The sequence below is a fragment of the Salvelinus fontinalis genome, chromosome 12 (assembly GCF_029448725.1).
Source record: "Salvelinus fontinalis isolate EN_2023a chromosome 12, ASM2944872v1, whole genome shotgun sequence".
Taxonomy (NCBI): domain Eukaryota; kingdom Metazoa; phylum Chordata; class Actinopteri; order Salmoniformes; family Salmonidae; genus Salvelinus; species Salvelinus fontinalis.
The window spans coordinates 9,673,724-9,745,812 of record NC_074676.1 but is presented as its reverse complement, the minus strand read 5'-3'; the positions used below and the strand labels follow the sequence as shown (position 1 = coordinate 9,745,812).

The following is a 72,089-nucleotide window of genomic DNA, read 5'->3' as shown; positions in this document are numbered from 1 at the left end:
ATCTGCCAGAGCCGCCAACCAGACAGGATCTGCCAGAGCCGCCAACCAGACAGGATCTGCCAGAGCCGCCAACCAGACAGGATCTGCCAGAGCCGCCAACCAGACAGGATCTGCCAGAGCCGCCAGCGAGCCATGAGCAGCCAGAGCCGTCAGAGCGCCATGAGCAGCCAGAGCCGTCAGTGAGCCATGAGCAGCCAGAGCCGTCAGTGAGCCATGAGCAGCCAGAGCCGTCAGCCTGCCATGAGCAGCCGAGAGCCGTCAGAGCGCCATGAGCGTCGAGAGCCGTCAGCCTGCCATGAGCGTCGAGAGCCGTCAGCCTGCCATGAGCGTCGAGAGCCGTCAGCCTGCCATGAGCGTCGAGAGCTGTCAGCCTGCCATGAGCGTCGAGAGCCGTCAGCCAGCCATGAGCATCGAGAGTCGTCAGTCAGCCATGAGCTGCCCTTCAGCCTGAAAAGGCTGGATACCCAGAACTGCCCATCAGTCCAGAGCTGTCTCTCTGTCCGGAGCTGCCTTTCAGTCCGGAGTTGCCCCTCTATCCTAATCTCCCTCTCTATCTTCATCTATCTCTATAGTCTTATCTATCCCTCTATCTTGATTTATCTCTCTGTCCTGGTGTTATCCTTATTTAATATATTATTAAGAGAATTGTGTGGGGGAAGAAAGAGGGTGGACATTCTATGTTGGAGGAAGTTAGGATGGATTATGGTGGGGTGGGAACCGCGCCCGGAGCCTGAGCCACCACCGTGGTTAGATGCCCACCCAGACCCTCCCCTAGACTTTGTGCTGGTGCGTCCGGAGTTCGCACCTTGTGGGGGGGGTACTGTCACGTTCCTGACCTATTTATGTTAGTTTTTGTGTGTTAGTTGGTCAGGACGTGAGGTTGGGTGGGCATTCTATGTTATCTGTTTCTATGTTGGTTTAGGGTTGCCTGGTATGGCTCTCAATTGGAGGCAGGTGTTTGGCGTTCCTCTAATTGAGAGTCATATTTAGGTAGGCGGTTCACAGTGTTTGTTTGTGGGTGGTTGTCTCCTGTGTCTGTGTCAATGTTTGCACCATACGGGACTGTTTACGGTTTGTTCATTTCATGTAGTCTGTTCCTGTTCATTTCGTTCTTCACGTTGTATGTAAGTTCGTCGTTCAGGTCTGTCTACTTTCGTTTTGTTATTTTGTATCATTTTCAAGTATAGTTCGTTTTGTCTTGTTAAATAAATTCATCATGTCATTTCAACGCGCTGCACCTTGGTTCAATCCCTGCTCCTCCTCTTCTGATGAAGAGGAGGAGGATTATCGTAACACAAAATAGTGTGTTTTAATCAATTATTTGGTGACGTAATATACGTAATATGAAGTAATATATTTTGTATAGATTTATCTAAAAAGGATAACTCCTTAAATGTCTAACAATTTTGTCTTCCCCTTCCTCCAAGGAGCCTCCACTGATACGAGGATCGCTTGAAATCCAAGTGGTTGATATGTTGCCTATCAAGCAGAGCTTTTGGAGTGTTATAGATATACTTACTAGTATGAAGATTACAGTATGTATACGTACCAGTACCTGCACACAGTATGCATCACACTGAATGATTGGTGTGGGTCAAAAATGTGTTTGAATTTGTCATTGCTTTAATGTTTCCATTACTAATGTAAGTCTCAGAGCACGACTCAAATCTGTTAACACCATCAATATTAATGGAGTGTTTCATATACAGCGATAACATCTTGATCAAACAGTAAAACTGCTCTCAATGTATGATACCTTGCCCTCCAAGATGAAAGTATGGAGTATATCTAGCTAAACCCCTGCCTCTGGCCCCTCCACCCCCTCTGCTCCTCCGCCCAGTCTCTCTCATGTTCACACAGGTCCATGGTGCGGTGCTGGGGAGTGAGTATCAAAGCCCAGCGGCTGTGGGTGTTTGTTTGTGGGCCGGGGCCGGGGCCGGGGCCGGGGAGGGCTGGGGGGGGGTTTGTAGCCAGACCTCCTGAATGGGATTAGTGGCTCCTAGGGAGAGGAGAGGGGATGTTGAGTGAACACCTGCCATGGTTTCAATAGAGTGGCGCGGAATCACCCCAATCACTTGCAGTAGGCCGAGCTGAATGGAGGGACATGGTGGGGTAGAGAGTATAGAGGGGCAAGGGGCCCTCCCCACATTTACCACTCCCATCCCACTGCAAAACATGCCGTACAGAGTTACTAACCACGTCACACTTATACGTAGCCGAAACCAGGCAACAACTATAATATAGTTATGCCAAAGTAAGCCTTTATTTGTCTATGTTTAATGTGTGTGTGTGTGTGTGTGTGTGTGTGTGTGTGTGTGTGTGTGTGTGTGTGTGTGTGTGTGTGTGTGTGTGTGTGTGTGTGTGCGTGCGTGCGTGCGTGCGTGCGTGCGTGCGTGCGTGCGTGCGTGCGTGCGTGCGTGCGTGTGTGTGTGTGAGAGAGAGAAAGATATGGTAGAAAGCATATTATGGGATTAAGGGCTATTTTGTTTTCAATTACAGTTAAAAACCTCTGCTGACCTGAATAATTTATGTATTTTAACATAATCCCTTGGAGTTTGGGATGCTATTAACTCATGTGTCTAATGGTGTTCATAATGATATCTAGCTATAAGCCACTGAATAATCAAGATGTCCTTTTTTCTTTGGATTCAGATATGTTTTGTATCATTCATAATGCTTGACAGTGAAAATGCTAAAGAGGGATCGTTCTTTTATGTGCTTTCATCGCTTTCAAATGTTTTGTAGATGTAGCGATGCCATTTCCTTTTGTTTTGAACCCTTCTTGGTGCTGTCACTTTCCTGCATCCTATTATACAGTCATATGAATTGATTCCTTAAATAATGACCAATAATGGTGACACAAAGGATGAAGTCACCCCACTTCAATACACCATTCATGTTTTCCTCCCAATTTTCTATTTCAAAAAAGTTTTCCCAACATAATCATTCTTGCTGATATAAGTGAGGAGTCATAGTCGAGGAGACGTGTAAGATGTCTATAATAGCTCTCCCTTCTATACACAGGCCTTTTACTTTTGTTTAGCAGGCCAGCCATTTTAATGACCGCCTCTACTTGTGTAGTGTGAGTCTAAAATTATTCCCCTTTTATCCCTCAATAAAGGAGCTAAGACGTGCACTCTATTCAGCTGTGGCCGCCCCTGAATAGGAGCCTGTCTTTAAAAGTCCATATTCCAATCGGAAAATAGGGAGTATGTCTGTTTATCTCTCAAAGACAGTAGCTGGAGACAGTAATGACGAGCCACTCTGAGGAGATGAAGAGGCCTTTGTTGTAGTTAAGAGGCTCTGTCTAAATATTCCTCTAGTGCCGCTTGGCCCCTCGACGCCCCTCAAGGCCTCTTCAGCTGTGAAGAGGATGGGTAGGCCTCTGCTACGGACACGTCTCTTCACTAGCTTTGGCCATGGCGATGTTAGACTGTGAAAGCCAGCATAGGATGAGGTTGTGTCATGAGGGTCTGGTAAATACTTGTCTGGACCTCAGGCCCAAGCTCTTCATATACTCACAAAGTTAAGATGTCGAAATGGTAATGTCAGAATACTGTACACCAAAAAGACTGTTCAAAGATTGCTTCAGATTGCTTTGATTTTTGACTTGGGGAAAGGGGAATACCGATTTTCACCTTTTAGCAGAGAATCACAACTTCTAACACTTTAAAAGTACACTTATAGCAACTCTTTATTTGTCGTGAGAAGTTGTAGCTTTTTTCTGTCAGCTTGTGAAATTCATTTGGATGTCAGAGAATCCACATGGACATGTGGGGCAGCCATTGGTGAACAGATGATTAGGAGTACAGACAGGTGATGAAAGCCCACTCCGGAGTGATTCTAATTACAGTGTTAGCGAGGCATGGACTGCATTTGTTACCAGCTAATTAAGGTTCCCTTCAGTGAATGTGCTCGTCCTCAGTGTTTTGACAGAGGTTGTTGGACTCCTAATCTTTTATTGCGTGCATGTCTTGTGTAAGTGTCTTTTCAAACACAGCCTATCACCTCTGGAGAAAAAAAACATGATCTGTCGTATTGATTTGTGGGGGAATTTTCACTTGAGCTCATCTCTCTTTGCTGTCATTTGACCAGAGGTTCTGTAAGCATCCACAATGATATGATTATAGCCAATCGCCTGCGTATCTTCTCCAGTGAAGTAAATAAACGGAATATTGACAGAGGGCTAAAATGCCACAACAGCATCAACCCCCGGCCAGGTTTTTTTCACCCCCTCCTTCGCCACTTCCATCCCGGGAGAGGAGAAACTCACGTGCACTCATACAGTAGCACACATTAGGATCAAGAGGCCGTAAGTCAGAGGCCACTGATTGAGCCTGTCTCCCAAAGAAAGGCTCGCCGACAGCAGAATCAATCCAGTGTTGTGTATTGATTTGGCAATATCACAGCTGCTTTCTAATGAAAGGGTAGAGAGAGCGAAGGGCAGAGAAAGCGAGAGATAGAGAGGGGAGAGAAGAGCCGAGTTGTACCAAGGCTGGAATTACCTTTCGATTCGCCGAGGTCCACAGTGTTGGGACTCTCATTTTGCCTGGGCACCTTTTCACCTGATCAATACAGCATCAGCCCAAAGCCCAGTAATTATCTCCATTCTCTCTCTGTCTCTCTCTGTCTCTCTCTGTCTCTCTCTGTCTCTCTCTGTCTCTCTCTCTCTCTGTCTCTCTCTCTCTCTGTCTCTCTCTCTCTCTCTCTCTCTCTCTCTCTCTCTCTCTCTCTCTCTCTCTCTCGCTCTCTCGCTCTCTCGCTCTCTCGCTCTCTCGCTCTCTCTCTCTCTCTCTCTCTCTCTCTCTCTCTCTCTCTCTCTCTCTCTCTCTCTCTCTCTCTCTCTCTCTCTCTCTCTCTCTCTCTCTCCCTCCCTCCCTCCCTCTCTCTCTCTCTCTCTCTCTCTCTCTCTCTCTCTCTCTCTCTCTCTCTCTCTCTCTCTCTCTCTCTCTCTCTCTCTCTCTCTCTCTCTCTCTCTCTCTCTCTCTCTCTCTCTCTCTCGCCACACAGACAAAGATCCAGTGCCCGCCAGGCCAGCGCCAGGGGATAGGAAGGTCATGCAAAATCAACCGCCCAAGCTGAAGGTGATGGGCGAAGAAAGGATCCCCTGGCTGCCAGGCCCGGCTGCAGTACTTAGCTGCAATTTTAATTACTGTAATTTCCCCTAGAAGTCGGAGAGGGAGCTGATGAAGTGAGGCACTCTCCTCCCCGCTGTTCCTGATGAGGCTCGACAGGCCTTCAAATTACGCGTTGACTCCGCCATTTGATTTCCCTCCGTGTTTAGTGCTAATAACCTGTAGAGTAGAGCCCACTTTTCCTTCTCCCCCCCCACCTCTCCGTCCCTGGTGTCAGTGTGGTAATTACACTGTGTGAAATCTCTACCGCAATCACAGCTGTCTGGACCTGACAGAGCAAGCCAGGTCAGCCGGGCCAACGCTAAGTCGAGAAGCTGGCCCAGGCCGGACCATCCATGACAGGAAACCAAACGTCTGTTGTAGGCCTATTCACTTTTTACATTTTTATTTCAGATTGCATGACAATAGCATGATTTCATAACTGATTTTGTTTTACCTATACACAAAATGGACTAGGGAGAAGAGATTTATTGGACTCATAAGACATTTTCTGTGTCTATTGTGACAGGATTTTATACAGCAAAACACAGACCAATTGTTTGAGTTCTAAAGAGTCTGAATCATTCTATTTATGACTTTGTCTTTATGACTTTTTTCCCATATAATGAATCATTTCAGAAACACCGTTATTGGTCCAACTCATCCCAAACCATCTGTCACGCCCTGGCCTTATTATTCTTTGTTTTCTTGATTATTTTAGTTAGGTCAGGGTGTGACATGGGTAATGTTTATGTTTTGTTGTTTTTTTATGTTTATTTGGTAAAGGGGTTATGGGGTGTAAAATATGGTTTTGTGTTTAGTGTAGATGTCTAGCGTTGTCTATGTTGGTGAGTGATCTAGAAGAGTCTATGGTTGCCTGAATGAGTTCCCAATTAGAGACAGCTGATGTCGGTTGTCTCTGATTGGGAGCCTTATTTAGGGTAGCCATAGGCTCTCATTAATTGTGGGTAATTGTCTATGTAAGAACGTTAGTAGCCTGTATGTTTGTGCACGTCGTTTTGTTGTTTTTGTTATTTTGTATAGAGTTTTTGTGTCGTGTTCATCTTCGTGTTGTGTTTAATAAAGAAGATGGCTTATTTTCCAAAAGCTGCATTTTGGTCCGTCAATCCGCCACACGATCGTGACAGAATTACCCACCATAGGACCAAGCGGCATGGAAGGCGGCAACAGGACATACCTACACAGGATCTCTGGAGTTGGGAGGAGGAATTGGAAGAAGATCCATGGGCACAACCTGGAGAATATCGCCTTCCTCGTGAAGAGCTGGAGGCAGCGAAAGCCGAGAGGAGGCGATATGAGGAGGCAGCACGGAGACAAGGCTGGAGACCCGTGAGTACAACCCAAAAATTTCTTGGGGGGGGCCTTAAAGGGAGTGTGGCGAAGTCAGGTAGGAAACCTGCGCCTACTCCCTGTACTTACCGTGGAGAGCGAGCGTACGGGCAGACACCGTGTTACGCAGTAGAGCGCACGGTGTCTCCTGTACGCGTGCATAGCCCGGTTCGGTACATTGCAGCTCCACGTATCGGCCGGGCTAGACTGAGCGTTGAGCCATATGTCATGAAGCCGGCCCAACGCATCTGGTCACCAGTGCGTCTCCTCGGGCCGGCGTACATGGCACCAGCCTTACGCATGGTGTCCCCGGTTCGCCTACATAGGCCGGTGCGGGTTATTCCACCTCCCCGCACTGGTCAGGCGACGGGGAGCATAGAACCAGGTAAGGTTGGGCAGGCTCGGCGTTCAAGGGAGCCAGTACGCCTGCACGGTCCGGTATTTCCGGCGCCACCTCCCCGCCCCAACCCAGTACCACCAGTGCCTCCTCCACGCACTAGCTATATGGTGCGTGTCTCCAGCCCTTTACCACCAGTGTCTAAACCACGCACCAAGCCTCCTGTGTGTCCCCAGAGTCCTGTGCGTCCTGTTGCTGCTCCCCGCACTAGCCCTGAGATGCGTGTCCCCAGCCCGGTGCCACCAGTCCCGGCACCACGCACCAGGCCTACAGTGCGCCTCAGCCGGCAGGAATCTGCCGTCTGCACAGCATTGACTGAACTGCTCGTCTCCCCAGCGCCATCTGAGCCATCCGTCTCCCCAGCGCCATCTGAGCCATCCGTCTCCCCAGCGCCATCTGAGCCATCCGTCTGCAATGAGCCTGCAAAGCCGCCCGTCTGCCATGAGCCTGCAAAGCCGCCCGTCTGCCATGAGCCCACTGAGCCGTCCGCCAGACAGGAGCCGCTAGAGCCGCCAGCCAGACAGGAGCCGCTAGAGCCGTCCGTCAGACAGGATCTGCCAGAGCCGCCAACCAGACAGGATCTGCCAGAGCCGCCAACCAGACAGGATCTGCCAGAGCCGCCAACCAGACAGGAGCAGCCAGATCAGTCAGCCAGCCATGAGCAGCCAGATCCGTCAGCTAGCCATGAGCAGCCAGATCCGTCAGCTAGCCATGAGCAGCCAGATCCGTCAGCTAGCCATGAGCAGCCAGATCCGTCAGCTAGCCATGAGCAGCCAGATCCGTCAGCTAGCCATGAGCAGCCAGATCCGTCAGCTAGCCATGAGCAGCCAGATCCGTCAGCTAGCCATGAGCAGCCAGATCCGTCAGCTAGCCATGAGCAGCCAGATCCGTCAGCCAGCCATGAGCAGCCAGATCCGTCAGCCAGCCATGAGCAGCCAGATCCGTCAGCCAGCCATGAGCAGCCAGATCCGTCAGCCAGCCATGAGCAGCCAGATCCGTCAGCCAGCCATGAGCAGCCAGATCCGTCAGCTAGCCATGAGCAGCCAGATCCGTCAGCTAGCCATGAGCAGCCAGATCCGTCAGCTAGCCATGAGCAGCCAGATCCGTCAGCTAGCCATGAGCAGCCAGATCCGTCAGCCAGCCATGAGCAGCCAGATCCGTCAGCCAGCCATGAGCAGCCAGATCCGTCAGCCAGCCATGAGCAGCCAGATCAGTTAGCCAGCCATGAGCAGCCAGATCTGTCAGCCAGCCATGGGCTGTCCCTCAGTCCGGAGCTGCAGTCCCTCAGTCCGGAGCTGCAGTCCCTCAGTCCGGAGCTGCCATTCCTCAGTCCGGAGCTGCCATTCCTCAGTCCGGAGCTGCCCCTTACCCTGGAGCTGCCCCTTACCCTGGTGCTGCCCCTTACCCTGGTGCTGCCCCTTACCCTGGTGCTGCCCCTTACCCTGGTACTGTCCCTGACCCTAGTACTGCCCCTGATCCTGGTACTGCCCCTGACCCTGGTACTGCCTCTTACCCTGGTACTGCCCCTTAGTCTGGAACTGCCCCTGAATGCAATGGGGTTAATGTGGAGGGGGGTCGTTTGGAGGAGGCCTAGGAGGTGGTTAGGTACTGTGGTGACGTGGGGACTACGACCAGAGCCGGAGCCGCCACCGTGGAGGGGAGCACACCCAGACCCTCCCCTAGACTGTGTATGGTGCGCCCGGAGTTCGCGCCTCAAGGGGGGGGTTATGTCACGCCCTGGCCTTATTATTCTTTGTTTTCTTGATTATTTTAGTTAGGTCAGGGTGTGACATGGGTAATGTTTATGTTTTGTTGGTTTTTTATGTTTATTTGGTAAAGGGGTTATGGGGTGTAAAATATGGTTTTGTGTTTAGTGTAGATGTCTAGCGTTGTCTATGTTGGTGAGTGATCTAGAAGAGTCTATGGTTGCCTGAATGAGTTCCCAATTAGAGACAGCTGATGTCGGTTGTCTCTGATTGGGAGCCTTATTTAGGGTAGCCATAGGCTCTCATTAATTGTGGGTAATTGTCTATGTAAGAACGTTAGTAGCCTGTATGTTTGTGCACAACGTTTGTAGCTTCACGGTCGTTTTGTTGTTTTTGTTATTTTGTATAGAGTTTTTGTGTCGTGTTCATCTTCGTGTTGTGTTTAATAAAGAAGATGGCTTATTTTCCAAAAGCTGCATTTTGGTCCGTCAATCCGCCACACGATCGTGACACCATCTCTATTAGGTTGAGGTCGGCTGATTGTGGAGGCCAGGTCATCTGATGCAGCACTCCATCACTCTCCTTCTTGTTCAAATAGCCCTTACACAGCCTGGAGGTGTGTTGGGTCAATGTCCTGTTGAAAACCAATGATAGTCCCACTAAGCGCAAACCAGATGGGATGGCATATCGCTGTAGAATGCTGTGGTAGCCATGCTGGTTAAGTGCTGGTTAAGTGTGCCTTAAATTCTAAATAAATCACAGGCAGTGTCACCAGCAAAGCAGCCCCACATCATCAAACCTCCTTCTCCATGATTCACGGAGGAAACCACACACATGCGGAGATCATCTGTTCACCTACTCTGCTTCTTACAAAGACACGGTGGTTGTAACCAAAAATGTCAAATTTGACCTCGTCAGACCAAAGGACAGATTTCCACTGATCTAATGTCCATTGCTCGTGTTTCTTGGCCTTAACAAGTTTCTTATTATTATTGGTGTCCTTTATTAGTGGTTTCTTTGCAGCAATTCGAACATGAAGGCCTGATTCACGCAGTCTCCTCTGAACAGTTGATGTTGACATGTGTCTGTTAGTTGAATCATTTATTTGGGCTGCAATTTCTGAGGCAAGTAACTCTAATGTGGACTCCAATCAAATTGTAGAAACCTCTCAAGGATGATCCATGGAAACAGGATGCACCTGAGCACAATTTTGAGTCTCATAGCAAAGGGTCTGAATAATTATGTAAGTAAGGTATTTCTGTTTCTAAAAACCTGTTTTCATTTTGTCATTATGGGTTATTGTGTGTAGATTGATGAGGAAAATGTGTCATTTAATACGTTTTAGAATAAGGCTGTAATGTAACAAATTGTGGAAAAAGTCAAGGGGTCTGAATACTTTCCAAATGCACTGTATATATAAAAAATATATTTCTCAGACTTGGCGGACCAAATCAAATTGCCTGTAGGCCGCTAGTTGGGGAACCCTGCTGTACAGTAATACAATAGCACACACACTGGACCAGTTCTTGCACTCAGTCATAGTTGGGCATTGATTCTCCTCTTCTTCTCTGCTTGCTCTGAAATTGGAATGTTATGCATCAGTGCCCACTAGTCTCCCACTGATCTTTGGTGTTTTATGGAGTCATAGGGACAAGTGTGTAACCTGTTAAACAGAGGGTGTGACTTCACTGTTTGAGTGAGAAGTTAAGGCTAAGAGATGGTGGAGTGCCTCTCACTGCTATAAGAGAGCTTTGTTATGCCTGAAAGAACAAAGAGATAGCTGACTGCATCTACTGTGGTTTCTTCTCATTGTGCTGTGGGTGAGACGGTGACCTACGAGCAGCTGCTTTACCTTTCAAGAACAAGATTTACTTACAGTACAGTGCAATAGTTTTCAAACTACTAGCATACAGAGCACATTGAGTCATTTGTTATACTATACTGCTGCAGGGAGTGGGAAAAAGTTCTGCAATTTCGCTCTCTCGCCTCTCTCTCTCTTTTGCTCTCTCCCTCTGTTAGAGTGGGGATTGTGCAAGCGGGTCTGTCTCGTCCTCTGAATACTGTGTGTCGATCTGAGGGCAGCCTTTCACTGAGCCTTCTCTGATTCTTACCTCCCACAACAATGGGCCTGCAATGAGTTATTGACTTGTGTGTGTATCACCCTCTTCATGAAACAACACAACGCTGACTGTCTCCCACTTCACTAGCTGGATGAATAATTGATTTCACTGCGATGACCGAGATGAGAGAAGTAGCAAATAGAGGAGTGCCAGAGAGAACAACAGAGGAAGAGAAAGGGCCCTTGTGAACGTGACAAAGCTCAGTCACTTCTTCTTTCTGTTCATGGGTTGAAGAGTTGTTTTACTACTGAATTGCTGTTGTTATTAAATCTAATTACTACGGTATTGTGGCAGTTTAGTTATATCTTCGTCCTTATCCTCTTGGTTTTCTTTACATTACAGCTGAACTGGGCTCTGACACAAGGACAAAGTTACCAAGAAGGAGATTCTCAGTCTTACGGTGAAACAGCTGCACGGTACCCCAAAAAAGGTGGGTTTAGCGAACACCCCACCAAGTTTTGTTTACTCATCTACCCCCATTGTGTGAGAGCATTAGGTCCTGAACTATTCTGTTTTGTCTGTGTTCTGTTGTGTTGTGGGTGAAGTGAAGCAGGGGATGGGCCCTGTTGGTCCTAGACGGCCTGGGACCTCAAAGCAGCCCTGGTCATTAGCACTGGACTTTTATATGCCTCACTGACTCCATACACACAGTAATAACAACACTCCACCACAGCCCTGCGGAACGGGATGGGCAGACCTGTAGCTTCTCATTACATAATAAAGCAACATCGAGATTAGTTCACCCACATTACAAATGTATTGAATGTACTGTATCATTGTTTGGATACCTCAGCCTACAGTAGCAGACAATGTGTGGTGTTTAATGTAGAGTAGGCCTACATTCCATGAGACTTTTGAAAAAAACATGCAGGGCTTCACATTAACCTGTTTTCCACTTGTCCTTCAGACAAGGAGGTGACTGAAAATGTTGTGGTGTTTGACGCAAGAAACCACTTTACAAAATAAAATGCATTATTATTCCCATACCATTATTAATCAGACACATTATGCTACCCTCTGCCCATTGGCTACTTAGCTTAGTCAAGCGTGTCTCAAAATACAACACTGCCCCTTTAAGTCAAAAAAGCTCTTTACCTGACTTGCTTTTCAAATATGTCTAGAAATGTACACGCTTTGTGCTGTTGTAGGAAGCTAGGAAACACTCCCCTATTGCTGACTACAAAGTATCTATAACTGGCCTAATAACTCATTAACTAGCAAAGGATATGAACAAAATGTGCACCTGTGGCTACATGCAGCTCCTGCTTTGATCTCAAAACAAGCGCATCTACTCATGACCACAGCTGTAAACACAGTCCAGTTCAAAGTAAACGGTACAGATCCATATATGGCAATGTTTTATTTGCATATAGGCCTACTGCAGCTCTGATTTGTTATGCCACACCGGTCTCTGTAGAGTACGAACTGAGTCATGCACAATAAATCCTATGTTGCATTGAAAGTGGCGAATATTGCATTGATTCGATCACAATTGCCACAGTAAAAGGAAACATTGATAGGGTTAACTAACAGGGAAAACTCTAGAAAGCAGTGGTGGAAAGAGTACACAATTTTCATATTTGTAAAGTTCCATTAATAGAAAATGACTCAAGTAAAAGTGAAAGTCACCCAGTAAAATACTACTTGAGTAAAAGTCAAAAGTATTTGGTTTTATATATACTTAGGTATAAAAAGTAAATTAAATTGCTAAAATATACTTAAATATAAATTATCAAAAATTCCTTATATTAAGAAACCCAGATAGCCAGGGGCACACAGCACAAATGTACAAATGAAGCATATGTATTTAGTGAGTCCGCCAGATCAGATGCAGTAGAGATAACCAGGAATTTTCTCTCGAGTGTGTGAATTGGACCAGTTTCCTGTCCTGCTAAGCATTCAAAACATAACGAGTACTTTTGGGTGGAAAATGTATGGAGTAAAAAGTACATTCTTTTCTTTAGGAATGTAGTGGAGTAAAAGTAAAAGTTGCCCAAAATCAATATCAATAGCAAAATAAAGTAAAGATACCCCAAAAACCATTATTCCTCCTCCACCAAACTTGACAGTTGGCACTATGCATTCTGGGACGGTAGCGTTCTCCTGGCATACGCCAAACCCAGATTTGTCCGTTGAACTGCCAGATGGTGAAGCGCGATTCATTACTTCAGACAACGCATTTCCACTGCTCCAGATTCCAATGGCGGCGAGCTTTACACCACCACAGCCAAAGCTTGGCATTGCGCATGGTGATCTTAGGCTTGTGTGTGTCTGCTCGGCCATGGAAACCCCACATTGCTTCCAGAGGCACCTTGGAACTCGGTAGTAAGTGTTGCAACTGAGGCGATTTTTAAGCACTACGCACTTCAGCACATGGCGGTCCCGTTCTGTGAGCTTGTGTGGCCTACCACTTTGCGGCTGAGCCCTTGTTGCTCCTAGACTTTTCCACTTCGAAATGACAGCATTTACAGTTGACTGGGGCAGCTCTAGCAGAGCAGAAATTTGACTAACTGACTTGCTGGAAAGGTGGCATCCTATGACGATGCCACGTTGAAAGTCACTGAGCTCTTCAGTAAGGCCATTCTACTGCCAATGTTTGTCTATGGAGATTGCATGGCTGTGTGCTCGATTTTGTGCACCTGCCAGCAACGGGTGTGGCTGAAATAGCCAAATCCACTCTTTTGAAGGGGTGTCCACATACTTTCGTATATATAGTGTATGATGCTTATGTGAATACATTACAGTCTGCGTTACACATCGCTGTATGGACTTTGACTGACAGCTGTTCTGAACTTGAGCACCCCTGAACAGAATGAGCCTATGTTTGTCTGTTGTTTTTCCGAGGCACACGCACCCAAATGCCCTCGGGAGTCATGCCTCCTTTCTATGCGCACCAAAATGATGATCTGTTTCCCTGAATTGCATTGTGAAAGCCTAACACTGTAATGTCATGTTTTTTAACTTAGCTAGTCATGTTAGCAATAGAACCGGCTTTCAATCGATGCCCACCTGAACCAGATTGAGATGTATAATGGACCGTGTCTGGATTGCGTGAACAGCGACGGTAATTGTGTGATGGCGGGGATGCAGGGTTGTGTTCCAAACAAAACAACTACAAGTGTGAGTTCTCTAGTTCCTCAACTGCACAGCTAGAAGAGCTAAAAAAAAAAGACCTCATAGTTGAAGACTTCTCTGAGTCATGGAAGTGCGTTCAATTACTGAGGAACTGTGCACACATTGGAGAGGTGTGTGGCCACTTGTTAGTCCTCTTCCTCTAACCCATGTAGCGTTGCACCTAACCCACATTTCCCAGGAATGTTATTTGAACGTTACTGAATGTATCCAGAGTGTTTTCAGATCCTGTTGTCAACAAATGCGGTGAAAAGTACAGTACATTTCAAATGCACATGCAATCAACAGTGTAGTGTTTGGAGTCGGTCTCAAATCAAACCAAGTGTTATTGTTCACGTACACGTGTTTAGCAGATGTTATTGCGGGTGTAGCGAAATATTTGCGTTTCTAGCTCCGACAGTGCAGTGATAGTACTCACTCCCGCAGTCGGTCTCTTCCCTTAGGGACCTCAAGAGGGACTGTCCGGGTATCTGGATCTTAGGGAGGAGATACTTCTCTATCTGTCTGGGTGGGTCTGGTCCGTCTACATATGACTTTTTCTATGCATAATGTATTTTCTTCCATAGAGTTCTGCTATGATCTGTCTGCTTTGTATCTGTCTGGATCTGTGTAAAGCAGGGATAGGAGTGCAGTGTTGTGAGTCAGAGAGTTGCCGGGTTGGCTTCGAAGAGGCATTGTTGGTTTTCAATGATTACCATCTTTGAGCCTTTGTCTGCTGGTTTTATGGTTATGTCTTTGTGTTTATGGGATTTTGGCTATGGCTTGTCTTCTTGTGTGATGTTCTGTGGTGAGGTTGTGGTAGAGGTATGAAAGTCTAATCATTTGTGTGTTGGTCTTCCAATAGGTGCTGATATAGTCTATAGTTTTGGTTCCCATCTAGATGGGACAATGAACGGTGGGGTCAGGTAGTCAGATGTATAGCCACAGTAGTCAAGCAGTTTGAGAGTTCTATGGTATCTGTGGATGTTTCTTTGGCGGTCCCCATAGTGCAGCGACGTGGGGATGAAGGTGAGCCCACATTCCAGCAGCTCAGTCTTAGGGTGTGATAGGTGAAAAGTGGATGAGAGACTGAGGATGTTTGTGTCTTGGTGGAGAGGTTGTGGTGTAATCATACCCCCCCCCCCCCACCACTACTTTAACTGTTCTACCCAGTGTTTCAGGTTCTTTGCAGTCGTGGCTGGTGTCCAGTGTATGTTCTCTTTTTCTGTGTGGAATTCTGAGCGATGGATTTGTAGTAGGGGGTTGTAGTGTGTGGCGATGTGTGAATGAATGTGTTTGAGCACGGCTTGTTGTTTCTCTGACAGGTAGGGTGAGTAGTTAATGATGGGGAAGTAGATGGTTGCATTGGGGTACATGGCTGTAGCTTTACTGTGGAGTGATTGCAGTTGTCCTATGGTTGTTTGTCTCTGTGCTTGGTCTTTGTTGTTGAGACCCAGAGACAGCACCATAACCCTGAGGCGGGTTCAACAAGGCTTCTGTTTGCGGCGAACATGTTGCCAGAGTAACAATTTTCAGTTGAATGATTTGAATGAACATCCAATAGCTCCTTTTTGTAAGGATTACAGTGGCTTTTTTGCGGCAATATTCAAACTGGAAATGACTTAGCTACTCCTACTAAATATAGTAGAAATTCTACATGGGTACTTGATTCTTTTTAATTGCAGTTTAGAACCGAAACAGACACTTACGTTCACTGCACACTACCTTCTCAGACTGTTAGCTAACGCTAGAGAATAGTCGCGGCTAATACAAAACAAATGGAATATGTTAGCCAACATTCGCAAACTATTTCCCTTGTAATTAAATTCACCTCTGGTGTTGGGGTTTGGGGTAGATTTGGCCAAGACCCCAGTAATGTGGTGGAACTGTGCTCTAGGATAACTGTCAATTTGGATGTGTTTGTATTCGGCTCAAGTTTGAGGCACCAAAAGATGGCAATTGGTTTGTGAGACCTTATTTGCCAATCATTACTTTTATAATGTGTCATGTCGTGTCTGGTGGGCCGGTACAAGACTGAAGGGAAGACTGGGGATGTTGGGGTGGAGTGTCTGGGTGAAGGTAAGGGAGAGAGTCTCACAGTGGGCTCTGGGAGAACCCTGTTTTTTGGTGTGTGTGTAGAGGTTAGTATTGGGGAGGGTTCAGAAGGGAAACTGCCCGGATTGGGTTTCACTTTGTTTTGTCACATCGTCACAACTTTCTCCACCTTAACCCCTTTATCCATAGTCACCACCTCAAAGTGGTGTTGGGGTGTATTAGGTTGGGTCTCTGTGTTGGCAGTGGTGTAAAGTACTTAAGTAAAAAATACTTTAAAGTACTACTTAAGTCGTTTTGGGGGGTATCTGTACTTTACTGTACTATTTATATTTTTTACTGCTTTTATTTTACTACATTCCTAAAGAAAATAATGTACTTTTTACTCCATACATTCTCCCTGACACCAAAAATGTGACTTTTGAAAATGGTCCAATTCACACACTTATCAAGAGAACATCCTTGGACATCCCTGCTGCCTCTGATCTGGCGGACTCACTAAACACACATGCTTTGTTTGTAAGTTATCTGGAAAAGAGGAATACCTATTGTTAGGTTCTAGTTTTTCAGAGTAAATAAGGGAGGAGTTTAATTCTTCCCAAAGGTTCTGTACAGCTGTAATTCAGACAGCAACACATTTCTCACCGTCACAGTTATATACATCCCACTTAAGACACTCCTCCTTCTCTCCAATCCTTACATTTTATGGTTCAACAGGAAAAGGGTAACAGGATACCAAACCCTTATTACTCCCTTATCAAGGGAATCTGTTCTCACCTCCTGACCTCAACCCCTCCTTCACCTAATCCACAGGTGTCCATCTGTCTCCCCTATATCAACACGTTGCTCTCCTCTCTTCCACCCAACACATTCCAAAGTCTTCTGTCTTCAGAGAACCCGTAACTTCTGACATAAAACCCAGTCTCTTTTACTCCTCTGATTCTATGCTTCTTTCCTATCATTTATTTAATATCTCGGTGTTCAAATTTTAGCCGATTCCAACACTATGTAAGAATGCTGTTCATCGATTACAGCTCAACATTTAACACCATAGTACCCTCCAAACTCGTCATTAAGCTCGAGACCCTGGGTCTCGACCCCGCCCTGTGCAACTGGGTCCTGGACTTTCTGACGGGCCGCCCCCAGTTGGTGAGTGTAGGAAACAACATTTCCACCCTCGGAGTGTGGTGTCAGGAAAATAACCTCACACTCAACGTCAACAAAGCAAAAGAGACGATCGTGGACTTCAGGAAACAGCAGAGGGAGCACCCCCCTATCCACATCGACGGGACAGTAGTGGAGAAGGTGGAACGTTTTAAGTTCCTCAGTGTACATAGCATGGACAAACTGACAAACCGCTATCATCCAGAAAACGAGGTCAGTACAGGTGCATCAAAGCTGGGACCGAGAGACTGAAAATCAGCTTCTATATCAAGGCCATCAGACTGTTAAACAGCCATCACTAACATTGAGTGGCTGCTGCCAACATTCTGACTCAAATCTCTGGCCACTTTAATAATTAAAAATTGGATGTAATACATGTATCACTAGTCACTTTAAACAATGCCACTTTATATAATGTTTACATACCCTACATTACTCATCTCATATGTATATACTGTACTCTATACCATCTACTGCATCTTGTCTATGCCGTTCAGCCATCGCTCATCCATATATTTATATGTACATATTCTTTTTCCATCCCTTTAAATTTGTCTGTATAAGGTAGTTGTTGTGAAATTGTCATATTACTTGTTAGATATTACTGCACAGTCGGAACTAGAAGCACAAGCATTTCGCTACACAGGCCTTAACATCTGCTAAACATGTGTATGTGACCAATAAAATGTGTTTTTGATTTGATTTGATTGGAGGGCACTATGGTGTTGAACGCTGAGCTGTAGTCAATGAATAGCATTCTCACATAGGTGTTCCTTTTGTCCAGGTGTGAAAGGGCAGTGTGGAGTGCAGATAGAGAGATTGCATCATCTGTGGATCTGTTGGTGCGGTATGCAAATTGGAGTGGGTCTAGGGTTTCTGGGATAATGGTGTTGATTTGAGCCATGACCAGCCTTTCAAAGCATTTCATGGCTACAGACGTGAGTGCTACAGGTCGGTAGCCATTTAGGCAGGCTATCTTAGTGTTCTTGGGAATAGATGGGGGTCTGCTTGAAACATGTTGGTATTACAGACTCAGACAGGGAGAGGTTTAAATTGTCAGTGAAGACACTTGCCAGTTGGTCAGCGCATGCTCGGAGTACACGTCCTGGTAATACGTCTGGCCCTGCGGCCTTGTGAATGTTGAATTGTTTAAAGGTCTTACTCACATCGGCTGCGGAGAGCGTGGTCACACAGTCATCCGGAACAGCTGATGCTCTCATGCATGTTTCAGTGTTACTTGCCTCAAAGTGAGTATGGAAGTTATTTAGCTTGTCTGGTAGGCTCGTGTCACTGGGCAGGTCTCAGCTGTGGTTCCCTTTGTAGTCTGTAATAGTTTGCAAGCCCTGCCACATCCGACAAGCGCCGGAGCCAGTGTAATGCGATTCGATCCTAGTCCTGTATTGACGCTTTGCCTGTTTGATGGTTCGTCAGAGGGCATAGCGGGATTTCTTATAAGCTTCCGGGTTAGAGTCCCACTCCTTGAAAGCGGCAGCTCTACCCTTTAGCTCAGTGTGAATGTTGCCTGTAATCCATGGCTTCTGGTTGGGATATGAAAGTACAGTCACTGTGGGGACGACGTCCTCGATGCACTTATTGATAAAGCCAGTGACTGATGTGGTGTTGTCCTCAATGCCATCGGAAGAATCCCGGGAACATATTCCAGTCTGTGCTAGCAAAACAGTCCTGTAGCTTAGCATCTGCTTCATCTGACCAGTTCAGTATTGAACGAGTCACTGGTACTTCCTGCTTTCCTTTTTGCTTGTAAGCAGGAATCAGGAGGATAGAATTATGGTCAGATTTGCCAAATGCAGGGCGAGGGATGCGTCTCTGTGTGTGGAGTAAAGGTGGTCTAGAATTATTCTCCCTCTGGTTGCACATTTAACCTGCTGATAGAAGTTAGGTAAAACTGATTTAAGTTTCTCTGCGTTGAAGTCCCTGGCCACTAGGAACGCCGCCTCTGGATGAGCATTTTCCTGTTTGCTTATGGCGGTATACAGCTCATTGAGTGCGGTTTTAATGCCAGCATCGCCTGTGGTGGTATGTACGAAAAATACAGATGAAAACTCACTAGGTAGGTAGTGTGTTCTACAGCTTATCATGATATACTCTACCTCAGGCGAGCAAAACTTTGAGACCTTAGATATCATGCACCAGCTGTTGTTTACATAAATGCATCGGCCCCCGCCCCGTGTCCTACCAGAGGCTGCTGTTCTATCCTGCCAATAGAGTGTAAAACCCGCCAGCTGTATGTTCCTAATGTCGTCGTTCAGCCACGACTCTGTGAAACATAAGATATTACAGTTTTTAATGTCCCGTTGGTAGGATAAACTTGCTTTCAGTTCGTGACATTTATTTTCCAGCGATTGAACATTAGCTAGCAGGATGGAAGGCAAAGGCAGATTAGCCACTCGTCGCCTCATCCTCGCAAGGCACCCTGATCTTTTTCCGCGAAATCTCAGTTTCCTTCTCCAGCGAATCCCAGGGATCTGGGCCTGGTCGGCTGTCTGTAGGAGTCCCTCCCGTCCAATTCATTGAAGATAAACTCTTTGTCTAATCTAAGGTGAGTAATCACAGTTCTGATGTCCAGAAGCTCTTTTCTGTCATAAGAGACGGTAGCAGCAACAGTATGAACAAAACAAGTTACGAACAACGCTAAAAAACAAACAAAATAGCATGGTTGGTTAACTAAGAGCCGATAAGACAGCAGCCATCCTCTCTGGTGCCATCTTCATCCCAGCTCAACCCTAGGTTTAGGGTTGAGCTGGGATGTGGACATTAAGCTGGGTTAGAGTTAAAATTGAGCTGTGTGTGGATATGAAAGTAGGATTAGGGTTATGGTTAAGGTTGAGCCAGGAGTGGATATGAACCTAGGGTTAGAGTTCGGGCCTCAACCCGAGAGAAAAACCTCATCTTAATCCAATTAACAATTAATGAATGTGCCCCTCCCCCCACTATATGGCAGGAAGGTATTGTAGTCCTCAATTGAAGCCTGACCTGGAGGTAATGGGCTTTTGAGTGACATCGGCAGAACGGTTGAGGCTACAAACAAAATTCACATATGAGATCGTTCAACAGGCGCTCCCGATGAACGCAAGCCTACACCTGAGCATGTGAAATTAACCCTTCACAGTGGAAACTTGGTCCCACAGAGAACAAGGCCTTTCTTCCATATAAAATCATTACCTACAGCCCTCACATAACTATGGACTGCAACTGAGCTAGCTAACCGTCCTTTCACACAACCCATCGTGACCTTATACGGACGCTCTCCTGTGTTGAGGTTCAGCTTACTGTGGCAACAGGAAATGGCTTAATTCATCCTCAACATGGTGCTTCATTCTCTATTCCACATCCTGTCTGTGGAGGAGGGAGAGAGAGAGATGACAAGAGGGGGAGAGAGGGAAATAAGGAAGGAGAGATAATGGAGGGGGGAGGAGGGAGAGAAGGGGATAGTGAGGGAGGGGAGAGGGTGAAGGAGAGAGGAGGGAGTGGTAGAGAGAGAGGAGCGAGAGAGGGTGGGAGAGTGCGAAGGAGGGAGAGAGAGGGGGAGGGGCGAAAGAAGGGGGAGGGCTAAGAGAAGAGGAGGGGGATAAAGAGGAAGAAGAGAGAGATCGGAAGGAGAGAGAGATGTCTGTCTATCTGTCTGTCTAAGTCCTTCACCAGTATACCCGTTGCAGCTTTATCATCATCCCTTCTGCAATGTATACTGCAATGTATTTCACATGAGCATCAAACGCATACACCTACACACATGCAAGCTCATTCGCATGAACACACACACATACACTACCTGTGTAACTATGAAAGCCTCTCACAGTCTGTTGTGTGCTGTGGGACGACTAATAGGTATGAGAGGTGTACTTCTCCTCATCCTCTGTATCCCCTGGTAGGTGCTGAGCTAGGCTGAGGAGCTGAGAGTCACTATGAAGAAGTGCCAGGCCCAGCTCTCCCTGCCTGCTTTCCGGCCTCACACAAAGGACACCCGGCCAGCCCTATATGGCCACTGTCCCATGGCCCTCCTCTACCCCAGGGACTGCAACTAAAGGTGAGAGGACCCCCACCAACACACATTCACACAATTACCACTATGCCTTTACCTCGTCGATAGCTGAAAACAGATCCGTCACCACCTTGGTGTTTCTATCAATAGTTATCAAAGAACACCTCTCCGTTTTTCTCTGGTTTACAAAGGAAGACCAATCTCAAACCTTTTACTTTTTAATCAAACACTCACGTTGCCTACTACACTCTTAAAATGGATCAAGAGCTTCCATTATCCTGTACTCCTGGCAGAAGAAGTCAGGCCCAGTCAGCAGAGCCAGCAGTGACTCAAAGTGAAGTAGTCTTTCACTGTTGTGTTGTGATGAAGCTGGACTATAAATCAAGGGGAACATATTGGACAACAGCACTACACTCACGCTGCGCACTGCCATTTTCCTGGGGCGGCGTTCTCCCACTGTTCCCCCACACTGTCTTCAAACACTTTGCTGTGTCAGCCCCTGTGGACAGGGCATGGGGGGGCCTGTGTCGACTCGGCGGTGGTGCCCACCTCAAAGCCGGGCTCTGCTGCACCGGGGAGCATCATGGGACGTAATACTACCGCTGGCAGCAACCAGTAGCCCAGCAGAGAGAGACACACTCCAACAGCGCCAACGGCCTCAGAGGAAGAACAGTATTGGCACCTTGAACGGGGTTCACAGTTTTATTTAGGTATCAGCCCTGCAATGAATGTAGTTCTCTTGTTGATGTTGCTGTTGTTTTCTATCGAGGATGTCTGTTTTGTCAATGGGAAGGTGGCTTCAAGCACAGTGCTAGTGAATCTGACTCATGCGTTATCACTGACAATATGACTGGGTGAAAATAGCCCCGGCCACATCACTGCCAACTGTGTTGTGTATCATTGTGTCACCTCCCAGCTCCCGGGGGCCTCTCAAACACCCATAATCCTCCCCGACTCCTCAGAGAACCAAGGTCACGTCTAGTCAGTTACATTGTGAGCCCGGGTGACAAAGAAACAGTAGTGTTAATCTGGGGGATGGATTTATCCAGTGTCTCCTACCGTCCATGCACCTTAGCCTTGCCACCCTGGCCCTGACAGGGAGCTCCTCCCCAGTCCTCTCTCAACCCTCCGGGCTACCCAGGGCCCTCAGCGCAGCCAGCTGGGTCGGCAGTGGGGAGCACATAAAAGCAAGGATCAGCAACTAGATTCAGCCGCAGGCCAATTTGTTTCTGGAGCGGATGGTCACTGGACCGGAACATCATTCCCAATCATTTGTAGACTGCAAATTGACCGCAAGAAGCCCCAACAGATATCATTTTTTACTAAAACACAATAATGTAAAACCTTGCTTACATTCGTATACGATCACATATATCTATTTATTATGCGTGGGAAGATTTCCTACATGAAAATCACTTGGAGCTGATTTGCTTGTGTTTTCACAGTGTTTTATGTCCAAAAACAACAATAAATCAGCTGCCATTTGGGGAAACCTGACATATAGCTTAGTCCATGCCAAGCACCTCTCTCTGTCACTGGACACGGGAAGATGCAAACCGTGGGCGGTGAACCCTGCCTCTGGCTCCCTAGGGAAACTGTCCCTCCGTGTACAGCTTCATTTGGTTCCAACCTTGCAATTAGCGGCACTTTGAGCGAGAACTCACTGTCTTGATGTGTCTAACTGAGCCCTGTCGCATCTCCCACCAGGACTAATGTGTGACACTCTCTCTCCCTCAGACCTAATGGACAGGTGCTTGGGCAATCATTTTAGTTGAGCAAGGCTGAATCGATTAGCAGAGATGTAGTGGAGTGTTTGTGGGTGTCTGCGTGTGTGCATGTGTGTGTACGTGTGTGTACAGTACGTGTGTATGCGCGTACCGGGTGAATAAGACCCGCGTCACCTAAGATCAGTTTTTTTAATTTGCTATAATGGCTGTCTTTAGCAGGAGGGCAGGATATGAGCTTATGGTAATGCAAATTAGTTGTTGTTTATTAATTGACTTTCTTATTTGTTGTTTGCTGAGAATGGGAAGGCACACGGACGCCACGCTGGTGCTCATCAACAGAACCGAGCTGGAGAAAGGCTGTGAGGACAATGACACAGTCACGATGGACTGGGTGAGTACCTCCCTGCTACATCCATTAACACTAAACAGATAGGAAAGTTTAAATGCACGGTTCCCTTTCTCACCTATTTTATATGTAAAAAATTTCATCTAGGCATAGATATTTTACATTCTGTCAAAAGATGGGTTGTTACTCAAAAATGCGTATAAAGTTGGGTAATAGAGCTTTGATTGAGTGATTGTGTTGAGTGAGAGATCAGTTTGACAGTGTATTAGTTAGTATTCGGTATAGAAACAGGTCAGAGCCCTAATGTCAATCCTCTGTCGCCCCCTACTGGTGTAAAACCTACACTACCATCTGCCCTCTGAAACCCAACACACCTTGTCATTTCTCACTGCCGCGACACTCACTGTTTCGTTTCTCTATTCCAAGTGTCACCATCCTCACAGCTCTAAACAGCTACAGGTTATTTCTGAAAGTATTACTCTTCTCTGTAATAAATCATGTGGTCTTCCCAGCTTCTGCAGATAATCCATCAAAGGCTGGGGTCTGGGGTGGGTTACCGCCCCTCTGGTCCCTGCCTCGTCCCCACCGGCTTGTTTGATGAGCAGGGTGGGGTGGTAGCCAGCCTCCGTCACCTCCACACTGACCAGAGGGTTTGGCCTGTCGCATGGCGAACGCTACCGGTAAGCCCTGGTTCAGGTTCTGGTCCCAGCGTGAATCTCCTCTATCGTTTCCCTTTCCCCACTCCCAGCCTCTTAGTCGGGGCTCTTTGCTTCTGAATCATCATATGGACCAGTGACACGCGTCTCCCCATCACACCTGCTGCACTAAGAGCACAGACACTGTTTCTATCTGATAACAACCCTGAATGCGTAGTATGTCTTATGAGGAGGAGTGTTGTGGTGGGCACTCTGGTTGAGTGGGACATGACATCTTTCGGTCTTCTTTTCTCTCCCGCTAACGTGCGGTGTGAGTGTGCGTGGTGCCTGATGGGCACATGTCAGCGTTGTGCGCGGCAGGAGCGCGGGGCTTTTCATGTCTCAGTAGTCACTGTAATGATTGCAGATGGGAGCGCTGTGGGGGGGCCTGGAGCCCAGAGCTCTGTCATTGTTGCAGGCTGGCAGGGCTGCCCTGACCCGTTACACTGGCTCTATCCTCAGCCTCATCTCATCTGCCTCTCTCCCTCCCTCCCACATGGGAGAGTAATTGAAAAGTGTATTGGGCAAATTACACATGTCTGGGTCTTGAAAAACTCTTTCAGTATTCAGCTATAGTCTACCTTCTTGTGCAGAGAAATTGACATTTCAAAAACACTTTAGAAAAAGTTGCGTCGCAGTTTCAGTGTGCTGGATCAGATTTATGTATGTATGCGCCTGCACGGGTTTGATTGCGTCTAATTTGGTAGCGAGGGGAAATCATTTATCCGTGGTGATAGCCCTCCCTGGGGAAGACTCCAATTGGACAGGGATTAATGATGACATGGCCACTGACTGGAAGTAATACCTCTCGGAGATTTACAACATGGAGTTTTGATAAACAGTAGACAGTTGCAGGTCCGTACCGCATCGAACTGCATTTATGATAACATGGAGATTAGAAATAGGATCAACTTCGAACAGCTATAATAGCATTATCAACTGTCACTTCCTTTGAAAGGAAAGGATTCATCTAGAATGGGGGGGAAGCCAGAGTAAAACAAATGGGATTAAAAAAAAAGAATACCACATCATAAAATGTTACGTAGACGTTCGTTCAAGAAAATGTAGTCGATACCACCTTCAAATATTTTAACCATCTATAATATATTTAAAATATCTATTGAAACGCTGGTCAGTGCTATGGCCAGTTGGTGTGTATCTGCCTCGTTCTCCGGTTGTCATTTAAGGTATCTCTCTGAGACTGTCACAGACTGAAAGCAGGCCATCATATCAAGTAGAATCCTGCGCCGGACTTGATAAATATCAGCGGTGCTAAGGTGTCTGCTAAATGACTTAAATGTAATGTAAATGTAAGGTGCTGAGCGCAACAGAGCTGTTAGGTACTCCAGCTTGTCTACAAAACTTTGTTTCAGCAGGGTATTTCACTGGAAATGAACGATGATAGTAGACCTATGATATTAGTCATGCCCTGAGTCACCTATTCCTGTTTAGTGACAACAAAATAAGATCCATTTGTGTCGTCATCATCGAGTGTCATAACACTACAAAAAAGCTGTAAAACCAAATGTAAAGTAAACATTCATTATATTGTATATTTTGCATGTTATTGTGGAAGCCCTTTGACTTACTCATTTGAGCTGAGTAGTGTAGAGAGGGTGTCTGCTGCCGGTCCCCTGTCTGCAGGACGTGCCCCCTGTCCCTAAAGGGTTGCTCCTAACCCCTGGGGCTCCTGCATGCGAGAAGGCCTTATTAGCCCCAGGTAAGCAGCTGCAAGGAGGCCTCCCCCAGCCTCAGCCTCTCTTAGCCCTAGCCTATAACCCCCAGTGGGGCTGACCAGCCATCCAGAAAGCATTAGATTAGCAAGTGTTTGCCCCGACATGCTACTTACCACATGGGCTTTGTATGCCTCTTTGACAGTCTCTCCTCACGAGGAACACTACAATAGGTAGACGTATGTTTCTTGGTTGTCAACGGTGTGGCACATAACATATCTGACGTGTCTTTTTACAGAATTCCGAATCTGTAACTAATGAAGTAAAATGTGGGGTTTTGTTTCCTCGTTAGTCCTCATTTTCTAAGCCTGTAGTAGAGTAAGATGAGTTGGGGGTAGTTGGGACTGCTGTCCCCTGTCCCGTTATTGGTCTGAGCCAGAGGTCCGGCGCATTCCGTCACCCAACGTCCTGTGATCTGTGAGGTGTGTTCTCCTGACCTTTGGTAGATAGCCGTGGCTTACTGTCACCCAGCAGTCAGGCTGGATCAGTCTAACAGGCTGGAGCTGGTGCAGAGCAGAGCTGGGTCTGTGTTACTAGAACCCGCTCCTAATCTCGCTAAGCGTCATTGTGCCGCCAGCGGCTTTGCTAGTCCTCCGACCGCAGCCGGTTCACAAGGTTCAACTCATTTCTTGAGTTGAACGATGATCCGAATCTGGAAAACACAATGGAGCCCATGGCCCCGCGTTCACGGTGAAAATATAGTCATATACTATATGTGTAAGGATCTGGGGCCTAGGGTTCTGGGGTTAAACCATGCTCTTGTACACTCACTGTAGCCTGGGTGCCCTGTCCACCCCTTGCCCCAAAATAAGACATCTCACATCTCAGCCAGTGATACCGTTCAACAACTTTGTCAAGTGCAATATTGTGTTGTGGAGTAAATCTTACAAATGAGGATGTAAGAAACTAGGAAAACTTGACTCGACTGGTCAGTGTCATAATTCCCAGGCACGCAAAACCCTCAAAGGGATGGCGACAGCCAAACTGTTAATGGTCTTAATGTGTAAATCTAATGCAATTACACCCACGACTTGGTGAGAATCCTGTCACCAGGGTAAAGGAGTTGTCTTGACGTGTGCTCAAGTACTGCAGCGGAGGAACTTGTCATTTGAGGCTCTGTAATGTTGTAGTGACAGTGAACAGTGTCAGGGAGGAGGAGATTGTTAGTGCTGCTAATCTACTCCAATCTGATATTATCCAGCCAAGCTCCTCTGATGGGCTTTGAGAGTTTACGTGGCAAGAAGTTCAAGCTTGGAGAGCACTGGGAGCACAGCTAATCTAGGACAGACTTTCCACGTCTCTCCATTCAGTTCATTAATCCAATACGGTGTCCGGTTTTGAGAAGAGAAAGGCGTGTTTTTTTGTTGTTGGTGTTTAGTTCATGTCTAAGCGTTTGACTAATTAGTCTCCTACACTAAGAAATAGTGTTTTAACTGAGTTCATGACAGTTTCATTGGACCTTTGGTTAATGTGATAAACACAGGGACAGACGAGCCATATGCAAAGAGAACAGTCGCGAGTGGTTCTGTGTTGCTTCAGGACATTTTCTGTAGCTTTTCTTTAGAATCTGATTTGAATCTCTACGATATAAGATTGTCAAATTAGACTCAATACATTTCGCAACCTATTTAGAAAGCACATCCCCTGCAGCAGTGTTACAGTACTGTAAATATCATGTGAGTGACTACCATGTTGATGTTGAAGCATGATCCCGTCTATTCTCCAGCAGTGTTACAGTACTGTAAATATCATGTGAGTGACTACCACGTTGATGTTGAAGCCTGATCCCGTCTATTCTCCAGCAGTGGGCCTACTACCATGTTGATGTTGAAGCCTGATCCCGTCTATTCTCCAGCAGTGGGCCTACTACCATGTTGATGTTGAAGCCTGATCCCGTCTATTCTCCAGCAGTGTTACAGTACTGTAAATATCATGTGAATGACTACCATGTTGATGTTGAAGCCTGATCCCGTCTATTCTCCAGCAGTGGGCCTACTACCACATTGATGTTGAAGCCTGATCCCGTCTATTCTCCAGCAGTGTGCCTACTACCACGTTGATGTTGAAGCCTGATCCCGTCTATTCTCCAGCAGTGGGCCTACTACCACGTTGATGTTGAAGCCTGATCCCGTCTATTCTCCAGCAGTGGGCCTACTACCACGTTGATGTTGAAGCCTGATCCCGTCTATTCTCCAGCAGTGGGCCTACTACCACGTTGATGTTGAAGCCTGATCCCGTCTATTCTCCAGCAGTGGGCCTACTACCACGTTGATGTTGAAGCCTGATCCCGTCTATTCTCCAGCAGTGGGCCTACTACCACGTTGATGTTGAAGCCTGATCCCGTCTATTCTCCAGCAGTGGGCCTACTACCACGTTGATGTTGAAGCCTGATCCCGTCTATTCTCCAGCAGTGGGCCTACTACCACGTTGATGTTGAAGCCTGATCCCGTCTATTCTCCAGCAGTGGGCCTACTACCACGTTGATGTGGAAGCCTGATCCCGTCTATTCTCCAGCAGTGGGCCTACTACCACGTTGATGTTGAAGCCTGATCCTGTCTATTCTCCAGCAGTGTGCCTACTACCACGTTGATGTTGAAGCCTGATCCCGTCTATTCTCCAGCAGTGTGCCTACTACCACGTTGATGTTGAAGCCTGATCCCGTCTATTCTCCAGCAGTGTGCCTATTACCATGTTGATGTTGAAGCCTGATCCCGTCTATTCTCCAGCAGTGGGCCTACTACCACTGCCCCTGTGTCAGTCAGTCCCTCTTGTCTAATGTAGTGTGTTTGTGTCCTGTATCCTGCAGGGCTCCTCACAGTGCTGCACTGTCCCTGGGTGGTGGAGAAGGCTCTGGCGGCAGCGGCAGGGGATAGCGGTTACCACCATGCTGTGTACAGAGCGCCGCTGAATCCAGACACAGCACTACCTACAGGCTTCAAAAAGTAACGGACACGCCCCTCCAACGACGTGATGTTAGCCCTCTCTCACTGACTGTTTCCACAGGCCTTATGTTTAAGGGTTACTTCAGGATGTTGGTGTCCCTTCAATCAACTTCCCCGGAGTCAGATGAACTCAGATTAACCTTTTTATATGTCTCCGCGTCCAGTATGAAGGACGTCAGAGGTCGTTTGGTGAGCCAATGCTAACTAGCTTGGCACAAAGACTGGGACGTCTTCGGGGTACAGCTAGCATTCTCTGGGGAAGTAGATAGAGGGCCTCATTGCCAAAATCCCGAAGAATTAGTGATAACAAGAGGTGCTACTGGTAGATATGTGGAGCTGCTAGCAACAGTATGTAACCCAGCTATGAACCATCCTGGTGTGTGTAGGTTTGAGGCAGGCAGTAAGACACCGTAAGGGAAAGATCAATTATTAGCAGACAGTCAGGGGGTGAACTGTGAAATAATGGGCTCATATACATGACTGACTGACTAGAGAGCCTAATAGGTGTCTGAATGAGAGACTAGACTACTGGACACTATGTTAACTCCTGTTTGTACACAGCACACACACACACACACACACACACACACACACACACACACACACACACACACACACACACACACACACACACACACACACTCTCTCTCAAAGTCTGAGCTATAGCAGTGCCTTGTCCTCCACACAGAGGAAATCCATAACGCCATGCTGTGATAGTGAAGGGGTAGCTTCTCAGTCATCAGATACTGTACTCTGTCTGTACTGCTGAAGAACATAGACTTGTTACAGTGTAGACAGTGGTAAAATAGTGTTGATGAAACTGCTTGAATTGAACCAGTCATTGTATTCCTTTCTATGGAGGTTGTGTTCTTGTGTAGACGGGAGGCTGTGGAAGGATTTCCGTTTGACAGAAGCCCTTCAACTGAGACCACACGGGCCTTAAAGCCACGGTGGACTCTGACGCCCACTTCACACAGCTCAAGGTAACATATCGCTCTTCCTATGAGATGAGGATTCAGAGAAATAAAACTGTGATGATCAAGACAAGTTATGGGGGAAAGTTCATCAAAAGTACTCAACTTGTAGGTCTCTCTACAATCTGTAAAGGGGTGTAAAGCTTGTAGGTCTCTCTACAGTCTGTAATGGGTTGTAAAGCTTGTAGGTCTCTCTACAGTCTGTAAAGGGGTGTAAAGCTTGTAGGTCTCTCTACAGTCTGTAAAGGGGTGTAAAGCTTGTAGGTCTCTCTACAGTCTGTAATGGGTTGTAAAGCTTGTAGGTCTCTCTACAGTCTGTAAAGGGGTGTAAAGCTTGTAGGTCTCTCTACAATCTGTAAAGGGTTGTAAAGCTTGTAGGTCTCTCTACAATCTGTAAAGGGGTGTAAAGCTTGTAGGTCTCTCTACAGTCTGTAAAGGGGTGTAAAGCTTGTAGGTCTCTCTACAGTCTGTAAAGGGGTGTAAAACTTGTAGGTCTCTCTACAATCTGTAAAGGGGTGTAAAGCTTGGAGGTCTCTCTACAGTCTGTAAAGGGGTGTAAAGCTTGTAGGTCTCTCTACAATCTGTAAAGGGGTGTAAAGCTTGTAGGTCTCTCTACAATCTGTAAAGGGGTGTAAAGCTTGTAGGTCTCTCTACAATCTGTAAAGGGGTGTAAAGCTTGTAGGTCTCTCTACAGTCTGTAATGGGTTGTAAAGCTTGTAGGTCTCTCTACAGTCTGTAAAGGGGTGTAAAGCTTGTAGGTCTCTCTACAGTCTGTAAAGGGGTTGTAAAGCTTGTAGGTCTCTCTACAGTCTGTAATGGGTTGTAAAGCTTGTAGGTCTCTCTACAGTCTGTAAAGGGGTGTAAAGCTTGTAGGTCTCTCTACAATCTGTAAAGGGTTGTAAAGCTTGTAGGTCTCTCTACAATCTGTAAAGGGGTGTAAAGCTTGGAGGTCTCTCTACAGTCTGTAAAGGGGTGTAAAGCTTGTAGGTCTCTCTACAGTCTGTAAAGGGGTGTAAAGCTTGTAGGTCTCTCTACAGTCTGTAAAGGGGTGTAAAACTTGTAGGTCTCTCTACAATCTGTAAAGGGGTGTAAAGCTTGTAGGTCTCTCTACAGTCTGTAAAGGGGTGTAAAGCTTGTAGGTCTCTCTACAATCTGTAAAGGGGTGTAAAGCTTGTAGGTCTCTCTACAATCTGTGAAGGGGTGTAAAGCTTGTAGGTCTCTCTACAATCTGTAAAGGGGTGTAAAGCTTGTAGGTCTCTCTACAATCTGTAAAGGGGTGTAAAGCTTGGAGGTCTCTCTACAGTCTGTAAAGGGGTGTAAAGCTTGTAGGTCTCTCTACAGTCTGTAAAGGGGTATACAGCTTGTAGGTCTCTCTACAGTCTGTAAAGGGGTGTAAAGCTTGTAGGTCTCTCTACAGTCTGTAAAGGGTTGTAAAGCTTGTAGGTCTCTCTACAGTCTGTAAAGGGTTGTAAAGCTTGGAGGTCTCTCTACAGTCTGTAAAGGGTTGTAAAGCTTGTAGGTCTCTCTACAATCTGTAAAGGGTTGTAAAGCTTGGAGGTCTCTCTACAGTCTGTAAAGAGTTGCAAAGCTTGTAGGTCTCTCTACAGTCTGTAAAGGGTTGTAAAAGCTTGGAGGTCTCTCTACAGTCTGTAAAGGGTTGTAAAGCTTGTAGGTCTCTCTACAGTCTGTAAAGGGGTGTAAAGCTTGTAGGTCTCTCTACAGTCTGTAATGGGTTGTAAAGCTTGTAGGTCTCTCTACAATCTGTAAAGGGGTGTAAAGCTTGTAGGTCTCTCTACAGTCTGTAATGGGTTGTAAAGCTTGTAGGTCTCTCTACAGTCTGTAAAGGGGTGTAAAGCTTGTAGGTCTCTCTACAGTCTGTAAAGGGGTGTAAAGCTTGTAGGTCTCTCTACAGTCTGTAATGGGTTGTAAAGCTTGTAGGTCTCTCTACAGTCTGTAAAGGGGTGTAAAGCTTGGAGGTCTCTCTACAGTCTGTAAAGGGGTGTAAAGCTTGTAGGTCTCTCTACAGTCTGTAATGGGTTGTAAAGCTTGTAGGTCTCTCTACAATCTGTAAAGGGGTGTAAAGCTTGTAGGTCTCTCTACAGTCTGTAAAGGGTTGTAAAAGCTTGGAGGTCTCTCTACAGTCTGTAAAGGGTTGTAAAGCTTGTAGGTCTCTCTACAGTCTGTAAAGGGGTGTAAAGCTTGTAGGTCTCTCTACAGTCTGTAATGGGTTGTAAAGCTTGTAGGTCTCTCTACAATCTGTAAAGGGGTGTAAAGCTTGTAGGTCTCTCTACAGTCTGTAATGGGTTGTAAAGCTTGTAGGTCTCTCTACAGTCTGTAAAGGGGTGTAAAGCTTGTAGGTCTCTCTACAGTCTGTAAAGGGGTGTAAAGCTTGTAGGTCTCTCTACAGTCTGTAATGGGTTGTAAAGCTTGTAGGTCTCTCTACAGTCTGTAAAGGGGTGTAAAGCTTGGAGGTCTCTCTACAGTCTGTAAAGGGGTGTAAAGCTTGTAGGTCTCTCTACAGTCTGTAATGGGTTGTAAAGCTTGTAGGTCTCTCTACAATCTGTAAAGGGGTGTAAAGCTTGTAGGTCTCTCTACAGTCTGTAAAGGGTTGTAAAGCTTTTAGGTCTCTCTACAATCTGTAAAGGGGTGTAAAGCTTGTAGGTCTCTCTACAATCTGTAAAGGGTTGTAAAGCTTGGAGGTCTCTCTACAGTCTGTAAAGGGGTGTAAAGCTTGTAGGTCTCTCTACAGTCTGTAAAGGGGTGTAAAGCTTGTAGGAGAAGACGGGTGCTTAAACTGTCTCCCCCGTTGGAACTCCTCTGGAAAGAGAGAGATCCCAATAGAAACAAGGTCTAGGTTTCATCACCTTCTGTTGACAAGCCACTTGTAATCACAGTTCATGTAGACAGGATGCGTGCCCCCCCCCCCCCCCCCCCCAATTGCACTTAAGCTTTCCTGAAGGTGACGTGACGCCTCAGAGCAAGGATTGAACGTATGCCATCATGTAAAACGTGTACGGTTAGAGGGGATGTGGCCGTTTTTTAATCTGTAGACTACACTGTAATTATTATCAGAACTAAAATGTACTTTACGTATGGTACTGTATACCGTAGGCTTTAATGTGCTCTCTTAATGTAAGCTGTGTTTTCTACGTGTTTCCAGAGAGGCCAGAAGTGGTGCTGCTTCCTACGGTTGTGAAGCGGACCAAGTCAGCATCAGTACAGGGTCAGCAGCACATATATGGATCATAACCAAGGTACAGTATCTTAGCTTAGGGGTTTGTTCAACTGAGCCACTTATAACCCCCACAATAACCTGCAGAAAGTTGCACAATACACATTTCTACAGAACAATATACATTGTCTAAGCGCTTTGCTGATTTTAACCAACAGAATTGACCCAGCTGCATTAGCTCTTGGATCTAGTGACTTATGGCAACAGCAAACTTTGGTGGTTGTAGGAGTTTGGGAAATGTTGACGGGGGCTGGCTAACCCTCCGCTCCGTGTGGAACCCAGTGGAGATCATCTGTCGAGGATGCCTCGGCTGTGTGCTGTTGATGCCGTCGTGATTGTTGTTATTGTGTACTGGACGGTCCAGGTGAGTTCCAGTTCACCAGGCCTGGATCCACTCAGTGGGCCGCATGCAGTGCTTACTGTCCTGCACACCAGGCCGTGCTCATATCCATGCGTAACACACGCAGAGGCGCAGGCAGGCAGCAGCATTCTCATCTGGGTTTTCACACTTTCCAACCCTAATTTATCTACATTTCACTGTTCAGTGAGCCCCAAATGAACGGTTCCTTCCCTCCTGCAAGGGAGGTGAAATTGTATTAGGTTAGAGGAACCCTAATTGGTTGATCCAATATGGTGTGTATTGACTTGGTCACAGCAAAAGCAAAACAGAAAATACTGTATCCGTCACATCAGTATCACTCTGACTGCACCTGTCAGTTTTGCCATTAACCTCCTTTCTTTTTATGAGGCCATTTGACTGTTGCATGCTAACCATGCATGTTACATATCATAGAGCGGTACTCTCCTCTGCTTTACAACGGGTTGTCCAGAAGAACCGTCGTATCCTAATAGAACCCGAACGACAGAACACGGGCCATCTATGGTGAGAGGAGCAGTTTGCACGCGAAGTGGAACAGACACCACAGACAGGATATCCCTCAGTTCACTGATTAGCCTTGTCTTGTTCCTGCGTGCAGAAGACTGCATGAAAACGTCCCTAATCCTTCCCTCTCGCCGCCATGCCTGGAGGGCTTGAGAAGAGATCTATCCATGTGCTCCACTGCCGTGTCTTCTTTATCGGCGTGGGTGACACCATTTTACATAACGTGATGCAAGTTGAGTCACTTCATATGTTCAAATTAGCCGTGATGTCATGGACTTGACACACCCTAGATGGGAGGGATGGTGGAGTGGGAGGGATTCCGATGTAGCACTTAATAGCAGGCCTATTCCTTCTGGTAGGATATCCACACCCTAGGCCATGCTCAGCTAATAGATATGCACTGTTCAAATGCAGTCGGGCAAAGTAATGGTAGACTTCGCAGAGTCGTCGTGTAAAACGTGGCTATTGGTTCATTACACAATGCCCTTTAATGGCGTTCTCCTCTTGCCTACGACTGAAACAAGACCCTTTTTGGGGGATGAGGTGTTTCTCAGTGGTCATGAGGTTATGGTCGCACCGCTGTAAACGTAAAAGGGAATAATAATAAGTCCAAATGGAACTTATCGCTGAACTGTGAAATCCCATTCTCCCTGGCTCGGGAGCTCAGTGACTCGGACAGCCGCCTGACGTGAGTGATCCATGGAGGGGAAGTGTCCCATTTGTGACATCTTGTTTCATCTTCTGCCTCTTTTAACTCACGTACCGAGGTCTCTCTCTCTCTCTCTCTCTCTCTCTCTCTCTCTCTCTCTCTCTCTCTCTCTCTCTCTCTCTCTCTCTCTCTCTCTCTCTCTCTCTCTCTCTCTCTCTCTCTCTCTCTCTCCTCTCTCTCTTCTCTCTCTCTCTCTCTCTCTCTCTCTCTCTCTCTCTTCTCTCTCTCTCTCTCTCTCTCTCTCTCTCTCTCTCTCTCTCCTCTCTCTCTCTCTCTCCTCTCTCTCTCTCTCTCTCTCTCTCTCTCTCTCTCTCTCTCTCTCTCTCTCTCTCTCTCTCTCTCTCTCTCTCTCTCTATCCTCTCTCTCTCTATCCCTCTCTCTCTCTATATCCCTCTCTCTCTCTATATCCCTCTCTCTCTCTATATCCCTCTCTCTCTCTATATATATCCCTCTCTCTCTCCTCCCATCCTCTGGCTGTGCTGTGCTAGACAGGGGAGATCCTAAGTAAGGCCCTGCCCCAGCTCTGCCTGGCTGTGTCTGCCATGACAGTGTCTTCTGGAAGACCAGGAGGGCTCTTCATACACACATGCTCAACATACGGAGAAGGTGCCCACTATAAATTTCATCTGGTACATGTCATCTACATAAACATAGACGTAAATGAATACAAATCATAGACTTACTAACCACTCTGTCTGCCTTCATACTCTGCAAATACACAGGATCAAAAGGCAGTCCATTTCAACAGTGGAGCTTTGGAAAAGATGGCAGAATTTCTCTAAAGGTTTGTTCTTTATTGTTATTAAGTGCAAATACAAAGGAGGAAAGGATTCTAAGGATACCAAGCAGAAATTCCTGTACTCCACATTCTCTCATTTTTGCAGTATTTCTTTTGAAAACAGATCCTGGCATTTTGAAACTACCATGTCTCTCTATCTGGCCTCTGTTGTATTGTTATTTGGGGCGGCAAGTAGCCTAGTGGTTAGAGCATTGGACTAGTAACCGAAAGGTTGCAAGATCCCCGAGCTGAAAAGGTAAAAATGTTGTTCTGCCCCTGAACAAGGCAGTTCCTAGGCCGTCATTGAAAATAAGAATTTCTTCTTAACTGACTTGCCTAGTTAAATAAAGGTCAAATAAATAAATTTAATTATTGTGGTTGCGTGGACATGTCCTGATGACACTACATTGCCCTGTGATCTTTCCCACAGGTGTTCCCTGGGTTGGTCCTAACCTACCTGCAGGATGGGGTTGGCTGTGCAGAGGTTGGCCCCTCTGAGCCAGAGGGTGTGGGGGTGGCTGGATATGGGGGAGCATGCAGACACCAGAGGTGTCCCAGAGTGACACACCAGAGTGACACAGACAGGCAGACCGGACCATGGGCAGGTCACAGTACTGAGTATCAGTAAAGCACATTCAAAATGGGGTTGTGACTTAACTGAGTTATTGCATTCCCGTTTCCGTGTTCAAGTGCTGCTTAGGGGTTTGTAACTATTTGTATGTTTTATTAAGCTCTATGAAGCTGTTATTTTGTTTCATTAGGTCACTGTTCTCCTGTGAGAAATAGGGGAATTTGTTTTTGCAGAGAGACAAGTCGTGAGAGAACACCAGCTGCATTTCTGATGTAGTCTGATCTGACAAGATCACAGCACCACAGGAGCAATTTGATATTGTTTATCAACATTTTTATTTTCTGGTCATCATGTAGAGAAGACGTGTATAAGTATAGCATGAGAGAATATTCCCACAATTAAAGCTGCAATATGTAACTTTTTTGGGCGACCTGACAAAATCCACAAAGAAATGTGAGTTATAGATCTGTTATTCTCATCAAAAGCAAGTCTAAGATGCGATAGATCTATTCTTTGTGCTCTATTTCTATGCTTCCCGGTTTCACTTTTTTTTTTTTGCATCTTTTACTTTCAGTTTTGTACACCAGCTTCAAACATTTGAAAATACGATATTTTTTATTATGGAAAGTATATTTCACAGCGGTTTACATGGTACAGTGATTATATACACTATACTTGCTTATTTTGACACATAAACTGAAATTAGGCAAACTATTAGAATTTTAGCAATCAGGAAATGGCAGAGCAATTTCTGCGTAGTGCATCTTTCATTTTATATGAAGAGAAATACCTCCTATGACTTTGAGTTATTCAGAGATTCCTTGTGGACATGCAGTATATCCCCAGCAAGCTCTAACTGAATGAAGTGTTTGTCTCTCTCCAGGTCTGTGGATGTGATGTCAGTGACACCAATCATGAAGCATTCCCAGCAGAACCCCCAGCCTCCCTTCAGGACAAGGGCCAGGCAGGGGCCAAGCAGACAGGAGCCTCCAAGGCAGGGGCCTGGGCCAGCAGGGAGAGAGCCCAGCTGGCAGTGGCCCTGCTGAGGAAACACAAAGACAAAACACCCTCAGGCTGTGTCTCAAAGGTAGGCCACTGCCCGGGTGCCTGCTGCTGACATGGCTCACTGTTATTGTTCAATGACATTCAATGTTTTCCATCAGTTTTGTGTAAGATAGATTCCACAGATATTTTATGAAATATCTAAAAAAGGCCTAGAGCTCGCTGACTGGCACGAATCTAGAGAGCGACACAGGGCAAGAGAAGGATAGAGAAAGAAAGAAAAAAGAGTAGATATCAGGGGAACTGGGATTGAATTTTCTTTTGGAGCAAATAGCTAAGACCTGATGAAATGTTCAACGCCCTTGTATTGTAATATGATATACTGTTACTGTCAGGGTCAGTCAACTAATGTTAATCCCCAATAAAGTGAATCAAAAGAATAATTTATTGAAAGAGACAACTTAATGCTTTCAACTCTTTCTACTTCGTGAGGCCAGATTGAGACTTTTCGATAATATAGAGGCGTTGGCTGAGATAGTTCCTATCCCTATCAAGATACGGTACATTATATAATGAATTCACCCAACCACGGAAATATCTGTGTGCGCTGTGTGAGCACTAGCATCGCAGAGCTCTAACATCCAAAGTATGGTTAGGCTAAATGATCATAATCAGAGAGAACTCTGTCTCTGTCTGAGTGGAGAGAGACACTGCGGTCCGTAGTGCATAAAGAGCCCTCACCCCCGACACACGCGCTCTAACACACACACACAACGCCTTGCTCAGTTTCAACACTGTGCTTCCCCTACACATCCCAGCCTCTTTAATGCAATTGAACAATATCAGATTAGTCGCTTCACGATTCATTTACGCGCCCGTGTTAAATCGTCGTCGCTCAGACAGTCAACAAGTAACGCAGCGCCAGCACTGCTGTGCCACTAGATTACCTCACACGGCCCCAGATGTGGCCCCAGATGAAGACGGATGTTTTTATCGTGTTAAATGGGTGTGTACCTGTATACCTCAGCCCACTGCTCACTGATCGCGGAGTAGGGGTTGGAGCGGGCTAGACGATGTCTCGTTTGCAACTGAAGCCAATTGCATTGTGTTTGATCCGCTCACCCAGGCCCCTCCATGTCCTCATGCTCCATTTGTCATTGTTGTCATTGTTGTGTGAAGGGAAACATCTCCGTTATAAAATACAACACACAGCAGCTTTAATTGAGCCTCTCCTGAGAGGAATAATTAGATTCTTCTGATAAAGAAAAATCTATAAATATGATCAATCCCAATCCATTTTTAGATAAAAGACCAGGAAAAATACAGTTATGCTATCTGCTCTAATTGACCTCATTAATATAGGCACAAATCATTATTCTCATAGTGGATATTAAATGTAACATGAAATTAAATATCTAATGTTTATCAAAATTTCAGCGACATTTCTTCTTGCAGAATTTTTATGAATTCAATTTGCTATCCGAATGAACCGGTATGAATTTATTGAAACAATTACTGTAAATTAATTCTGCCAAGTTTATTTAAAAATCCATAACATGTGCTTTTTAATTGATGTCGATATATTGTGAGAAGCACAACATTTTTAAGAAGCAGTTCTTTTTAGTAATTTTTTGGGGTCAACTTTTTATTTGATTGAACCTGTATTTAACTTGGCAGGTCAGTTAAGAAAAAAAATCCTATTTACAATGACAGCCAAACCCGGACCTATTGTGCTCCGCCCTATGGGACTCCTAATCGCAGCCGGATGTGATTCAGCCTGGATTCGAACCAGGGATGCCTCTTGCACTGAGATACAGTGCCCTAGACCGCTGCACCACTGTGAGAGTTCAGCATTACCTCTTATATTTCTGGTTCCATCCTTTAAATGTGTGTTACTTTGGCTATATCATGATGAAGCAGACAACATTATTTAGCTAATATCGTAAGTTGAATCTCATAAATGCCTCTAAATGAATACAACCTCTCCCATATAATGATATTCCAAATAATATATGCAAACAATTATTCATCTACAAATGTTAATTACACTTGCGTAATAAAAAAAGTGACCGAGGTATAGTGTTGAGAATAGATGTTGTTGCTTCAAGCTGATTAAATGCCGTGACACACTATTTCCCAAAAGGAAAAGGTGGGCCCTAATGAGAGATGGGTCTGTGGCCAGCGAGTCGCGCTGCCCCCCGCCTGTCACCCGCTGACCTGTGACAGAGACACAGAGAGCCACAGAGAGGGGTGAGTGGCCGTCACGATAAGTGCTTGTGACAGGCCCACTACAGGCACATCTGTGGAGGGCCCAAACATTATTTTCCCACCGGTGACTCTCTGTGGCTTGAGCAGGGAGGCAGGCAGCGCTGAGGGGCTAACTGGCTGCACTGCCCCAAGACATGCCCCCACGCTCTGGGGAAGCAGCTGTCACTCGCCCAGCTGCCATTTGTTCTAATGATCCTGGTGTTTTCATTGTTTGACTTCCCTATCTGCTGCAGAGGCCGGCCCCCTGTCTTCCCTCCTCATCTCCCGTCAACCATTTTTCATACAGAACAAAGAGACATACTATACAACAGCACTGTGCTTTAGAGGCCAATTAGACTTAGACATCATTAGTAGTGAAGCCAGCTCATTTGGCTATCATTGACTGAGGCAGGCAGGGCAGCATGGGAAAGTGGCTGTTATGGGAGCGTTGACCCAGAGGGGTCAGCTAATCTCCATCGAGGGCCTTGTCAGGGGTCGTATCAGGGGCCATGTCCAGGGTCTTGTCAGACTCATAGGCTCGTTATTAAACCCTGACACAGGCTCACTACTCCCTAGCTCTCTGGGCTTAAACTAGTTTGGCCTCTCTCTGGGCTTAAACTAGTTTGGCCTCTCTCTGGGCTTAAACTAGTTTGGCCACTCTCTGGGCTTAAAGTAGTTTGGCCTCTCTCTGGGCTTAAAGTAGTTTGGCCTCTCTCTGGACTTAAACTAGTTTGGCCTCTCTGGGATTAAACTAGTATGGTCTCTCTCTGGGCTCCTGAAAGTTTTTAAGCATTGGCCTTAGAGTATACTTTCTGTTTTGGTATTGCCCATTGTGAAACATAGACTGGCTATCTATTGCTTCCTGTATATTTTCAATATGGACTTACAGTACACCACCAGGTCTATTTATTCGTGGCAGAACCCCATTCACTTCTGTCATGAAACTCCACGCACACACAGACACACACAGCTCCTCTCTCTCTGTCTCTCTCTCTCTGTCTCTCTCTCTCTGTCTCTCTCTCTCTGTCTCTCTCTCTCTGTCTCTCTCTCTCTGTCTCTCTCTCTCTGTCTCTCTCTCTCTGTCTCTCTCTCTCTGTCTCTCTCTCTCTGTCTCTCTCTCTCTGTCTCTCTCTCTCTGTCTCTCTCTCTCTGTCTCTCTCTCTCTGTCTCTCTCTCTCTGTCTCTCTCTCTCTGTCTCTCTCTCTCTGTCTCTCTCTGTCTCTCTCTCTCTCTCTGTCTCTCTCTCTGTCTCTCTCTCTCTGTCTCTCTCTGTCTGTCTCTCTCTGTCTCTGTCTCTGTCTCTCTCTGTCTCTCTCTCTCTCTCTCTCTCTCTCTCTCTCTCTCTCTCTCTCTCTCTCTCTCTCTCTCTCTCTCTCTCTCTCTCTCTCTCTCTCTCTCTCAGCAGTCTCTTGAAAGCCCACTCAGTCCCATGCAGTATTTATTAGCCTGGCAGGCTGACTCTTCCCATCCTGACCCTTTCTCCTCTATTCTACATAATAATAATAATGCAGCCTCCATTATCACACAGCCTCATCACTTATTGAGGACGTCTGTGAGTGAAGACGCCCTGTCTTTGATTGCCTTGAAGGAACTTTGCATGGCCTCAGACTCCTCACGGATCCAATTCCGTCCCTTTGTAGCTCCTCTTACTTCCACAGGAGTGGCCACGGGCTTGCTTTGCATCATTGAATGGCAGTCCATGCTGAAGGAATTCACCTTTTGATGGATTATCTAGATGCCAGATATGTCGGACTTCTGAGGGTTGCAGAGTGGTAGAGGCAAGGGTGAGTTTTAGTCATGTGGTTCCGAACGGACGGATGCCTGCTTGAAGTCTGAAGAACCTTTCATGCGCTCATAGAATCATCAACCTTACTGTAATTGATCAGGACATGAGCAAACGGGGGTGAATATCATGTGGGTACAGACAGACAGCTAGACAGATGGCAAGACAGGCATTTTCTGACCGACATCTACATCTCGATATTACAGTAATTCTGAATGCTGAAGGGAATATCAAGGAAGTGCTATTGTAGTACCTACAGACAAGTAGACCGCATGGGCAGACCAACAGATGCAGTAATCATTATAGACAGACGGACAGATAGACTGGTGTTTTCTCCAAGAGCGGTGGGTGACTGTAGGCTCTGTGCTGCATTACCCTGTGGAGCTGGAATCACCCAGAACACACCAGCATTAGTGGAGCCATGCCAGGTCACCCAGCTGACTGTACGGGACCCTGCACTGCATATGGCATGAGAGCCCTCAGCAAACAGATACACATGCATGTACCACTCTGTGTGTGCGTGCGTGTGCGCGTGCGATCCTACTTCAGGCTGCAGTGTTCTGTATTCCATTGGCTGTAATACATCTGGATTTGAGCTCTCGTATACAACAACAAAGCCCGTTCCAAGACTCACTGTTATTGTCAGTCCATTTAGCATGCCACTGTGTGCCAATATCCAGTCGCAGACACACAAGTAATTGATGGGTTTCTCTCTGGCCCTAAACAAACAGTTTAGCCTTTACCCCTGGCTCCACGGTGACTGTGGGCCATCCATTAAAGACTAGAAATGAACTGTTGTTTGATTGTCTGCAGACAGACACTCTGGGCCACGGCCCAGGGATGTGTCCTCACTACAGATGTAGCATTCAGTTACACACAATTTACCAGGCATCCTAATTTAAACTGCCTGTCTCTTTAGTAAAACTGATTTCTTCACTTTAGCCAGCTATTTATTATGGATATAGTAGTGTTATTTTGCACATCATACTGGCAAATCGAACAGGAATTCCCGGAGACATCACTAATAAATGAATAAATCCACATTTTATTCATCACATACACAGTTTACAGCAGGTATAAATGGTGCAGCGAAATGCTTACTTGCAAGCTCCCTCAACAGTGCAGTACAAAATCAATATCAATGGTATGAAAAGTAAAATCAAAAATACAAAAATAACAAGTAGAAGAAAGTGTTATACCGAAGTAATACAACTGAAATGTACACAATAGACGGGTTGGTTGTCTAGCAACAAAACCGACGTGTGCGTAACTATGGGAGAAAAACTGTGAGGTTGGCTTAGATTGTTGACAACATGTCAACTATATTTCCTCTCCAATGTTTATTGAAAACATAAATACATTTTCACAATGAGCACTTGTCATCTCTCAAATATACTGAAAACATTTTTAAACCAACATGCAAAAATTTCAAAGATTCTACTGAGTTACAGTTCATAAAAGGAATTCAGTTAATTGAAATAAATTCATTAGACCCTAATTTATGGATTTCACATGACTGGGCAGGGGTGCCCACTTGGGAGCCAGGCCCACCCACAGGGGAGCCAGGCTCAGCCAATCAGAAGGAGTTTCTCCCCACAAAAGGCTTTATTAGAAACAGAAATACTAATGATGTTTGAGGCGGCTTATGGTAGAGAAATGAACATTGAATTCTCTAGCAACAGCGCTGGTGGACATTCCTGCCGTCATCATGACAATTGCACGGTCCCTCAAAACTTGAGACATCTGTGGCATCGTGTTGTGACAAAACTGCACATTTTAGAGTGGCCTATTGTTTTCCATAACATAAGGTGCACCTGTTTAATCATGCTGCCCCAGGTGGATGGATTATCTTGGCAAAGAAGAAATGCTCACTAACAGGGATGTATAGAAATGTGTGCACCAAATTTGAGAGAAATTAGCTTTTTGTGCGTATGGAACATTTCTGGGATCTTTTATTTCAGCTCATGAAACATGGGACCAACACTTTACATGTTGCATTTATATTTTTGTTCAGTATACACTACCGTTCAAAAGTCTGGGGTCACTTAGAAATGTGCTTGTTTTTTAAAGAAAAGCAAACATTTTGTCCATTAAAATAACATCAAATTGATCAGAAATACAATATAGACATTGTTATTAATGTTGTAAATTACTAATGTAGCTGGAAATGGCTTATTTTTATGGAATATCTACATAGCCGTACAGAGGCTCATTATCAGCAACCATCACTCCTGTGTTCCAATGGCACGTTGTGTTAGCTAATCCAAGTTGATCATTTTAAAAGGTGAATTGATCATTAGAAAACCCTTTTGCAATTATTTTAGCACAACTGAAAACTGTTCTTCTGATTAAGGAAGCAATAACACTGGCCTTCTTTAGACTAGTTGAGTATCTGGATCATCAGCATTTGTGGGTTCGATTACAGGCTCAAAATGGCCAGAAACAAATAACTTTCTTTTTTTTTTTTTTTTTTTGTATATTGAGAACATTTTTTTTTTTAAATCATTTTGGAATAAGGCTGTAACGTAACAACATTTTGAAAAATGTATGGAGTCTGAATATTTTCAGAATGCACTGTATGTTCTAAATACACACGTAACCTCTCAAATTTTCCACTTGAGAGATGCAAATGTCAAGGCATACATCCGGAAAGAGGTTATTGAGCCAGGGTAGATACTCTCTGTGTGCGTGTGTGTGTGTGTGTGTGTGTGTGTGTGTGTGTGTGTGTGTGTGTGTGTGTGTGTGTGTGTGTGTGTGTGTGTGTGTGTGTGTGTGTGTGTGTGTGTGTGTGTGTGTGTGTGTGTGCGCTTGTGTTTAAGGGTTGAATGTGTGGAGAGTCCGTGCAAATAGTCTCTTGGTGCAGGTCTGTGCAGGGAGATAGCTAGGGTTAGCTGTTCAACAGTCTGATGGCCTGGTGGTATGAGCTGTCTCGGAACCCGATGCTCCGATACCGTTTCTAGATGGTAACAGAGTGAACAGACCATGGCTCAGGTGACTGGAGTCCTCAGACACCGCCTGTTTCCTCAGACACCGCCTGTTATAAATGTCCTGGAGGGCAGGGAGCTCACCCCCAGGGGTGTATTGGGATGTCTGCACCACCCTCTGTAGAACCTTGCAGTTGAGAGCGGTGCAGTTTCCATACCAGGCGGTGATGAAGCCAGAGAAGATGCTCTCGATGGTGCATCTATAGAAGTTCTTGAGGATCTGAAGGGCAATGCCAAATGTATTCAGTTGCCTGAAGTTGAAGAGGAGCCTTCTTCACCACGGTGTCGGTGTGGTGGGACCATGTCAGGGCCTCTGTAATGTGCACGCCGAGGAACTTGAAGCTTTTGACCCTCGCCACTGCAGCCCCGCCGATGCAGATGGGGGCATGCTCCCCCCCTGTTTCCTGTAGTCCACGATCAGATCCTTGATGACCATCTTAGAGGGGACTATGGTGTTGAAAGCTGAGCGGCAGTTAATAAACAGCATTTTCACATAGGTATTCCTCTTGTCCTGGTAGGATAGGGCAGTGTGCAGAGCAATGCTAACTTGTCCCAGACATGCTGTTTTCTACTCTCTCTCTCTATACCGCAGCTGCTGTCTCGACGTCTGAATGCTCGGTTATGAAAAGCCAACTGACATTTACTCCTGAGGTACTGACCTGTTGCACCCTCTACAACCACTGTGATTATTATTTGACCCTGCTGGACATCTATGAACGTTTGAACACCTTGGAGAACAATCTGGCCTTAATGGCCATGTCCTCTTATAATCTCCACCTGGCACAGCCAGAAGAGGACTGGCCACCCCTCAGAGCCTGGTTCCTCTCTAGGTTTCTTCCTAGGTTCCAGCCTTCTTGGGAATTCTTCTTAGCCATCGTTCTTCTACGTTTGCATTGCTTGCTGTTTGGTGTTTTAGGCTGGGTTTCTGTATAGCACTTTGTGACATCTGCTGATGTAAGAAGGGCTTTATAAATACATTGGATTTGATTTGAATGGCGATTGAGTTGTCCGTGGATCTGCTGGGGCGGAATTGCAATTCCACTTTGTCCACTGTGCTGAATAATAACCATCTCAATAAAACAGATCATTGTAGCTCACTTTGAAGTTGATGTAGAAGTTCAACAGTATAACACTGCAGTGGCAGGGGAAGAGCTGACAGGTTTGCTGCTGGCCGGATGGACCATTTGTATTGTGGGAAGCCTTGGCGTTGGCCGTGTCCTCTCCTCTGCTTTAGCTGTGGGCATCGCAGGCAGCATAGCCTGACCACTGACCAGCAGAGTGTATTGTTCATCCACTGGCCGGCTTTTTAAGGCATGTGTTGACTGGCCCGGTTGCTCTAACCACAGTATCTGTCTGTGGGACAGTCATGCAACCCACACTGTGTGTGCTGGGCGGAAAAGTCAAGTTCTCCGCAAACTGTTCTGTTCTAGAAACCTTGTCCACACTCCTTTGAGTCGTGATCAAAATGTCAAGTATGGATGCAATTGATGAAAAACACTCATCTTTCTTTTGTTCTGTATCACATACACAACACACATATAACCTCTCCTAAATCCACAGAACTGATCAGTGGGGGCATTTTCCACTTGAGAGAGGCAAGTGTCAAGGCATACATCCGGAAAGTGAGAGGTTATTGAGCCAGGGTAGATACTCTGTGTGTGTGTGTGTGTGTGTGTGTGTGTGTGTGTGTGTGTGTGTGTGTGTGTGTGTGTGTGTGTGTGTGTGTGTGTGTGTGTGTGTGTGTGTGTGTGTGTGTGTGTGTGTGTGTGTGTGTGTGTGTGTGTTCGCATGCACGCACGTACGTGCACAGGTGTGTGTGTGTTGTAAAGGTAGGAGCGAGTCTTGCCGTCACCCTTTGGAACAGTATTCCCGACGGTGCATGGCTCCATACCATGCGCGAGCAGCCAAGCCTAGTGAAGCAAGCTGCCCATGCTCAGTGGCATTTCCCAAATGTGGCCCAGCTGGGGGGCCTCTGCCTGGCTGCCTGAGTGGCACACACTGTCTCAGGTAGGGAGGGGGGCGAGGGGCTCTCAGGGCCAGGGATGGAGGATTCAGTGCCTCCCTCCCACCCCCACCACCGCAACCAGCACTGCCCCAGCCATTAGCCTGCGAGGCACTGGAGTCGATGCGTATTTCCGTCACAGTGGTATAGCTCCACTTTCAATGCAGAGCGAGAGGTGCTTAATTTCCATCAACCAACTGTGTGATGCCCTTTCTTTTAAGTAATGTCAGCGTCTCACTTTAATGGTATTTCTGTCACTCGTCTCTAAAGGGAATACATGAAGCTGATGGGGTGTGTGTGGGCAGACAGGGAGGAGGGAGATTAATTGACTTGGTAGAAAGCATCCTAAATTATCATCTGACTTCAATCATGCAGATAGACACATCTCAGACACACTCTCTCTTTTTCGTTCTCTCAGGTTATGCAAATAGTAGGCCCGGCCACTGTAACTGATGAGCAGCAGATCAACCATACAGTACATTGTATCTGCCACGTGCTTATCTTTGATTGTTCATGTGGATCAAATAGTCATCTGTAGAAAATAATGATGGGCATGTAACATTTAGTATTTTGCACTCAGATTAGGCCGGGAGGAAAAGGAAAATATTGGTGATCTATCCAATAGCGAGTCAGGCTCAACAAAGCCCTTTACCCCTGACTATATTAATTTACACCGCATGGCCATTCTGTCTCTGTTGAGAAGTGTTCTCTAGTTTTGCTTGAATGGAGTCCTGCTTTTTTTCTAGCATTGTGTTGCATATACAGTACAGTACCTGGCGTCCATCTTTGATGGGGTCATTAGTGTGTCTCATTACAGAGTTGAGAGGTAAACGGCTCATCTCCATTGGTCAGGATAAAACCCGGGAAACAGTTCTGTCACTAATGTTACCTTCACTCAGTTAGGCATACATCCCATATAGAAGCAGCCTCGTTTAAACACGCTCCTCGTACACCGCATAGAAATAATAGAGCTGTCTAGGTAATTATTAGTCTCATTAAACTGTCTCTCAAAGCTGTGCATATTAGTGTATGCAGGAGTAATCTCAGCCAGAAGAATGAGAATCCCAAAAATATTCTGTTTTTGAAAGTCCAGTAAATATCGTAGCATTTTTAATCGGTTATTCAATTGCACTGGATAAATTAGAGATCTTTGCATGAATTAAAGTCATTTTCAAAAAACATGATTTCATATTGGTTTAAATAATTTCAGTAGTAATCAATCTAACAAAATAATCATGGTAGAATATGTGTAGGTTTACATAATAGAAACATACAGTAGTATTTTGTTCCTCACTGGTAATATTTTTCATGGCAAAAAATGTCTAGGTATAAGTCAAACTAAGGCCACACTGTAAAACATATTTTTTTAAATTAGGTAATGATTTTATCAGCTTTTTGAGTATCTCCAACATGAAGTATTCTTATGTATAATATAGTTAACTTTTTGGGTGTTTCACAAACACTAATATATTCAGTCCAGCATCTAAAAAATGGCTTTGATCCAACTTAATTTGATCAGTTCCAAAACTGTTATTATTCGTTAGATCAACTTAATACTTTTGATCAGTTACTTTCAGTGATCATGTCTTAAGGTAAAAAAAAAAAGTTCTGTCTTTGATTATTTGCCATTTTAACTTACTTTAGCAGGCATTGCTGAAAACAGTGCTCATTCCACTAGCGGTCAATGGAAGTAGAACTGTAACCATGTGCCTCTAGCATTAAGGGATGTGCACATGCCCTTGTTGTTGTTGATGTTGTTGTTGTTCTTCTTCTTCTCTAAATTTGTATTGTCAGATCGCAATCCAACTCAAAGGTGGATATACCGCCACCTACTGTACTGGCTGGAGTGTGAGGCCGGCCTCCATATTCATCTATGTCGCTAACATGTGTCTCGCCCTGTGATTCTGCCTACTGTTCTGGAGTGTGAATTCATTACAATTTGTGACACAAAAAGGGAAGGGAAAAAGTATGGGGAAAAGGGAAGAAAACTTTCCCTACCAACTAACCGACAATGATTCAAATCTCCCCACTATTCCACTACTTGGCTCTATTGGATCCTACATCAGTCTATCCTTTACTGGGATACTCTGCAGTAAAATCTCATACATACAAGTACCTTGTTGATGGTGGGAATCTCATCTTTGAACGTCAATTTGCCTGTCAGTCGAACAGGCAGACAGCGAGACTTATAATAAGCCCCGCTGTACCAAAATAAATGCTAGGTTGGAAGCATCGGGATATAATGTGCGAGTGAGATAAATACAAGAGATGATTGGGACAGCAACATGAACATGATATTCTTATTGAGGCGCAGTGATCATTTTCAGATGGAAACGCTAAAAGTATAGGTGTCTGTGATGGCCAGTACAGCACGGCTTGGAACGCTGCTTGTCCAATCAGCATCCAGGATCCAGACAACCAATTTTATAACAGTATCATGAAGTTTAAAAAAATGGAATTACCCACAATCCTCAAAAAACCGAGCCACATGGCAAGTTGTTGCAAAAAAATTACAATTCTTAAATTGAGAGTAAGTATTATGAAAATGTTGTATATTAAACACAATATATTCAATTTAATTTACATTTTCGAATGTCATGCTTTTTGAACACAAAAATTAAGGGAGCTATTCAAATATTCAAGTAAAACAGTGCATTCTGAAAAACATTTTTTGGTAAAAATCAGAATTTTTGGTGGAATATTTACTAAGCCCCATAATTTCAAAGCTCATTACATTGACTCACACATCATTTAAAAGCATATTTGATAGAGAATGTTACAAACTGGACAATATGTAACTTACTTTGAAGAGATTGGATCTAAATAGGTGTTTGGTGTTTGATAGTCTAAATTCAGTGTCCTTGTCTTTAACTGTTATTTCCTGAAAGTTAGACACTTCACACACACATTTTTCTCACCCTCAAAAGCATCTGCATTCACCAAATTGTGTGTGATTATCCTTAGACGTATTCTCCAGACAGGGAATTGTTGATATGTTGAAAAAATATATATATTCTAGAGGACATTTTCTGCAGAAAAATGCGGCAAAAATGTATTTTACTTAACGTTCTTTAGTATTTTACAGATAGAAAGATGAACAAAGTATGTGTAAGTCCTGTCGTGGAGTGTCTTAATGAAATTAAACCTAAATATTTAGGCTGACATCATCCGGTGTCCAGAAAAATGTTTTTGTGTAATATGCAAATGTGCACACATTTAATGAGATATCACCTAATTTGCATATTTTAATAAAAGATTTCAGAAAATGTTTCATGCACAAAAGTATTATATTTGTGTCCACGACGGCATTCAAGTGGTAAAAATGTATTTCGATATGATTAAGGTAAAAAATACTGTATTTAGGGTGTGGTGCCTGGCCTATTTTTTACTTAACACTTTTTTTTTGTGTTAAATCTTAACTTCTTGAAGCATTGTTGGTTAAGGGCTTGTAAGTAAGCATTTCACTAAGATCTACACCTGTTGTATTCGGCGCATGTGACAAATACAATTTGATTTGATTGAAGTCCAATATTATAAACAACATTACTATGCGTCTCAACCAAACTTCCCAGCATGGCTTTTCCTCCTTCCAGTCGTTTACATTTTATTTCTCTATTGAGTGTGCCCTGTAATTAAGTTGCCAGCAGCAGTACCACATTAGTGTTGGATTAAACCCTCCACCGTTGGGCTTTAGCATTAGGTAAACAACAGGAGTCTGTGTTTGCTGTGACCTCTCTGTCACTTTAGCAACACAGTGGCGTCCATTAAGCTACCTCCATCCACATGGTGAACACCCCAGACAGGGCTTTTACATCTACACCTGGTCTAGGTCACAACACTTAGTTACACTCAGCAACCGGCCCACGATAATGAACGTAACTCTCCAAGTACGGCGAGCTGCTTAACATTTGCTTGTGGTCATTCATCCTCATACCAAACAGTCTATGGTGAAAACTACTATCACAGCATGCAGTAGACGCAAGCCATAAGATAATAACAACAAGAGTTTTTTAATAATGAGATTTTATGGCTCTACTTAAATGTCATATTTTTCTTTGATTGCTGTTTTGGTCTGGACATCTGAGGGGACAGATGTTCTCCCCCAGGACAGACCCAATGCTGACTCGTTCGTTCGTTCTTTCTTCTTTCCTCTGCTTCTCATTCTCATAATATCTCTCTCTTTCTCAAAAAATGCAATAAGTTGAGATCTGTTGCAATTTTCTGTAGTTTTACTGAAGCATTTGTCTCCAACACGAGTGGTTGTTCAGATCGAGCTGACCCTCTGAGACGGCTGTCTTCACCCCAGCCCCCTAAGCATCCACAGGCTCTACTGTCAGTGACATCTCCATCCCTCTGTCCTCCAGACTCCCCCCCTGCCACGACTGATAGTGTTTAGTCACCCTGCAACGCGCCAACCCACAGAGGGACTAGTCATCCAGGATGTTTGCTCGACATTGTACACACTCACACACACACACACACACACACACACACACACACACACACACACACACAAAACTGCCTTTGATTACCCTGTTGGAACACAGACATATATCTAGTGTCAGGAACAATCTGTTGGGAGTTTGTCTGCTGCGTGGCGTTTGTGACCAGTCGTGGCATGTGTGTCCAGTCGTGAGCGGCGGAGCAGAAGGTCTCCAGCCGTACATCTGACCCCAGGTGATGGGCTCCAGCAGCCTGTCACATAGCATTTGGGCTGGGACCGCTAGGCCAGCGTGGGGCTGTTGGGGTAGGTTGGGGGCCTACAGGGGTGGAGTGAGGAGAGTGAGTCCCCTGTAGGCAACATGGCCATAATGATCCATAGCACAGAGATGGTGGCAGGTTTCATACTGGAGAGAGGAGCGAGGAGGCTAGGTGACTGAATGCCCCCTGCCGTCGTGGCCGAGGGAGTCTGGGTTAGGGGGGACAGGTTGTGAGTTCAACAGGATGCGTGTGTGTCTTGCTTAACATGCTTCTGATCCCAAGCCTTCTCTAGGAGCAGCAGGTGTACTGTTTGATGGCTCATACCATTTCCTTATTCACTATTTCACTGTTACAAATGTGCATCTCGAATGGGTTTACGGTTAGTAGACTGTAGGGTAGTCAGAGGAGCCCAGTGTCACATGGTACTAAGGTCACACAGTGTCACTCAGCCATTGTGATGATGCCTACAGGAAAGACAGCTCAGCCTGACCTTGTGGAGGTCACGCAGGGCCAGCGGTGCCAGCTGCGCTCCTCAGGTTGGGGGTCTGTCCCGGGGCCCATTCTCTGTCCCGGTGTGTCTTTGCAGAGACGGGGGAGCGCGGGTGGCAAAGTCATCTGTTCACTGACGAGGTGACCAGGACACCCGAGGGCCACCAAAGGAGAGGAGGGGGGCAACCTGCCCACTACATTCTACTGCCACCTCTCTCTCTCCTCTCTCTCTCTCTCTCTCTCTCTCTCTCTCTCTCTCTCGCAGACTGTAGACATACTCTCTTATATATTTTCGATTGAAATTCTATTTATATTCTGTTGTAGTAGACTACAGTATATGATATTGTAAATTATTTTGTATTTTTGATATGCTCTTGGAGAAAAGTTCGCTGGCAGACCCTCATGTGGGTTGCCATCTCTTTCTGTAATGCTGTGTGTGTGTTTGTGTGTGTCTGCATGTAGGGAGGGAGGGAAGGAAGGTTCTTGATGGTGTATTTTCATTTTGCCTTTGATGATGCAGGTGAGATAGGAGCTGAGATCAGAACCCTCCTTTGCATAAAAGTTAATCACGGTGCTGGGCATGTAAATGGCGACCATTCTCTCTGTTTGTGTGCGCGCGTGTGTGTGTGTGTGTCCTTCGCCCCCCTCTCCGTGTCTGATTGAGGGAAACCAGGGGCCGGCGTTCAGCGGTAATCATCCCAGCAGGGGTCCCCATCGGATGCAGTCCTGTCATTACATTTGTGTTGAACACCGGCCCATTTAAATGTCAGCCTTGATGGGCTGCTAGGCCTGCAGAATGCCGACGAGGACGTAAACACCCGGCAGAGAGAGCGGAACAGCTCCCCGCCACTGAAAAAAAAGTGATCTGATGAGCAGAAATTAACTTTTAAATACCCAATTCTTTAGACTTTCATAATTGTTTTGGTCACACACACAACAAATGCGAGGCCTGTAATTTGAAAGCTATTTTCGAGATGAGAAAATCCTCTGTGAGGAGGTGCAAGTAGATTGGAGGGTGGAGGGAAACAATCATGCCAGTGGATTTCCTTATAGAAAATCCAAATTGCTTATTAGAATGTTGTGGAGTGTTTACAATATGTGCCTTAAGTGCACAACTGTCTAACAGAGGGGAAACAGTATCTGTGTGTCCTGGTATCAAACACCGGGATGGACATGCATCTCTTCATATCTATCAGAATAAGCATATTTGGATGGTCCCATTAGATAAGAAAGCAGACAGTATCCATGTGGCGATCAGCATTATTCCACAGTGCTGCCGAGATTGTCCATAATGTGTCTCTATGTGTCCACCGAAGCAGCCATATTCTCCCTAAATGTGACAGTCAGGAAACCAGTGACAGACAGACAGAAAACAGGAAACACAACTCTCTTAGCAAGCAGGAGACATTTAGAGAAAGGATGTCCATGTTAAATAATTCACAGCTGGGAGTCATGGGGTGCAGAACCACCATCCTTCTATCACTCACTCACTCACTCACTCACTCACTCACTCACTCACTCACTCACTCACTCTCTCACACACACACACACACACACACACACACACACACACATTCACAGACAAACAGAGGCATGAGGGCCTGAGGAGTACAATGACATTTTTGTGATAACACCCTACTACTCACCAAAGAAAAGAAGATACATTCTCCCTCAAAAGACATCATATTCTGTCTCAAATCAAAAACACATCTTACAGTCATATAGTCACATCATCATAGCTTTCCCATAGCTTTCCCATAGCGTTCCCTGTGTCAATTAACACTGTCAGATGTTAGCCATTTTCTCATGGGTGAATCCATTTGAATTCAATCACTTTTTGACAGCATCCCGTTCGATTTAAAAAAAAAAAATCCATACATGTTTGCCCATGGAAGAAGTGGTCAGAAAGGGACTTTTTGAACATGAATGCCAAAACATTCTGGCGATGAAGGTGTTCATTTTACACCCCAGCCTACCATGAGACATCCAGGTCTTCATCACTGTAAAATATAAACGGTTGAGTTTGATAGCATTTCAAATCTTACAAATAGTGTTGTCAAAATGTTTTGTTATTTCTTTGATAAAATGTAAATGATTGAAAAATGTGAACCTGAATACAGGGTGGGTGTCATTTCAATCATAGAAATAGAATTCATAGAATGGACCTATCCCTTCAAACCACTGCAATTTAGCTGGTATTTCTAATTACTACAACAAAGATGGCCGCTGGTCCACCCACCGTCGAATGTCAACTTAAATGGACATGTCTTTTCTATCATCTATATTTCTACGATTTCAATCGGTTTTCTATAGTGGATTGACAGTATAATTTAAAACAACAGATTTTCCCATTCAAGTCAACATTCTCTGGTCTGTGTGGACCTCCAACCAGTTTTGTGGTACCATTTGAATGTCAATTGTATTCAAATGTTAGTACATTTATCAGCCAAGACATGACACCCACCCTACATTCAAGAGCATGTTTTGTCTAAACCAATGGTGGGAACAGCACAAAAACATTAGATTATGTAAAATAGGGTCTAAGCTTCAACATAAGTGAATTTAAAGAGTTTATGCATTTTAGATAATTGACGTTAAAGGTTAAACAAATGACATAATTTTTATTTACAGAGTTCAAATGTACTCACATTGAAACCATGAGAAGGAATCCAGAAAAAAAAGAGTTTGACAACCCTGTGTAAGCTTTTAAATGATATCAATCTCAACTGTTTATCTTTTCCAGTGATGAAGACATGGTGTCTCATAGTATGGTAGGGCAAAATAGGTCAACTTTGAGCATCTTTATCTCTTGAATGTTTTGGCAAAAACTTTCTGAGCACTTCTACAAAGGGCAAATGTGTATGGAAGGTTTCATTCAAATCAAAAGGAGTGCTGTCAAAAAGTGATTGAATTCAAATGGATTTACCCTGATGTAATTCGGTGCAGTGTTTTGTTCTACAGGATAGCAGAGACGTTTTGGGTGCATAGTGTCCCTCCCTGTTCAGTATAGATAGGCTGTCTGAATTGACAATGGTTTGAAGTATGATATGGTAGATGCCACAATATGTCAAGCCAGTTCAACATTGCAGGGCAATGGCCTTCGGGAATACAATAGTACTTCTATGAGGAACTTTTCCCCTGAGGCAAAGTTTACAGATAAACAAAATGGCAGAGCGCAAAAGAGGACACATGGAAAGATACACAGAGGACAAGGAACAGATAGACATATATTTGAGACAGATAAAAATAACTTTTGTTGGGGGAATGTAAGTGCCACATATTCCACAGAGTGTGGTCTCCACCTAGTGGACGATGAGAGAAACAGCGCTGCTTTGTTACAGCAAATGCACATCACGTTGTCTCAGGGCTCCATAGTATTGTGCAACAGTATATAATCAGACACCAGAGCTTATGAATGCAGGTCTCATTCAAAGGAAGTGGGGGAAGCTGTCAAATCTGGACATGACCCTCCACCGCAGCCCTGTGTGTCAATGCCCGAGGTGGGGGGGTGGTGTGTTTGGTCTGCCTGTCAATGTCAGTGAAATGAGCAGCCAGTGATGGCTCTGAGGTTAGAGGTCCCTTCCCTAAGGCTGCTATGGGCTATGGAATGCTGCTGGCCACCCAGTCCCATCTATCCTGTCTCTCAGCACCCCAGCCCCATGTACGATGCACCCCAGCCCCAGGGTCCACCTACACCTTCCACCACTCCACCCACAGGGTCTAGCCCAAACCCCATCTGTTCACTGGTCTCGTGACCAGTGGCCTCAATGTGTGGCTCTTTGCCAATCTAAAAATCTATTTCTTACATAAGGTTCTGTGAATTTCCCTATGTGTGTTCCTCTCTGTCAGATGGGCCATCAAACAGGAGGGGCTGAGAAGAGCGGGCCAATGGAAGCAGTCCAAGATAGAGAACCCAGAGTGGAACAAGCTGACCTACATGTGGCCGTCTCTGCCCAGGGGAGAGCTCAACCAGGTGAGCCCTCTTCTTGTATGGGCCAGTACGAGATCCATGGTACACCTGGTACTGGTCCGGGGTACATACATTCAGTCCAGTGAGTGCTAGTCTGAGGGGTCCAGAATAAAACGAATGCCTATATCAAAGCAACCCAAACAGCCATTGTCAATGGTCCACACACACAGTGCACTCTAGATAATATGTGTGTGTGTGTTGGCTGAGAAATCTCTCTCAAAGAACCCCAGTCTGTTAGAGCGAGGAGCAACATGCTGACTGACTGTCAGAGTGGATCTGTGTTGTTGTTATGCCACGGCATATCTCCTCTGTCTGTCTGTCTGAAGGATCAGATGAGGCAAGTCGGACAGGAGCATGACAGGCTTGTTAGGAATGAATCGGTCTACTGAGCACAACCACTGACTGACAGGTTCACATTTTACACTCAATGAATAGAGACTAACACATGTTTAACAGGTTGTTTTATCATGAAATCGTATAATGGAATAATCATAAGGTTTGTATGTGGATGTCGTAGGCCCATTGTAGGGTAAGATATGAAAGATATCCTGTGCTTTTCAGCTTTTGTGCAACCTTAACTTGCCTTGGAAGTGTAGTTTGCTCATTCATTTGCACTGACAGTGTTGAGACACACACCAGAGGGAAAAATAACCAGGCTACTTTACACTTTTGAATGCCCCTGCAGGACCTGAGCTGGCCACTGGAGGGTGCCCTAGTCCCCTGTGCGCCACCACTGACTGACTCCAACAGGAAATGGCACTGTTTCAGACCTGCACCACTGAGATTGAGGGTACTGAGAAACAGACGGGGTAGAAAAGGCCAAGGCCATAACTGTTACAGTACCCAACCTCATACTGAACACTTGGTGAGGACAATATCCTTTCAGTTCTTCTACATCCCCCCTCTCTGACACTGACAACTACATCTTAAGTATGTGGGTACATCTCATTCCACATCCACTATAGGAAACACAATATTGTCAATTACAGTTCCGTTTTAAATATTGCATAGTATACCAGTGGTATAGTAGCATCAGTCAAAAGCCTGAAGCATCTGTAAAGTAAGTCACTCTGGATAAGAGCGTCTGCTAAATTACTAAAATGTACATGTAAATCATAGCGATAGCTGCACATTTAGTAGCTGCACATTTAGTAGGGGTAGTGGTTCTGGTTTAGGCCTGATGTTCTCCCTGCAGGATTTTATACATCCTGAAAAAGATCCCTTAGTCTCAAATGGGATGATTTATGTAGACGTATTCATTTAGCTTCAGATCATATATGTATTAGCACATTAGGCCTGATTCAGAAGTAAGAGGACTCTCTACTGTTCACCAATCATTTGGAAAAGAATGCATAGCCTTCAACCCCCACACAACCCACCGATGAATGTTCATTCACTCAAGGTAAAGTCAAGCCTGAAATTGGAGTTTCTGATCCAGGAATATAATTTGTACCTCCTAATTAACTCAATCAGTTCTCCGTCTTTGGAGCAAAGTAAATAAAGCTGCCCTGGGTTCCCGTTTACAGATGAGCACATGCAGCCTGCCTGACCTTTGACCTTTCAGTCTGTGTCAGCCTCTCCTTCATTACGGGCTCAGGCCTGGAATCTGGGGCATCATTTGCATAAGTTAATTCCTCATTACGATCCCCCTCGCAGCCGTGTGAGGCCAGGGAATAGAACTGATTATGATTCTGTTTCCCTCCATTCATCTGTGCAGTAGGAAGCCTCTCGCCAGCACAGCACAGAGACTCAAAGCAGAAAGAGGCGCCAGCAGGGAGAGGGAAAACATTAACACGGCAGAAATCCACAGCCTTGAGTTTCAGCAGTTCCTTGAGAGGTAAAACCTCAAGTTGAGTTGAAATATATTCATGACGAAAAAATATATTTATTTTCATTTCCCCTCGTGGTTGGGAAGGGTAGAACAGTACAGTCAATCTAGACTGTAATGCTTTCTTCTCAGGTGCTCTTTCTTCTCAGAGTCTCTTCATCTGCCCCACGCTGCTCTCAGGCTCTTCCTCACAGACGGCAGGGAGAGAACTCTACTCCTAGATCTGATTCCAGATCAGCTGGTATTGAAATCATACTTTTGAATCAACTTTTTAAACTTTTATCTTATGAATTTTGGACAAAAAATTGGACAAAAAATTGAACTCATATATTCTTTCCTCTCTGTGTCATTGAGGTGTATGTGTCCTGTGGGCAGCCGTGGGTTAACCCTCATCTCAGCCATGGTAGAGTGTCCAAACAGCGCCACCTTCTCCACCTGGAGCAGGACGTGTCCCAGATCCGCCACTACTGCACCCTCTGCCACCAGCATGGTTGGTACATCCCAGAAGACCAATCAGCACTCATAAAACGTGCATACGTCCATCAATGACAATGCATTCTGAACTGTGGCATGTCATTAGGCCTATATATTGAAGAAATAGTATGAAAAAATGTCTACCCTCTTTCTCTGCGTTTATGTGATGTGTGCAGTAGAGTCTTATGCTTCCTTGCTGTCTCCCCAGATATGGTACTGGAGGTAAGAGGTGAGATACAGGAGGGCTCTCTGCTCACTGTGCCCCCCTGTGGTGTTGTCTATGAAGAGCAGAGCCAAAGAGTCAACGCCTCAGGAGGAGAGTGCGGATCATGATCGTGATCACCTCAACAGTCTCAAGTGAGTCTGTCAGTAACAACTAACAAAGACATTCGGGTCCACTCTCTGATCCTACTAATATGTCCTGCATCATATGTCATTATGTTCTTCCATTATTGTCTTGTAAATGTGTTTCGCTTCATGAAAAGAAGTCCCTCTTTCAATGTTATTTGCGTCTTGACCTCGTGTGTGCTTTTCTGTTTCGGAAGGGACTCGCACTCATGAGCTCACCAGAAAATAAAGATGTACCCTACTTTCAAATAGCCTTGGCAAGGGAACCACGAGGAAGATGTCATACAAAATGTTGTGGAAAATGGCTGCAGTAATACTGACCAACCTGCTAAGAACAGGTTAAGCTGCTTTAAACAAACATACAGCCTTTGTTTCTGTGGGGTTGCACCGGGTATTCTGTTTCACTAGCACCAGTGGTCCATTGTTCTGGATTTTCATGGCATTGTGTGTCAATTATTTCTGCTTTCTCTCTCTGTGTTTTTTCTCTATAGGTTGCAGCAGCGCGGTAGGAGCATCACACAGGCCCACAGACAGCAGTTCAAGATCAGTAAGGGCCAGATGGTAAGCTGCAGAAACCCCTGGCTGTTTGGGTCGCTGGCCATGGGGCAGTGGGGGAAGGTGGGGTAAAAACAGGGTCACCCCTGCAGTTGGTGCGCAGTAAACCCTCTTACTCAAACCAACGTTGGACACTGAATGAGGGAGAGAGGTAGGAGAATGGACCCCATGTGAATTGATACTAATGTCAGAGCGTGACCCTGTCTGTCTATCCTCCCACGTCACACTGATATATTAGTTGACCCCCTTTGACCCTGTCTAGGGCACTGTAGTGTGCCTATGAGATCCAGGCACGGACAAAAGGACAGGGTCAAAGGTCTTTTCGTGTTCTCGGAAGCCATAGGGAAACGTTTATGAAAGTAGTTGTTATAAAGATACTCTATGTTTTGATTATTGTTTGTCTCTTCACACAGGACTCTTCCTCTGTTGGCCAACCCTGAGCTGGTATTGTCTGTTTCCATGACTACAATCCCCCCAGGAGACTCCTGCTCCTCTCCTCACAGGCTGCTCTGTAGTCCTACAGGTAAGACTCACTGACAAGCAAAGGAAGTTGACAACAACAACAACGAACGAGTACAACAACATGCACATACTGAAAGTATCATGGTTTGATCTCTTTTATATATTGCCTTTGCAGAAATACAAGCCCTATAGTTATGGAGCAGCCAACCAGAAGTGGGGCTGGTTTGCAGATCTTACGGTTCTGAGTGCATTCTACACCTCATCTCTGGACCAGGAAGTGACTGCAGCCAATTAGGCCTCAGTGTGTACCGCCTGTGTGTCCCCAGAACCACTGCACCAGCAGGTATACCAGAACCAGTCCAGAAGAACTACTGTAGCACACTGTACTTGACACAGTGTTAGGTATCCATACCCATTCTGTTCTGCTGTACACCTTTAGCATATTCCCTGGTTTTAAGCGCTGGTTATGAGGATTATAGGAAGATTAGAAAGGTTGTGGTACATTTTGGATACCAGCTGTACATCCTTCTTTGCTTAGAACGTTCTTTGGGAATAATGATGTGTCTGTACAGTATTGCATACTCTCGGAATAATTCTGTATGCACTATACCAGAGGAGGCTAGTTATAGGAGGGGCTCATTGTAATGGCTGGAATATAATTATGGAACGGAGTCAGATACGTTGTTTCCATGTGTTTGATGTGTTTGGTACCGTTCCGTTTATTCCATTCCAGCCATTACAATGAGCCTGTCCTCCTATATCTCCTACCACCAGCCTCCTCTATACTCTACAGTATCTCATACTGTGCTATGTGTTCTCCTTCACCAGGTCGGGGGTGAGTGGGAGCAGAGTGAAGGTGTGTCCTAGCTGTTCCACTGGGCTGAGAGGGAGAGGAGTTCTCCAGAAGCTTCCTCCAGGATCCTCCTCCCTCTGCTGTATGGCCCAGTCACAACCACTAGCTCAGACCAACTGGACACTTCAGGATCCTAAAGGTCCACCAGGTAGTGCAACCTAGACTCTGGGGTAGATGTAACATAGTCAACGTAAATCTGTCTCCCATCCATTTAGTATGATATGGTACGTTTCGTATGATATGTGTTCATTTGTGGACGTCCATGATATGTTACGAATTACAATTCATATGATATGTTACGAATTTCAATTAGCGGTGGCTAACTTTAGCTAGGGTTAGGGGAAGGGTTATCTAACATGCTAAGTAGTTGCAAAGTTGATAATTAGCTCAAATGGGTTGCTAGACGTTCGCGTTACACAACCACCCATCCTCCCCAACCAAGTTTTTGGCTTATGTAACCTTCTCTCTTATGTAACCATACCCAACGTAACATATCATACTAATTTTATTGTCACACATTTACTGTGTTACATCTAGTCTTTGAGGCCAGGCTGGGTAGTGGAACATCAAATATCCCCCTACAGCATTCCCTGAAATCAAGTGGGTGAGAAGTTCATTATCCAAGGCGGTGCAGATGGCTGCACTGAAGTAAACATGTTCTCCTTATGAACCCCCAGGAGAGTGTGTGTATGTGTATGTGTGTCTGTCTGTGTCTGTATGTCTGCATATCTGTCTGTGAGGGACTAAGACTCCAGCTGTGTCCTCCTGCAGACGGAGCTCAGTGAGTCTGCGGCAGACGTCACTCTGCAGCGTCTAGACGAGTGTCTGGGAGTCACTGAGGACGGAGGCTGCAGTGCTGCAGGAGCAGACGCCGTCCCCAGAGGTGTGCAGCGCAGCCCGAACCAAGCCGAGCGTGAAGCTCCTGGCCCACAGGAATGGGGAGAGGGGGCCTCGAGGAGGGCCAGCTGATCACGGCGGTAACAATGCCTCTGGTGAGACACCACAGGGGCCACTGAAACATGCAAATAGACAGTGTATGACTTTGTTGTTTTCTAGGTGGACGGTATGAATTGAATGTATTAGTTTCTGTGTATCTGTAGTTGTTGTCAGAGTGCACCCGCCTGCTCAAGCTAACCAGAGTTTAGGTACTCACCCTGCATCAGCTCAAAGCCTGGGCCCTCAATGACTGTATGCAGGATGACACAGACACACAGAGGTTAGATTACCTTTCTGATAACCAGTATCTGTTGACTTTTGACACTGACCTCTCCTCTAACCTCAGGTTCAGAGACAGTGTTCCATGTGAGTGCTGAGGACATGAGCTCTGTAGATGAGGGTCTGCTGGCGCTAATAGTGAGGTCCCCCATCCATGTCTGGGTGTCCTGTGGAAAGCCCTACCTCCCTTCAGATGGTGAGATGCACACACACACACACAATGGTGCTTGCATTTGCTAAGGGAATTTGATATTATGAAATTGGATGTAAATAAATGTAGAGTCATTTCCTTGCTCCTTTCTCTTACTACTACAACACATTAGTCCATCCTGTTTATTCTTGCTCAGTTATTTTCTTGCCTGTGGGGGAATCTTGGCAGCATTGCCCTGGGGGGGAGGCCCAACCCAGACGAGACGCTTCTTCATTTAATAACACATTTCATGCATGGCCTGTAATGGCGAGATGCTAATGAGACGTGTGTTTTGCTGCCTGGATGATGATTTTGCCGATAATGTTCTCTTTGCTTAAGCCTTGTACGAACTCGGGGCAACAATTAGGGGGTTTGTAAAGCACTCCACATTTCTATACACATCATCACGGCGTGTGCGTTATGTTGCCTCAGTTGTCAGGAGAAGAGGGAAGCTGCAGAGGGCTCTGTGGCTCCAGAAGGAGAGAGAGTACTGACTGATGTTGAGATCAAGAGACACAAGGTGAGGCACCCGAAAGGTTTGCTCTGCTTTCTATCCATCATGGCTGCTGTGGCTTCATGAAATACAGGGCGATAATGCATCCCAGTGAACGTATTTCAATTCTGTGACATTTGAAAATCTAGTGTCGTGTGGCTAGCCTGATCTACCATCCCTGACCTAACCGTTGCGAATCCATGTGGCGAAACCGAATGTAAGCTGGCGAGAGCAGGATGGTGGAACCCGGCCATCCCGTGTCCTCATCATGTACTAAGGTGGAATAAACTAGATTTGCTCATTCAATGACATTGCAGCTCAGTTAGTGAAGGCAGTGTTCCTCCTTGTACGCACAGGTACAATCTTGGGTGTAGAATGGCCCCTAACAGTGTCCCCTCTCTACCCCTGCGTTCACCCAGCCCGCCGGCTCTCCAGACCGGGCCAAGCCTCCCTGGTACCCACCCAGAGTCCTGCCAGGCCTGTAGTGGATGAGCAAAGCTGGCTACAGCCCAGCCATGAGGAACTGACTCTGGACCAGGAGCTGCACAACACTGAGGTATGGATGTACTTGTTGCACAACAAAATAATAATACTTGTGCTTGTCTTTTCCTACTAGCTCTGACTTTGCTGATAACGACTTTACTGAGGAAAAATGTACTTACTGCGACTGGGATGTGGTTGTCTCACGCAGCTACCTTAAAATGAATGCACTTCACTATAAGTCGCTCTGGATAAGAGCATCTGCTAAATGACTAACATGTCTAATGTGAAACTGTATCACTTGTAGAGACTCTGAGACCACTCTTCTGATATAAGCACAGTACTGAGGAGCATGGTAGTACCAGGGATTTGATCCTTCAGAGGTTAGATAGTAACCTTATAAGGGTTCTGATCCTTCCGAAGTTAGATAGTGACCTTATAAGGGTTCTGATCCTTCCGAAGTTAGATAGTGACCTTATAATCATGTGGCGTTGATAATACCTTTTTTTTCTTTACAGACTCGACTTGGTGAGATGGAGGCCCTTCCAGAGAAAGGCCACAGGCCACTTCCACAGAAGACCTCCCAGGAACTGTACCATCAGCCTGATGTCAGAATAGTTAAGGTGTACCACAAATGGAGACAGGCATGTATCTGTCCACGCCCGGGGGCAAAGCATCGAAGAGGTACTTCCTCCAAATAGAGAGTCTGATATCATACTCCAGTCTAGATTGTCTATGGGGCGCCGTTTGTAGCATGCTATATTTTGTGATAAAGAGAGCGGAGGCGCCAGGGAGCCTAGCAGTTAAGAACGTTGGGCCAATAACTGGTTTGAATCCCCGAGCTGACTATGGGAAAAATACCCTTGAGCAAAAGCACTTAACCCTAATTGCTCCTGCAAGTCACTCTGGATAAGAGTGTCTGCTAAATGACTCCGATGAATTTCATGCCGCAGAATTCATCTTTTTCACAAAACATAGCTAGCACATTACAAACAGCGTCCCCTATATCTCCTCAGTGACTGTGTGTTGCTATATGTTTCAACTGCTGAACTACAGTACTGCGAGGCTGGCCCTGTCCTGGTCCGCCTCCAGGCTATACGCTGCAGACGGCAGGCTTCTGAGCTCCTGGGTGGACATCCACAGGGACATGCTGCTGTGTGTGTCAACAGGACAGCCCTAAAGGTCAGCAGGCCCTGGTTCACCTCTAACCTCTGACCCCTCCTACCGACTGTCACACAGAGAGTAGGGGTTAGTCTGATGTTTTGATAAATAGAAAGAAAGTGAAATTCATTCCTGTGGATTGCTAATTTACACAGATCTATTTATATGAGCATTTGGGCTGTCTTTTCTCTCTGTCCAGATTGTGGGGACAAGATTGAGATGAGGGCTACCTTCGCTCGAATGATGAGATCTCTAGACTCTGGTAATGCCACAACAGACAGGGGACCAAAGGAGCACCTGACTACCACAGTAAGAGGATAGGGGATAACTGTACCAAGGCATTATGCTACCAATGGTTATATAGATTATTCATATTTGTGTACTGTCTTTTTTAGATTCCATGTGGCTGCCATTCTCTCCATTGGACTGCAGAAGCATAGAACTGTTACAAAACAACTGTACCATGCCAGATCAAGATCGGTGTTATCTACTGTTGTTGGACTGTCGCTATGTTCAAGCAATTCCCAATGGGACAGTAACTACCAGGAAGTGTGTGATGTTATATATTCACCACTAGTGGGAAGCAGTGGTATAAGTGAGTCATAAAAGTCATAAAAGAAACGTCCCTTTGTCAGGACTCTGTCTTTCAAAGATAATTAGTAAAAATCCAAATAACGCCACAGATCTTCATTGTAAAGGGTTTAAACACTGTTTCCCATGCTTGTTCAATGAACCATAAACAATTAATGAACATGCACCTGTGGAGCGGTCGCTAAGACACTAACAGCTTACAGATGGTAGGCAATTAAGGTCACAGTTATGAAAACTTAGGACACTAAAGAGGCCTTTTTACTGACTCTGAAAAACACCAAAAGAAAGATGCCCAGGGTGAACGTGCCTTAGGCATGCTGCAAGGAGGCATGAGGACTGCAGATGTGGCCAGGGCAATAAATTGCAATGTCCGTACTGTGAGACGCCTAAGACGTTGTTACACGTGGTCCTCACTGTGGCAGACCACGTGTAACAACACCTGCACAGGATCGGTACATCCGAACATCACACCTGCGGGACAGGCACAGGATGGCAACAACAACTGCCCGAGTTACACCAGGAACGCACAATCCCTCCATCAGTCCGCAATAGGCTGAGAGAAGCTGGACTAAGAGCTTGTAGGCCTGTTGTAAGGCAGGTCCTCACCATGATGATACTATTGAATTCGCACCATAATAAACACTATTCAGAACCAATGAGGAGTCATGCATGCTTTGTCTTCTTTTCAGATTTGGCTGAAGGAATTTACTGTAAATGCTCCATTCAAAGTTGATTTGTCACGTACACAGGATACAGCAGTTGTAAAACAGCACAGTGAAATGCTTTCTTGCGAGCTCTTTCACAACGATGCAGTAATAAAGGGAATAATATGGATACGAAAAACACACGAGAAATACGAGAGAATACCTGGTGACGTGACTGATTGCTGTATAATTGGATACTAGTGCCTCAACAGCGCCCCTAGAGCCAAGTTATCTAATTAAGGAAGACAATTTGATACACTTCTGTACTATGCAAAAATGGGTGTGGCTTTTGATTGTAAAGTATCTCTGTCCTGAATGAAGTATGTTCCTAAACATTTGTCAGCCAATGCTTCAAACGAACAGCGGATGGCACTAATGCACCAGATTTCCATTAGTGTACCACCAAAGCAAAGCACACAATAGGCTGGCTACCTTACTACCCCAGTACTCTTTATTGCTGCCCATCTCTGTAAACTTCTTATTTCACGCAGAACAACAGCTGAGCTGTAACTGCTGCAGGCAGCGTTGTGGGTAATGGTGTGGAGATTTAGGGCTGGTAATTGGAGGATTACAGTGTTGAGCGAGAACAGAAGTGGACTGTTTACCCCAGCTTTACTCTGGGCTTATATGAATCGTCTGCCGTGTCTATTATTTATCAAACAGTCTCCCAGATAATTGGGAGCGTTCTCCAAAGTAATTCCTGATTTTATGATTCTCTCTATATATAATTACTTCTAAATCTCAAAGATTAAATGTTCTTTTCATGGCTTGCATTTATTAGATAGTGGTTCAATGAGAGTTACGTTTGAGATCTTAATCTGATGATATTGCAGACACATGGCCTTTTATTTTCAGCTCTTGGTACAGTATGATGTAAGAGAAGGCGTTTCAGTTGGACGTTATGATGGCCATTGTAACGACCTGGGTGTCGGTGGGGTGTGAAATCAGACGCAGGAACAGCAGAGCTTCAATGCGGTGATATTTAATGCCTAACCGGCAAACCAAAATGTCCAACACGGACTTACTGGGTGTCATAAACACCTGTCCTCTAACACGGGAGACAAACCCAGTACACAATACAAAACCCACTCCCGAAATCCACAGCAACAGACGAACAATCCCGCACAAAGAAGCATACAATCTGGCTGGCTAATAAAGCCACACTAATTACCAATTACCCCAAACCAGGTGATACAAATAAACACATAGGGAGGGGGAGAAAAGGATCAGTGGCAGCTAATAGGCCGGTGACGACGACCGCCGAACGCCACCCGAACGGGAAGGAGAGCCTGCCTCGGTTGAAGTCGTGACAGTACCCCCCCTCTGACGCGTGGCTCCCGCAGCGCGCCGACACCGGCCTCGAGGTCGACCCGGAGGACGAGGCGCAGGGCGATCCGGATGGAGGCGATGGAAATCCCTTAACATAGATGGATCCAAAATGTCCTCCACCGGTACCCAGCACCTCTCCTCCGGACCGTACCCCTCCCAGTCTACGAGGTACTGCAGGCCCCTCACCCGGCGTCTTGAGTTCAGAATGGCCCGTATCGTATACGCCGGGGACCCCTCGATGTCTAAAGGGGGAGGAGGGACCTCCAGCACCTCACCGTCCTGCAGGGGACCAGCTACCACCGGCCTGAGGAGAGACACATGAAACGAGGGGTTAATACGATAATAGGAAGGGAGTTTTAACCGATAACACACCTCGTTTATTCTCCTCAGGACTTTGAAGGGCCCTACACACTGCGGCCTCAGCTTCCGGCAGGGCAAGCGGAGGGGTAGGTTTCGGGTCGAGAGCCAGACCCTTTCCCCCGGTACAAACACGGGGGCCTCACTGCGGTGGCGGTCAGCGCTCCTCTTCTGCCTAGTAGTAGCTTGTTGGAGGGACTCCTGGACGGCCCTCCAGGTCTCTTTGGAGCGCTGTACCCACTCCTCCACCGCAGGAGCCTCGGTCTGGCTCGGCTGCCATGGTGCCAGAACCGGCTGGTACCCCAACACACACTGAAAGGGGGACACATTAGTAGAGGAGTGGCGTAGGGAGTTCTGGGCCATCTCGGCCCAGGGAATGTATCTCGCCCACTCCCCTGGCCGGTCCTGGCAATACGACCGCAGAAACCTACCCACCTCCTGGTTCACTCTTTCCACCTGCCCATTACTCTCGGGGTGAAAACCGGAAGTCAAGCTGACCGTGACCCCCAGACGCTCCATGAACGCCCTCCATACTCGGGACGTGAATTGGGGGCCCCGATCAGAAACGATGTCCTCCGGCACCCCGTAGTGCCGGAAGACGTGAGTGAATAAGGCCTCCGCAGTCTGTAGGGCAGTAGGGATACCGGGCAACGGGAGGAGACGACAGGACTTAGAAAACCGATCCACAATGACCAGAACCGTAGTGTTTCCCTGAGAAGGGGGAAGATCTGTCAGGAAGTCTACGGACAGATGAGACCATGGTCGTTGTGGAACGGGGAGGGGTTGCAACTTCCCTCTAGGAAGGTGCCTAGGAGCCTTACTCTGAGCGCATACCGAACAGGAGGAGACATAAACCCTAACGTCCCGAGCTAAGGTAGGCCACCAATACCTCCCCCGAAGGCTCCCCACGGTCCTCGTCACCCCAGGGTGACCCGAGGAGGGTAGGACATGAGCCCACCGAATCAGTCGGTCCCGAACACCAAGCGGTACGTACTTACGGCCCGCCGGACACTGAGGAGGCGCGGGTTCCGCCCGTAGCGCCCGCTCGATGTCCGAGTCCACCTCCCATACCACTGGCGCTATCAGCCTCGAGGCGGGGATGATGGGAGTGGGTTCGGTGGTCCTATCCTCCGTGTCGTAAAGGCGGGACAATGCATCAGCCTTTACGTTTTGGGAGCCTGGTCTATAAGACAACGTGTACCGAAACCGGGTGAAAAACATGGCCCACCTTGCCTGACGCGGGTTCAGTCTCCGAGCTGCCCGAATATACTCCAGATTCTGGTGGTCGGTCCAGATGAGAAAAGGGTGCTTAGCCCCCTCAAGCCAGTGTCTCCACACCTTCAGAGCCCTGACCACCGCTAACAACTCCCGATCCCCCACATCATAGTTACGCTCCGCTGCACTGAGCTTACTAGAGAAGAAAGCGCAGGGGCGGAGTTTTGGTGGCGTACCCGAGCGCTGTGATAGCACGGCACCCACCCCAGCCTCGGACGCATCCACCTCCACTATGAATGCCAAAGAGGGATCCGGATGCGCCAACACGGGAGCATCCGTGAACAGAGCCTTCAACCTGTTGAAAGCTCCGTCCGCCGCCGCCGACCACCGCAACCGCACCGGGCCCCCCTTTAGCAGTGAGGTAATGGGAGCCGCCACCTGGCCAAAACCCCGGATAAATCTCCGGTAGTAGTTGGCAAAACCCAAAAACCGCTGCACCTCCTTCACCGTGGTTGGAGTCGGCCAATTACGCACGGCCTTTATGCGGTCACTCTCCACCACCACCCCCGAGGTGGAAATGCGATAACCCAGGAAGGAGACGGCTTGTTTGGAGAACACACACTTCTCAGCCTTGACGTATAGGTCATGCTCCAGCAGTCTGCCAAGCACTTTGCGCACCAGAGATACATGCGCGGCGTGAGTAGTTGAGTAGATCAGAATGTCATCGATATACACAACTACCCCCTGCACGTGCAGGTCCCTGAGAATGTCGTCTACAAAGGATTGGAAAACGGCTGGAGCATTCTTTAACCCATACGGCATGACGCAGTACTCATAGTGGCCCGATGTGGTACTAAATGCGGTTTTCCACTCATCTCCTTTCCGAATACGCACCAGACTGTACGCGCTCCTGAGGTCCAGTTTTGTAAAGAACTGCGCTCCGTGAAATGATTCCACCGCCGAAGCGATGAGAGGTAGTGGGTAACTAAACCCCACTGTGATGGCATTTAGACCTCTATAATCAATACACGGACGCAAACCTCCCTCCTTTTTCTTCACAAAAAAGAAACTCGAGGAGACGGGTGAGATGGAGGGCCGAATGTACCCCTGTCCCAGAGACTCCGCGACATATGTCTCCATAGCCAACGTCTCCTCTTGGGACAAAGGATACACGTGACTCTTAGGAAGCGCAGCGTTAACCTGGAGATCTATCGCACAATCCCTACCCGGTCGATGTGGTGGTAATTTCGTCGCTTTCTTTTTACAGAAAGCGATTGCCAAATCGGCATACTCGGGGGGAATGCGCACCGTGGAACCCTGGTCTGGACTCTCCACCGACGTGGCACCAATGGAAACTCCCAGACACCTTCCAGAACACTCCTCTGACCACCCCTGGAGAACCCCCTGTCTCCACGAAATATTGGGATTGTGCCGGGCCAACCAGGGAACACCCAGCACCACTGGAAACGCAGGCGAATCAATAATAAAGAGACTGATACGTTCCCTATGATTCCCCTGCGTTACCATGTCCAGGGGAACTGTGACCTCCCTGACCACCCCTGACCCTAATGGCCGGCTATCTAGGGAGTGAACGGGAAAGGGAGAATCTATCGGCACAAGCGGAACGCCCAACTTCCGGGCGAGTCCGCGATCCATAAAGTTCCCAGCTGCACCTGAATCGACTAGTGCCCTATGCTGGGAAGAGGGGAAAAAATAAAGGAAAAAAATTGAGACAAACATGTGACCAACAGGGGGTTCTGGGTGAGTTTGGTGCTGACTCACCTGGGGTGATCGAGAAGCGTTCCGCCTGACATCTCGACTCCCAGACAGACCCCCCCAGCACCGGTCGAACGTGTGTCCTCTCCGACCACAGTTGGTGCAGGGGGGGCCTCCTCCTCCGGTACCCCTAGGCGCGGCCCCTCCCAACTCCATCGGGATGGGAGCCGGGGCGCTGGGTGGTGGAACGCACAGGACCCTCTCCGAACGCCCGCGGGCAGCCAGCAGAGTATCCAGTCGGATAGACATGTCAATAAGTTCATCTAGAGAAAGCGCGATGTCCCGACACGCTAGCTCCCTGCGGACGTCCTCCCGGAGACTACACCGGTAGTGGTCAATAAGGGCCCTGTCGTTCCACCCTGATCCCGCGGCCAAGGTCCGGAACTCCAGCGCGAAATCCTGTGCGCTCCTCTTCTCCTGCCTGAGATGAAATAGTCTCTCACCCGCCGCTCGGCCGTCTGTGGGGTGGTCAAACACGGCACGAAAACGACGGGTAAACTCCGGGTAGTGCTCCTTCGCGGAGTCCGGGCCATTCCAGACTGCGTTGGCCCACTCCAGAGCACAACCCGTTAGGCAGGAGACGAGGACACTCACCCTCTCCGCTCCCGAGGGAGTGGGGCGAACAGTGGCCAGGTATAGCTCCAGTTGGAGTAAGAACCCCTGACAACCTGCCGCTGCTCCATCATAATCCCTCGGGAGCGTAAGACGGAGCGCGCTGGAGCCGGGGGATGAAGAGTCCTGGGGGGGGGGAGCCGAAGGTGGAGAGAGGAGCCCACTCCTCTCCCATCGCTCCATTCTCTCCATCATTTGGTCCATGGCGGATCCGATCCGATGGAGGACAGTTGTGTGGTGGAGAACCCGTTCCTCCATCGATGGGAGAGGGTTGGCTGCTGCTCCTGCTGACTCCATTTAAATTGGTGCGGGATTCTGTAACGACCTGGGTGTCGGTGGGGTGTGAAATCAGACGCAGGAACAGCAGAGCTTCAATGCGGTGATATTTAATGCCTAACCGGCAAACCAAAATGTCCAACACGGACTTACTGGGTGTCATAAACACCTGTCCTCTAACACGGGAGACAAACCCAGTACACAATACAAAACCCACTCCCGAAATCCACAGCAACAGACGAACAATCCCGCACAAAGAAGCATACAATCTGGCTGGCTAATAAAGCCACACTAATTACCAATTACCCCAAACCAGGTGATACAAATAAACACATAGGGAGGGGGAGAAAAGGATCAGTGGCAGCTAATAGGCCGGTGACGACGACCGCCGAACGCCACCCGAACGGGAAGGAGAGCCTGCCTCGGTTGAAGTCGTGACAGCCATTCAGTCCAGCTGTGTACCCTAATCCATCTCTAGCTCACCCACCACCAGCACCGTCTTGACCCCACAGTTGATATCGTTACTCCTGACTTCCTGACTTCCTGAGCATCTCACTTGCATTCCCACTGGGCACACAACAGTTGAAATCAACGTTGTTTCAATGAAATGATGTTGACCCAACGTGGAATAGACGTTGAATTCCCGTCTGTGCCCAGTGGGTTTGTGCTGTAATCACTTGGAGACAGTCGGTTAAAGCAGGTTTAGTCAGAGCACCCAGGTTAAAAAAAATAGCAGTATTATTCCTTGTTTTTTTAAAATAAGTAATTCAGTGTCTGTGAAAACACTACAGTATTTAAAACCTATATGCCAAGTATAGACCATATATTGTGTTCCCCACGGGTTATAGAAAATACCCATTCAGACTCCAGTCCCACCTCCCTACAGGTCAGAGGATGTTGGTGGCACCTTAATTGGGGGGGATGGGCTCATGGCAGTGGCTGGAGCGGAATAAGTGGAATGGTATCAAATGGTTTTCATGTGTTTGATAACATCCCATTCGCTCTGTTCCGGCCATTATTATGAGCCGTTCTCCCCTCAGCAGCCTCCGCTGTTACAGATTATGGACAATTTGCTCTATTAGTATTTCTCCAGTAGGTTTCCTCAAGGAGAAAGCCTCCACTTCTATGTCTAAAATAATTCAACAAAACACCATAGTAAATACTACAGTAATGTAAATAAAAACACAAGAGTAAATACTACAGTCTATAACCTGTAGGGAACACAATATATGGTCTATACTTGGCATGCTAATTAAATACTGTAGTGTTTTTGCAGATACTGTAATATTATTATTATTTTTACATGTGAATAATACTGTAGAATTTACAACAAAAAATGTGTGAATAATACTGTAGTATACTACAGTCCTCAAAATACTACAGTAATTACTATAGAATATACTATAGTGAAATGCAAATGCTACAGTATACTACAGTAAGGTCTGCAAAAACACTACAGTGAATACTATAGTATTTATATCATAGTATACTATAGTATTTTTTCATGTTGGTAGGACATTAAAACTTTACCACTCTGGCGGCTTGACTTCCATTACTTTTAATGGTTTTAATGAGCTGGAGTCATTGGCTTGTTTTGGCTTTTTTTTTTTACAACTTTTCTTTCTATTGCCTCTGGGTCCTCTATTGTGGGCTATTGGCTTTGAGGTCCTGGCCATGGAAATCAGCTGGATTTCCACCTGTCCGTGTGACAACTTATCACATTGTTGGGACACAAATTGCACGACCAATAGAAATGTTGGTTGTTTGGAGATCAATAAAATGTAGGATGTCTCTAGAATGCAGCTTCTGTCGTCTGAATTGCTTAGTTAGGGAGAAATGACCATGACGTTGTTTCCAAATAGCAAAAGACGTGTCTGCACCTGTACTCTGTACTTTCTTACAATAGCCTTGTGGGTAAAAAAAAAAATAGATATGATCTCAATTAAGAAGTATTGTTTCACCTTTTTGGGAGTTGTGTGTCAATCATCATTCTTACTAGTTACTGTAATTACTCTATTTCTATTGGCCCACCAGTATTCCTTTACATCAAACAACACTTCCCACTTCACTCCTGAGCATTTGGAGTCAGTTTGGATCTCTCAGCACGTTACTGCCTCCCCATCCATATTCATAGGCCCACTTTGAATGACAGCAATTGAAGGGAAAGGACCGTGAAACTCATCCTGTTATCCTAGTTTTTACGATGCCTGAGAGGAGTGTGTGTTACTGATCTAAAATTGAATATCATAATTCCTCCAACAAGGCCCTGGTTCAGCCGTCACAGAGCACAGGAGAGGCCAGGGCTCATTCTACGCTCTACCAATGCAGTATTGTAATAGCTTTAACAGTTGTCAGCCCCGCGTGATAATTTACAGTCTCATGCCTCC

General features: G+C 46.1%; 1 long non-coding RNA gene and 1 other non-coding gene across 3 annotated transcripts; both read left to right on the top strand.

Annotated features, from left to right (window-relative positions):
* Nucleotides 1-36,596: 36,596 nt before the first annotated feature.
* LOC129866758 (uncharacterized) lies at nucleotides 36,597-64,077 on the top strand. 2 transcript variants are annotated; one of them, XR_008761528.1, is made up of 17 exons: nucleotides 36,597-36,692; nucleotides 54,663-54,786; nucleotides 55,469-55,648; nucleotides 56,501-56,620; nucleotides 56,744-56,852; nucleotides 56,966-57,101; nucleotides 57,294-57,442; nucleotides 57,925-57,994; nucleotides 58,402-58,511; nucleotides 58,626-58,793; nucleotides 59,279-59,451; nucleotides 60,075-60,295; nucleotides 60,586-61,757; nucleotides 62,200-62,365; nucleotides 62,738-62,863; nucleotides 63,042-63,151; nucleotides 63,238-64,077. It is a non-coding gene; the product is annotated as an uncharacterized LOC129866758 (long non-coding RNA). The 2 variants fall into 2 exon arrangements; XR_008761527.1 differs by having other exon boundaries at nucleotides 62,738-62,929.
* A 6,689-nt stretch (nucleotides 64,078-70,766) lies between these two features.
* Nucleotides 70,767-70,821, top strand: LOC129867716 (U7 small nuclear RNA). Its single transcript, XR_008761661.1, has one exon. It is a non-coding gene; the product is annotated as a U7 small nuclear RNA (small nuclear RNA).
* The last annotated feature ends 1,268 nt before the right edge of the window (nucleotides 70,822-72,089 follow it).